The 72,089-nt window shown below is 39.2% G+C and overlaps 1 protein-coding gene across 1 annotated transcript; it reads left to right on the forward strand.

The window, feature by feature from the left end:
• The first annotated feature begins 16,736 nt into the window (after window positions 1-16,736).
• Window positions 16,737-53,487, forward strand: Txlnb (taxilin beta). The gene is made up of 9 exons (XM_090337634.1): window positions 16,737-17,181; window positions 25,038-25,129; window positions 29,535-29,705; window positions 36,053-36,247; window positions 38,459-38,578; window positions 40,999-41,073; window positions 48,187-48,279; window positions 50,715-50,810; window positions 52,434-53,487. Exons 1-9 carry the CDS (start codon window positions 16,737-16,739, stop codon window positions 53,244-53,246), a joined length of 2,100 nt encoding a protein of 699 aa, XP_090193760.1. The 3' UTR covers window positions 53,247-53,487.
• Window positions 53,488-72,089: the final 18,602 nt, after the last annotated feature.

Below are 72,089 nucleotides of genomic sequence, written 5' to 3' on the forward strand. Positions count from 1 at the left end.
TAGAAAGTATGCTGAGTGAGTGACAAGACTCAACTCTGGTCAACTGTTTTTAGTGTCACCTTCAGATGGGACACAGTACGATGTTAATACTCTATGTAAGAGAAAAACTGGTTGTCACTCCAGTCTGTTTTTCTTTGATAGTGTAGGACAATTTCAGTTCCGACCTGGGTTTTTCCAATCTTTCACAAGGGGAAATACCCAAACAGAACCATCTGACCACTGAACTGCTGTATTTTCTTTCCAGTCACTTCAAGGAGCCAGATGAATGTCAGATAATGGTAGTGTCTATTAAACACATTTGCTAGCTTCCCTTTCATGGGCGTGATTCTGATCCAGACAATATCTTAGCACTCTGGCAAATTTCGAGCGAATGAGCCTGACATTCCGATGGTAGCTTTAACTTTAATGTTTTGGAATTGAAGCATGCATATGTACCTGTTAAGGTATTGCAGCCTCAATCTTCCCTTACTTACAGTAGCTATATTTCAAGACACCCAGAGGATGCCAGAATTGGCCAGTACTGTATATGTACTATCTTTTTCTTATCTGTATCTATTTGTGAGTTTATAATTAAAACAGTAAGAGATGGACAATAACTAAGAAGAAAGTAGAATAACCATAGCAATGCAATATAATAAAAGTTATGTAAATGTCTCTTTCAAATGATTCAGGAAATTGTTTTCAAAGTACAGTTGATTGTGGCTAAGTAAAACCATAGAATGTAAGGTTACAAGGAAAGGTCATTTCTGTATTCACAGCTCACAGCTTTGAAACAGGACAGATTTCAGGCCTAGGTTTCTCAGTCTTAAGCCTGTTAGCAGGCTGAAGATGATTTTTTTAAGGTAGATGTTCTCTGCTGCATGCAACAGTAAAAATGAACCCAAACTGACATATTAACAAGAATATTTCTTCAGGCATGTCTGACTCAAGACTCAAAAGCTGTTGTCAAGTCATCTCTCTATTCAGCTTTATCCTCTATAGCCTATCATTTGGTTCTCCTTGGCAGTAAGATAAGGCTTAACTCCAAGCCTTCTAATTGGGACAACAACCCTCTCTCTCAGAGATCAGAAAATGTCAATACTTCTCCCTGACTCAGATTACCTGTCAGGACAATCTTTAAAGCAATCAAGGAATGCAGTATGTAACATATTTCTGTTGCCAAAAAACCAAAATGATGATAGGAAATCAAAGAATAACTTGTCTTCTGGGAAAACTGTATTATAGGTGACAAGAATTAATGTGTGTGTATGTGAGTGTGTGTGTGTGTGTGTGTGTGTGTGTGTGTGTACGCGCGCGCGCGCACGCGCATGCGCGCGCATTTGTGTGTACTAGGGCTTGAATTTAGGACTTGGATACTGTCACTTAATATTTTACTCAAGGGTAGTCCTCTACTACTTGAATCGCAGCCCTACTTCTGGCTTTTTGGTGGTTGTCAATATAGTTTCACTGATTTTCCTGCTCAGGCTGCTTTAAACCACAATCCTTAGATCTCAGCCTCCTGAGTAGTGAGGATTAGAGGCATGAACCACATGTACCCTGAGTATAATGATATGTATTTGTAATCCCAGCTACTGGGTAGTTCCGGCAAAAGCACAAGACCCTGTCTGAAAATCAAATGATAAACAAAGGCCTGGGGGAAGGTAGAGTTCTTGCCTACCAAGTACAAGGACTGGAGTTGAATCCTAGAATCACAAAAAGACATTAAAAAAAAAAACCCAAAAAACAAAAGCAGAAGTATGTGTCCACTTACTGCTAATTCCTGCTGAGTTTTGCTCAACAATACTTCTCACTTGCAAAGCTGTATAAATGAAGGTGTCATAAGCTAGTCACCTCGCCTTCTCCCACTCAACTAGCATGTCCAAGGAAGATAAAGACAGGGACAAGCCAATTCCTGGGACTCAGAGATCAGAAAGGAAGATGCTCCACAGAGGAAGAAGGGAAGAAAACAATGGTGAACAGTTGTCACCAGGTTTGGAGAAAGCACCATAAGGGTAGGAGCCTAACATTCTAGTAGAAGAGGACACACTCCAGGCAAATGATACAGACAGAAGCTGACCTTGTCTACTCTAGCCCAGAACAATTCTGTCCTAGTTTCTGATTAACCAAGAGATCTTAATTTTATTCCCCTCCAAAAAAAAAAATAGAAGTGCTACTTATTCAGAAATTTTGCAACTTGTGTATCTTGACCTGTTTTGCTTTGTGTCAAGAAAATAATGTATGTTTTATAATTACATGGGAAAATAGTTAACAATTGTCCACTTATTTGGCTCTGTGTACATGCATTTAAGAGAAACTGTGGTAGTTATAAGCAAGCATAAAATAAGCACCCCTTGAAGAATGAGGAAGTAACTATTGCAGCTGGTTAAGTTGTTTCGATCTCTAACCACAGAAGTAGCAGCCAGCAACAAATGGAATTTACAAAGTAAATATAATTTCTTCTGTTGGGCAGAGTCTGTTGTTTTCTTAAAGTAAATATACTTTAGTTTTGCACTGTAAAAAAAACCTCAGATTAGCATTTTTCAGAACATTAGGTATCAAATGCACTGTCATAAAAAGCCTAGAAAAAAGGGAAGTAATTTTATCTTCTAGTTACAGATGATGCTCAGAATCAAAATGGTGTGTGACTAATAAGAGTCCAAATTTGTGTGGCTCTTCTCTTTTCCATGTAGTGTTCCATGAGTGCTTCTTCTAGAAGAAAGCAGAAGACAGGGCCATGATAGGAGACCTACAGCCAATACCCCACAACAAAAGACAGAGTAACAAAGAAATACACAACAGATTTATTGAATCAAAGTTTTATGTGACATAGAATTGAAATATTCAGATGGAAGATTCAAAAAAAACCTAGAAAAAGCCATTCTTTTTTACCCTCTGATTTGATAAAGAATAGACAGCCTAGAAGAAATGAGATTGGACAAAAAGTTATGGACTAAAAGAAGTGGGAAAGCCCAGCAAGGCTTGTCTGTCCACTTCATCCTGGCCGTTCTGGGCGCCAGGCCTTCCTCTGAGTGTGGGACAGGACTCTTTGAAAGAGGGTCTTAGGATCTGTGATCAGTTTGGTCAGAGAACTTCTGGCCAACCCTTATTCAGAAAGGCAAGGGAAGACTAAAGAAAGATTTATGACTTGCATGGTGGAAAAGAGGTTCTAGTTTCCATGGTCTGTCTCAGGAAAGAATCCTGGTTTCTTCTATTTGTTTCTGGGTAGAATGAGAGGTGAGACACAGGAGGCAAAAGGAAGTCAAAGAGACCTTGGTGTTGATGTTTCTGAGAGCCTCTGAGTTGAGAATACTCAGAGGGCCAAAGTTCTGGGCCCCGGTATCACCAGGACTCAGTGACAAACATTCCAAGTTCTGTCTATGCCAAACTTGTTAATATTACCTGACTCTGCAACACAGTACCATGCATTTGAACTAAATTTAAGATTCCTTTTTCAAAGTAAATCCTAATCTTAAAAAAATCATATTCATATTAGATAATTTTAACAGAACTTTCCAGAAATAATGCACAAAGCAAGATATTTTATAAAACATCTTTCTAAATTGGAAAATAAATAATATGGGTGCAATTAACTCCTGAAGACATCGGCTATTGTTGGTGCTTTGGGCTCAAACAGAAGCTGAAGGAACCTGCTAGAAGGTTTGGACAAGGTTTTCAAAAAAAATGAGTTAAGCTTACATATTAAGGCTGTGTGTGTGCCATTTGGCAATAGCATAAGGCCATGTGAATATCCCACAGTGCTTTTCAGAGTCAAAAGAGGAGTTCTAAGAGCTAAATAAGCAGTAATATGAATGAAGCAAGACTCATTTATATGAAGATGAATCTCTATCTTGCTGAAAGCTTCTGGGGGATGGGCATGTTTCGGGCTTGCCAGACCCTTCACAAACTGGTCATGTCTGATGGACATAGGGTAGGTACTAGCTAGACCAGTATGTGGACTGGACCGGAAACCAAAGTTGGCCCGATTTTGAGAGAGGCTGAAAGAGGCAGAAGTGGGGGAAGGGAGCTGGCTCAAAAGGAAGCTCTGAGGTACACTATGGCCCTTACAGACTGAAGAGGAAATAGAAATTATGAACAAGCAACGGAAGTTGGTAAGAAGGCTTTGGAGGAAAATGGAGCAGATGTACAGAGATGCCGAGACAACATCTGTGCCTCGTGGGTAGCTCGCCTCCCCGCCTCAGCTCGTGTCCCCACTGCCAGTGTTCCAGACAGGAATAAAGTGGTCAACCAGTGTTCTCTTGGATGACAGCAAGAAATCTGTAGAGTCCTGGCGAACAAACTAGCCCTAGCTACACTTGATCACAAGCTGACCCAAGCACGGGCAATGAGGAAAATGACCTCCTGTGTCTTCAAGGAAGGGAAACACAAAATGGCCCAAAATGTAGCTTCAAACTAAAAGACAACTGGAGTTTTTCCAGATCTCTCACAGAAATCCTCACTTAGCAATTTAAAATAATGAAAAGTGCAGAAGAGTTAAAGACAGATAACCAGATGAAGAGGATTAAGAAAGTCATTCCAGAACTTGGTGCCTCATATCTGTAACCCTGGCTACTTAGGAGGCTCAGATCTGAAGATCTAGGTTCAAAGCTAGCCCGGGCAGAAAAGTCTGTGAGATTCTTATCTCCAATTAACCACCACAGAGGCTTGAAGTGAAGCTGTGGCTGAAGTGGTACAGTGCCAGAAGGGAACAAAAGAAGCTCAGGACACGGCCCATACCCCAGATTCAAGCCCCCAGGACAGGCACACACACACATGCATGCACACATACATATACATGCACACATACATGAGACAAGTTGATGCTGGGTAAATTCTCTCCCTTTGCTTCTTTCATTTCAAGTAATGTCTGTTTCACTTTTTTTTTTTTTTTTTTTTTTTTGCCAGTCTTAGGCCTGGGCACTGTCCCTGAACCTCTTTGTGTTCAAGGCTAGTCCTCAACCATTTGAGCCACAGCGCCACTTCTGGCTTTTTCTGAGTAGCTTATGAACTTGGGCCTGGAGCCTGGCCCACTGGTAGAGTGCTTGCCTAGCATGCACAAAACCCTAGGTTCAATTCCTGAGTACCACATACACAAAAAAAAGCTGGATGTGGTGCTGTGGCTTAAGTGATAGAGCACTAGTCTTGAGAAAGCCCAAGGACAGTACTCAGGCCCTGAGTTTAAGCCCCCGGATTGTCAAAAAGAAAAAAAAAAGTTTCATGAACTTTCCTGCCTGGGCTGGCAATTCTTAGATCTCAGTTTCCTGTGTAATCCTAGGATTACAGATGTGAGCCACTGGCACCCTACCTACGTTACATTTTAACTTTAAAATTTTCCCCCAGTGATTAAAAAAGATGTAATGTATCTTACTCTTTCCTGGGCCATAAATATTTCCTTGTACACACCATGAAACATTTCCTCATTCACTTAGCAGTCTAACAGATTACACATTTTTTTATTTGCTTATTATAAACGTAAAGGATTCTATTCAATGCCAGGTTCAAAGTGTCTAACTTTTTGCAGAAAAATCAAAGAGACTTTGTATGCAGGAAATGTGAAAATACAAGCTCTTGAGGCTTAGACTAAATATCTTTCCTTTGACCTATAATCTAAAATTTGCATAATTTGAAATAATCATCTGATGAATTTTCTCTTATCTAAAATAGATATGTTGTTAACTCAATTTCTCATGATAGGTTTTGGATAAAGAAAAATGTCTCTTCTTTAATTTATGAATCCAAATACCAGCTTCAAATATCTGACAATAAGCAGAGAACTGTCAAAATAAGACAGTTCAATAGAAATATCATGTACATTTGCATAAAGTAATTACATATTTCCATGTCACTTTTCACACAGACATTTAAATCTATGTCACTATCCTTTCTGGAAAAATGGAAAAATCACATTAAATCTCACAGTTTTATTATATAATATAGATCTGGTTACCTTTCAACATTTAATAGCATTTTAATACAAAATGCATATTGTGATATGCCTTACAGAAACCCCACTAGATTGATATTTCTTACAATTCTTTGGCCCGTGTCTTTCTAGAATTGAAAGTTATGTTTCTAGAAAAAATTGGAAGCAGCACTGTTTCCTCTCAGACTTTTCAGTGGGCCTAAGCTACTTTATGGGTTTATTTTGTTCTTGTCAGCAAAAAGATAAACTTCTTTTTAGCTTTAATCTCTGATATAAGAAGCACTCGTTTAAATTAATAATGTACATTAATATTCATATAATTTTAAGCTTGTACACCTATATGCATATTATCATGATGGTTGGGCTGTGGTTTGTCTTTCACCAGGCTCCTATGCTAGAAGCTTCATCTCTGCACCTGTAGCCTAGTACAAGAGAGGCCTAGTATAAGTTGCTGAGATCAACAGGGAAAATTACACTTTGAGATCACATTATAGTAAGAGAACCTGGCACTCCCTCAGAATCTTCATTTTCTTTCTCCTTAGATGATATCTTCTGCACACACAGGCAGGCACACACACACACACACACACACACACACACACACACATGCATACACCACCTATGGTAAAGCACTCAATGCATGTGGCTCTCACCAAAGCCAAGTAGATGTCAGACCCATGCTCTTGAGCCTCCAGCATTATAAGTTAAATGAACATCTTTTCTTTATAAAGTATCCTGCTTTGCATGTCTTATTACAGCTACACAAAACATAAACTACAACTGCATCTTATTTTCAAGCTAAATACACAAGTTCATTGAAGCAAAAAATTCAAAAGCAAATTCTTTGCATCATGTATTTTTACCAAAGTTTGTGGTTTCAATTGTGTGTTTGTGTGTATGTGTGTATCTTTGATTTTTTTTTAATTTTCCATTTGTTTGACCCCTTGCTTCCTCCCTTAAAATGATACTCATTCTTTAGCTCTCAAGCTTGCTAGCTCTTTGCCACATGAGCCACAGCACACTTTCAGCTTTTTGGTGGTTAATTGGAGACTTTCTGACCTGGCTGGCTTCAAACCTCCATGGTCAGGTCTCAGCCTCCTGAGCAGTTGGTATGAGCCACTGGTGCCTGGCTTCCAGTGTTTTCTTGTAGTTGTTGCTTTTGGTTTTTGTTATTTTTTGTGTGTGTGTTTTACTTTTTAAATATTTTTAAATGTTCTTCAACCTCTGGGGTATCTAAGAGGTAAGCAATTAGGAATTTGTCATTCCCACAGACATGATTCTATCTGGCTACCATACTTATTATCCAGGTCCCATGATGAGTCTAGGAATACTGTGTTACACAAATCCACAGGGCCTACATCTGTTTTATTTAGACAGTAACCCATAGAAATAATAAGACAGTCCAGCAGAGATCCAACTACCATTTTAAGTCATAACTTGTACAATTGCTAATTCATACAAAGTAGGGAGCATGAAAGTGTTTAAAGATAATAACTAGGGTATCACCCTAAACCCTTACCTCGAAATAAGGAGCTTCATGGTAAATTAATCTAATGTAGGGATGAGACAGTTAAGAAAGAGATATTAGAAAGCTTTCCAAGGTCAGACGGGAAGACAGATAGACTCAACAATGTCTGTTTCCAAGACAAATAAGCCTAAGAAAAGATATGAGGAGCACAACGAGATAAGGAATCAGAGTATGAACATTTGCTTCCCCGCTCCCCCATCCTGCCAGCCATCAGGCCAGTGAACTTATTATAGAATAATAACTACACACTTAGAGTTTTAAATTAAACACATGCTCTGCTGTAGCACTTGAACACCATAAGAGAGAAGAGCAGAAGAGCATTCATTCATCATTTATTACCTAGGTGAACACCATGTCACACCATTGTTTCTTCATCACATCGAAATAACAGACTTTTCCATTTTGAAGTTCAACCTTAGACTCCTGAGAAATGCTTCATGACATGACCAGCTCAGGAAGACAGCCTTTGTGACATTCAGGTAGGATCTTTGGGAAATAAACAGAAAAGCAGTAAGCAGTAAAGAGAAGGTAAAGCCTGTAGCCTTTAGAGGTCCTCAAAAATGCATTTGAAAGGAATCTGAAATCCTCAGAAGTGCCTTTGAAAAGAGTCAACATGCTATGAAGTAAAACGCCATGGATCTTCACTTTGGGAGACTTATTTCTTTATTATGAGTAGGGCTCTCTTATTAGGGAAGGATGGATTCTTTTTCATCAGTTGTCATCAAATGCCAAAAGATGGATCAGGGCGACTCTAGACAGGACTTCAGAGTCATGTTAAGTTTCAATGCCAGTTTCAAATGAACAGAGTCCAGCCCCAAAGAGAGCCCCAGAACTCTTGTAGACAAGGCATCGAGCTTTGTGCATACATGTAGACAAGCCATAAGTCGGCACGTGTCTTATGAAGAGGACTAAGAGGAGAAATATGCATGCTTCAATCGTGAGTTCCAGGAGTTGGAATGTGGAGGCTGTTTCAGAGAATGTCACCGCTGCACTGCACAGTTGCTTTCACACTCCAGCTTTGTTCAATGCTGGGGGAGTTGACACATGGTCCTATGCTCCTGAAACTACCACCTCCAGAGGAAGGATTCTTCAAAGAAAGAAGGTCCAGTAGGACCAAACTATGACAGATTTTTATTCTGATCTTCTTGGGAGAAAATTTGACACTAGTCAACTCTCCCCTGTAGAATGCACACAGCAAGACCTTCTTAGTTCAGATTAAACCAAGAATCAATATAAAGAAGCTTAGCCTAAAACCTACCTGCATTAGTTCTAAGATGTGTATGATTAAATTGTTACTGTGAAAAAAATCTGTATGATTTAATAAGCTACTGAAGAAGTGGAGCTCTTTACAAGTGCATATAAGTGTAATACCCAATATTTATCCAAATTTCCAACTGTTGATTTTATTCATGAAAGCCAGTCCACTCTTTCCTTTATTGGAAATAAGCTTTGTTTGCTTAATTCTAGCTTAACAGAAATAAAATCCTTTTTACAGACTGTGAATCATATTTTCCACATGTTGAGATCAACTATATACAACTAGTTCAAATTAGAATTGTCACTATAAGAAATAACTATTATAAATTTCATGCATGGCACAAGACTAATAAAAAAATATCTGGTTGGTCACAGCCCACATTCTTCACAATTTTGTGATAACAGCAATAATACCTACTGAGTAAGAATATAATGTTCTAACCTTTGTACCCTTATCCCAACCCAAATTAAACCCAGGCAAAATACATATCTATATTATCATGATATGGCAAAATGGATTCTCCCATTTTGACTTATTTCTAGACAACAATGAAAATGACATTAGTATTGGAAATATTAATTCCCATTTACACGCTTAATTTCATTTTTTTTTGCCAGTCCTGGGCCTTGAGCTCAGGGTCTGAGCACTATCCTTGGGCTTTCTCAGGACTAGAGCTCTACCACTTGAGCCACAGAACCATTTCTGGCTTTTTTGCTATGTATGTGGTACCAAGGAATGGAACCCGGGTCTTCGTGCATACAAGGCAAGTACTCCACCACTAGGCAAAACTCCCGGGCCTAATTTCATTTTTTATTCATAATATTTGCACGACTTTATGGAAAAACATTATGGTAATTCAGCACATGTATATAATGTGTAATAATCAAGTGAAGTAACAAGTATTTTTCACTCCTCAAATATGAATCATTTTACTGTATCAGGAATTGTGCACTCTAGCTGTATTGACAAATGAGAATTTTTTCATTTTAACTTGCTTTGTTTGCTGCTGCTTTCTTTGTTTTCTTTTCTTTTACTTGTTTGGTTGATAAGTTGGGTTTTAACATGGGGTATCATAGTTTATCTGATCTAGAACTTGTTATGTATCTCAGCCTGGCTTTGTGCTTGTGATTCTCTTGTCTTTACTTCCAAGTGCCAGGGTTACATCACGTTTTCTGTGTTTTGATATCCCTTATTGAATTTTTTATCTTGTTTTTCTCAGTCTTTAGTAACTACTGTCTCATTCGATTCTTTGACAAAACTGTCTTTAACTAGTTTCCGCAAATGAATGGCACTTGTGTTTCTGTGACAGGCTCATTTCACTTACCCTCATAATAATACTTACTTCCATCCATGGAGCTGCAAAAGATTTCATTTTTTTCCTGTGACTAATTAATATTCCACTGAGTATATAGACCACATTTTCTTCATCCATTCATCCATTGAAGAGCATCTGAGTTAACTATTTTAGTGGTTATGAATACTGTTGCATCAAACACGAGAGTTCAAGTATCTTTTGGGGCATAATGATTTCATATACTACTAGTGGAATTCCTGTATTATGTAGTAGTTCTACTTTTAGTTCTACTTTTAGGTATTTTGAAAGAAATTTCCATAATGACTATAGTCATTTATAGTTCTAACAGCAATGTATAAGGGTTCCATCTTCACCCCGCCCTGGGTAGCATTTGTTATTTTATGCCTTTTTTTGAGGATAGATAGTCTAACTGGGATAAGATGATGCTTAACTGAATTTTTTTGCCAGTCTTGGGGCTTGAACTCAAGGACTGAGCACTGTCCTTGGGCTTTCTCAAGTCTAGAGCTCTACCACTTGAGCCATAACACCACTTCTGGCTTTTTCTATGTATATGCTATCAATATCTTTGTGCAAGCTTAGGCAAGCACTCTACCATTAGGCCAAACTCCCAGCCCTAAGTTTACATAAGGACCAAAACCAAACTCCATTATGGATCATTCTCAGGCGTTTGCTGTGAGTCACAGGGGAGGGAGTTTCCCTCCTGTTCTGAGTAAGAATAACTACCCGGTAGACAGGGGTCATGTAGAGTTTACCAAGACTTCTCTTGCCCAGAGTATAGACTTGTAAAGCTAACCCAAGTCATGGCCAGAGCAAGGCCTCTGAAGCAGAATTGATGGCTTCTGTGGTATCTAAATCGCCATGGTCCTTGTGGCTGGAGTGGCATTGCCTCAGTGTGACTGTGTAAGGCCTCTGGGGCCAAAGAAGGGGCTGCTTCAAGGGCAGCTCCCCACTCAGACAGCTAGACAAAAGGGAAGGGCCTGTCAGCTGTCACTAGAGCAGCAACTGGCTCACACTCAACAACTTACGCCCATTTAAAACAGCAAAAGATGCTTACAATAAAGTCCTTGGAAAGTAGCATTATTAACAGTATTTTATAGGCCTTAAATCCCAGTGAAAGTTGGGTCCTTCAGTCTGTTTTTCTAGGGTCTTAAAATAATGCCTACTTTAATGTTATTATGTGAAAACTGTGAGTCTAAAGATGTATAGCTAGCCCCCCTCTTTGGAGAGGGGGCAGTAGCAGAGTTTGAACTCAGGGCCTCATACTTGCAAAGCAGTTGCTCTACCACAAGAGCCATTTCACCTGTCCCTTTTGCCATTGGTTATTTTCAATGAGGATTTTCATTTTATGCCAAGGCTGGCCTGATTTATAATTATGATTTATACTGTTTATGTAATTTACAATTGTGTCATAAACTGTAAATTCCCTTTGTTTTGTGTAAAATGTTCTGTTTGTGCTTCCTTTTGTTTCTAGGATAACAGGCTTGTGTCACCAGACCCAGCTATTGGCTGAGATGGAGTCTCATGGACTTCTATGCTAATACTGATCTCAAACCACAATCCCACAGTATCTCTCAAGTCTCTAGGACTTGTAATAACTCATGTGAAGGCAGATTTTCATGAGTCCATGTGGGTATAGATAATTATTTAGATCAATCAGATATTCTTTAAATTAATTTCTCCATTAGTTAAGTTTTGTTATAAAATAAAAAAGCTGTACAAGCTGAGCACCAGTGGCTCATGCCTAGCTACTCAGGAGGCTGGGATCTGAGGATTGCAGTTCAAAGCCATCCCAGGCACTGAAATCCATAAGACTCATATTTCCAAGTAACCACCAGAAAACCAGAAGTGGCACTGTGGCTCAAGTGGTAAAGCACTAGCCTTCAGCTGAAGAGCTCAGGGACAGCACTAGGCCCAGGCCCAGGCCCAAAGTTCAAGCCCCATGACAGAGAAAGTTGGGGGGGGACATTACATTATGTCATTAGGGTTTACTTAGAACTCTGAGTCAGTTGCTTCCATCCACAATGTGATGCTACCCAACCTGAGTGTTTACAAAATATTGGTAACTTCACACAATTTTGATTTATACATTTTACTAGCAAAAAAATGCAGTAACAATCTTTTATGTCTTCATTACTGAAAAATGTTTATTTTGACCTCTATTGGTTGGGTTCACTTATCTATATATATGTCTTTTATGAATGCAGACAAAACAGTAGAAAAACATTTGAGAATGAGAATCTTTTATTTACTTTTGCTAATATAAAACTGACCACAAATTTAGCAGTTTTAAAATAATATTACTGTACTATTTCATGGTACTGGTTGTCAAATGTCTAAAATGAATTTTATTAGTTAATTATTAACAGGACTGCATTCTCTGGAGGCTCTACAGAAGAATTCATTTCCTTGTCTTTCCTGGCTTCTAGAAGCTTCTTTGTATTTCTTGGCTGATAAGCCTATACCACTCTGGCCTATGCTTAGAGTACCAGATCTTTTTATTTTTTTTTTTCTGATTCTAACCTCCCATCTCTCAATTATAAGGACCCTAGGATTACAGTGGACCTCCTCAGAAACTTCTAGAAAATGCCCCCACATCAAGATTTCTACCTTAATCACATATGTCAAGTCCCTTTTTGTCTTAAAGTAATATATCACTGAATCAAAGATTAGGACATGGATATTTTGGGAGGTAGCATTATTTTGCCTGCTATTATTGTGCCAGATTGGCCACATATCAAAAACTGGTGGAAGAAACCTGTCCCTGCTGGGGAGATGTGTGAGTCTACATTCTCCACAATAAGAAAAGATGAGTTAATCTAAGTTAGGAGAAAGGTATCTTGTGTTAAGTGGAGAAGAGACTTGCCAAAAGTGGAAGAGCTGCTGCGCAGGGTGGCAGAGCTCAAACTAAAGAACAGTGCTCCCTCAGGGACGTCTTCCTTCAGGGCTCAACCAAGGTGACATCACGTAGCACCAATCATGTGTGCAAGAAGACGACGTAAAACCCAACTCCAAATGGCAATCTCCATTTAAGCAGTGCCATGGTCCCGTGTTTCTGCCATCTCCTCAATGCCATGCCACTGCCTTTCTTCTTCCATGAAACTTGACACTAATCAGCCTAGTCCAAGAATAGGGCGAGGAGGAGTGATGACTCATGAACCACGCTGGAGACGAGCCAAGAAATAAGCGAAAGGGATGTCTGCTCTCCCCTCCCCTCCAAGAAAAATGACAATGGTGAAAAGTGGCACTTGCCAAGGAGTTATTGGAGTTTAAGTCTCCAAAAGGACAAAATAAAGAGCAGAGAATAAAATCTACCACCTGCTTTTATTCTCTTAAGACATTCCCTTGGCGACAGCTACTGAAGCTTGGGAGATTTCTCTCTTGCTGTGTCATCCCAAGTTCCCTTCCCCACCCCCTCCTGCTGCCTGTTGCCTGTTGCCTGTTGCCTGCTCTGTGTGTGTGTGTGTGTGTGTGTGTGTGTGTGTATTTGGTTTCTCTCTCCCCAGTGGTAAGAGCAAAGAACTCCTCCTGTTCCTGCTATTGCTGCTGCTCTGCCTGGCTTTCAGCTGCCTCTTTCCTCTCCTTTCTCTTCCTGCTTAGCTCCTGTCCCTCTGGTAAGTGTGACAAACACTCCCTCAAGCCTAGGAGAAGGTGCAGTTGGTACAGCTGAAAAGGTGCAACTTTGAGATGGCCAGGGGACTGCTGAAGAACTTGACATTGTTAGATTAAAATTCCAGTGTGTTCCTCAGGAAGGGAAGAGGTGTGTGTGTGTGTGTGTGTGTGTGTGTGTGTGTGTGTGTGTAGGCAAGGGAGACAGGGAGAGAGGGAGAAGGAGAGAGAGACAGAGATAGAGAGAGACAGAGAGAGACTCCACGGAGGCTACCAGTACAGGGGAAAACTCAGAGGAGGGAGGAGGGGTCAATAAAGTTTATAAAGATAAACTTCAGAAATCATTTCTTGTCTATAAAATACATTGCTATAAAGGGATAACTGAAAAAGTAACAAAGTTCTTTGTTCTTTCCCCCACCCTTACTAATTTGTCTACATCCTTCTTTTAGGAATTGAGTTGTACTGTTATGCTGTTTTAAAATAAATGTGAAGGTCCTTTCTCCCTTGTTTGGAGTTTGGGGAAATAAAAACTGGACTAGCTAGTATCATGAATGGGACAAGTATATAATAAGTATTCTCAATAAATTTAATTTTGTAGATAAATAGGCAGAAAGACAAACAGACAGGTGTCGGGGACAAGGATAAAGGTCTTATCTAGGAAACATGAGGCCCTGTGTTCCCAGCACAGCACCAAAAAATACAGAAACACTAAAATGTGATACAAAAGTTCAAGGAATATCCATGGAACTACGTGTGAAGACGTAAACAATTGCGACATCTGACAAATGAGTAAGTCAAGGCTAGAAAAAGAAAAAAAATTGCATGTAGTCTAACTATAGCAAAACTATGGACAGACACATTTTAATTACTTACTCGGACGTTTGGTTTACTTTAGATTTTTTTTCCATCCTAAAATACGTTAAAACCCACATAGGGATTTAAACCAGCAAGTGCCTACTATTTTTAATTTGATTTTAAAATTAAATTCTCTTTACTTCCAAGGATAAAGTGCTGCACACCATGACTCGTTTTAGAAGAGTTTAAAATAGCTCCTGGCTGGACAGCGGGTGGCACGTGCCATCTCTGAGCTTAGGGGAGGCAGAAGTTATATATAGATGCATGTGTCTAATAAGGAGAGAGCAGGAGAAAGAAGTCATAGTGCTAGAGACTGTCAGCTTTATAGGTAAGACCATTTTCCTTGATAAAAGTTGGTGAATGAAAAGCAAGGTGTTTACTTCATTGGAAGTCAAAGAATACTGAGTGTGAGCACTGGATGGGGAGTCATGTTTATTGGCTTCTCCTCCTCTGCTACATTCCAACATTTGACTTCAGTCCTGAGAATGGAAGAAGGAAGCCATGCAGTTGGGAGAAACCATTTTTTATTTTCATCTTGATAGCAACACAACAGCAAAAATCCATGAACTAGAGGATCTTGCCACCTTTTCGATGCTGCTAATTCATTAGGAACTACTAAATACTATTTATAAATAATGTCTAAGCCAAATCTATTTACTCTAGAAAGGGTAATAACAAGAAGTCTTGGAATCTCTCTCTCTGTCTCCCTGTCTCTGTCTCTGTCTCTCTGTCTCTCTCTCTGTCTCTCTCTGTCTCTCTCTCTCTCTCTGTCTCTCTCTCTCTCTCTCTCTCTCTCTGTCTCTGTCTCTCTCTCTCTCTCTCTCTCTCTCTCTCTCTCTCTCTCTCTCTCTCTCTCTCTCTCTCTCTCTCTCTCTCTCTCTCTCTCTCTCTCTCTCTCTCTCTCTCTCTCTCTCTCTCTTTTTCTTTTTTTGCCAGTGCTGGGACTTGGATTCAGGGCCTATGTGCTGACCCTGAGCTCCCTTTACTCAAGACTGGTGCTCTACCACTTGATCCACAGGGCCACTTCCAGCCTTTTCTGAGTATTTTATTGGAGATAAAAGTCTCACAGACTTTTCTACCTCTGCTGGTTTTGAACCATGATCTTCAGATCTCAGCCTCCTGAGTAGCTAGGATTACAGGTGTGAGGCACCAGTGCCTGGCTTAAGTTTTAGAATCTTTAACTCAATTTGTTTCCTCAATGCATATTTCCCCAAAAATTATGGGTATATCTGAATTATTTTCCTCATTGATTTACTCCCTATTTATTATACATAGGAATTTCTTTGCTGATGGATTTGTTTACTTAGAAGAGAAAGTTGTCATCTGTTTCTTCTAAAAGGGAATCATGTTAGCATAGAACTAAGAATAGTATACAATTTAAAGAATTAATATAAGCATCATCATGTTTCCAAATTAGTTGACTTATCTAAGCCTCATTCCCTGTTTTACTTTTTAAATAATGATAGTCTAAGCCTCAGAATAACTTTAAGTGATAATTGCATGCTGTCCTCTAGGAAAAATAAAGTATTTCCTAATAGTAACATAATAATATGTTTATATCAAAGTATCCTAACCAAATATTGACTTATGGGACAAAATAAAACTTACAGATGCATTTGTTTATTTAGCCAGTCTTTGGGCTTGAACTCAGGGCCTGGGTGCTATCCTTGTGCTTTTTTTCCCTCAAGACTAGTAGTATTCTACCACTTGAGCCACAGCTCCACTTCTGGGTTTTTTGGTGATTAATTGGAGAGTCTCAAGGATTTTCTTGTCTGGGCTGGCTTTGAGCTGCCATCCTCAGATCTCAGCCTCCTTAGTAGCTGGGATTACAGATATAAGCCACAGGCACCCAGCTAGGGAACATAACTATGATCAATGGTTTTAATAATTACAATATTTTTTATATTAAATACTTGACCTTTGGGGAAAAAAGTATATATCCATGTATCTCCAGTGATTGTGAACTACATAAGGAAAATCATAATTCAAAATAAAATGTCAAATATGGTCACAAAAATAATAGCACATATTACTGGAAATTTGCAGCAATACTGGATACTACTGAAATCTGAAGATCAAACAAAAAATATGCCAGTAATTGGAATTGATTTGAAAAATGTTTCTTGTTATTTCTACCTATGAATTGTAGTATCAATGGTTTATGAAGGCACATCCTACATTGAGATCTTTTTAAAGATATCCTTACCATTAATATATCATTGGGTTAACTGGGTTAAAACTTAACTGTGTTTATCAGTAGATACCTCTGCCCTTTATGGAGGCCAATCACTCTGAACAGCTCTCAGCCAAACCAGCACAACAATTAACACCCCCAAAGGATACCCAGTCATCACCGAATCAAAATGTCATGGAAAAGCAAGATGGTCAGGACCCTTCAACTTCATTCGAAGCACCAGAGCAAGTGGCAAGTATACACTCTGAGAAAGGAGCTCACGATATCTCTGACGAATTAAATAGACAACTGGAAGACATCATAAGCATGTATGGTTCTGCTGTTGGTACAACAGGCAGAGATGGCTCTGCCAAGACCATGGAGCAGTCTGAAAATGCACAAGTACCTGACAAAGAGGATGGGGAATGTGAAGAAACCACTGAAGAGGCTGAAAGAGGAGCCACTGCTCCTGGAGAGCTATCCACAGGCAAGGACCCAGCCAGCAATAAAGAGCAAAAATTTGAAAAGAAGATCCTAAAGGGATTAGGCAAGTAGTTATATTCTATTTTGCATTTTTTTTGGGGGGTAGGGGTAGGGGTTGGTACTAGGTACTAGGACTAGAACTCAGGACCTGGTTGTTGTCCCTGAGCTTTTTTGCTCAAGACTGGAGCTCTACCACTCATAGCTCCACTTCTGTTTGTTTGTTTTTTTTTAATGGTTAATTGGAGATAAGAGTCATTTGAACTTAATTGCCTATGTTGGCTTCAAACTGTGATCATCAGATCTCAGCCTTCAGAGTAGCCAGCATTATAAGCATAAACTACCAGCACCCAGCCAATTATATTACTTAAAAAAAAACACAAAAACAGTGGAGTTCTTGAGCCTTTACTAAAAATCTACATCTAATATTTGGACTACAATAACCCCCTTAGGATTTTCCTAAATTTCTTCTTGTTTTGTTTGTCCCTGGCTTCTTCCTCTTCATAGAGATCACATGAAATTTACAACATGTTTTTCATCTACTCATTATTGCAGTGGTAATTCCCATTGCTTTTAGAGAGAAGATGAAATTTTTTTTACCATTTTCTAAGGCCTTGAACGAATTCCAACCAGTCCCAATTTTACTTCATTCTAGGGTACCCCCAAAATTTCCTTTTTTGAACATCCTGTCCCGTTCCAAGAACATTGCAGCCATTCTATCTTCTTCAATTATTCAAACTTCCCATATTCCTCCCCGTAACCATTTCCTACTGACACCAGCTCATCCCTTTAGACACTTCATTCTTCCACTGATCATTTGGCTTATAACTAAAATGGAATTTTCTTAGATCAACTCTAGAAAAAAGTTTTCACTGTTTGAGATCTTTACTGTATCTTGTACTTTTTTCTTTGTTTAATTAACCAGAATTTGAAATTATACATTTGAGGATTTTTTTCTGACAAGTAGGGCACACATGTATTTAGACACCACTGTATACTTATTGCATAGGTCAAGAAATGACATATTCTAGGTTCAATAGGTATTTATGAATATCTATTGGAAAAATTTGGAACCATCAATTGGGAAAATTGTTTATGCCTCAGCTAGTACAGTCTACATATACGCAAAATATTTTTAAAAGTTAAGTTTTTTCCATACAATAATTACCAATAAGATCACTTAGTAAATATCTTCCATGACTACATAAAATATTTTAACACAAGTAATCAGAAATGTATCAATCAATTATATTTGTCATTAATTGCAGAAAATATATACTTCATTGGTTTAATAAGTATGTGTTAATATCTACTTACCATGGAGCACTGTGCTAAGTATACAAAAATAAAGAAGCCATGGTCCTTTGGTAGGAAAGTGATAGATAGATAGATAGATAGATAGATAGATAGATAGATAGATAGATGCAGATATATAAACTACTTTGTATCTAAATAAGTGCCAAACTGGTGCAGTGGCTCACATCTGTAATCCTAGATACAGGAGGCTGAGATCTGAGGATCATGGTTCAAAGGCAGCCCGGGTACTAAAGACTGTGAGACTCATCTCCAGTTAATCACTAGAAAAGGAGAAGCAGGGCTGTGGCTCAAGTTGTAGAGCAGTAGCCTTGAGCTGAAGAGCTCAAAGACAACACCCAGGTCCAGAGCTCAAGCCCCATGACCTACAACAAACAAACAAACAAACAGGAAGAGGATTTTCTTTTTAAGTATGAGGGACTAGTAAAACCAACATAGTTTCAAAAGAAGATTGAGAATGTTAATTTTATAGAAATAATTGAAAATACATTACTGTACATAGAAAAGTCCCACTAGGGATCTGTCTTCCCTGGTGAATTTCACTGACAATACCACTGATACTTTTCTCATCATGCCAGGCTAAACTGAGCCCCACCTATTCTCCATTACATTTTTTGCAGCAATCATATGACTGTCTTCTAAGCGGGACAGATAACTTATCACGAGCAGTAATTACATCTCACTTGTTTCTGAAAGAGAGGTTGGAAAAATGAATGGGCATTGAGGTTCAAACTAGATTTTAGCCGCAATAAAAGATTAGTACCTATAAAACCCAAAGTATGTCTACATTTGAGTAAGATAGCACTATGATGAACAGAAGTTATTCTTTAACGATTGCAAGAATAGCTAAATAATATTTCCCTACTAACCTACTAAACCCACTTAATACAAAGATTAATCTTTAAAAATCTCTTTGATTTTCAAAGTACAAAGTTTGAATCAATCTCTTTTTTTTTTTTGCCAGCCCTGGGCCTTGAACATACACACACACCTTGTACAATTCCTAAATAATTACATTTACACAATTACCGAATAATAATGGATATTAATTCTGTCATTTCCTAAACTTACTAGACCGAGGTGACCTGTTCTGATTTTTCACAGCTAAATCTGCAACCCAAGCATTCAGGAGCTATTTTTCCCATAGAGGATGTGTAATCTCCCTATATCCTGCAGCAGCTGAGAACAGTTTTAAGTCTCTTTAGCTGATAAGAGTCTCTCTCACCTTGATGTCTGAATTGAAAGAAAGAAAAGAGACTTGCCAGTATGTAGCTCCCTGCCATGCCCCATTAGTAACCCTATTAACGTGTCCCCTTGTCTTCCTCATGCCCACTGCCCAAGCTCAGAACTGGCTTACCAGAGACTCCTTTCACAATGTTATGTTGCCTGCATAACAAGCACAACACAATGATATCATATAACATACCTTCTGCTATTTCACTTGTAACAGATGAAACAGAAAATCATAGGTTTGAAGCACGAACCTAGGGGTTGAGGAAACAAAGCTAAAGCCCACGTCCATTCTGAGCTCAGAATCTATTCAACCTGCTAATTTTATGGACAGGGAAATTAAAGCCCAGGGACTTTAAGAGTTTGCAAGAAGAGAAAAAAAAAAAAGAGTACTGGATGACTTGATGTGATTAGTCACAAAGAAAGCAAGGTATGTAAAAACAACTGGCATGTTGGTTGAAGAATACTGATTGTAGCTTAGTTAATGGATCTTGTCCTCCTGATGTTGAGAAGTTTCACAATTATTATTTTCTCTCTGAACTGCCAATAATTTTTATCTATGATATAAACAGATAATGGAGGAAAGAGGAAAGAGAACTAATGAATTTTAGTACATGCAAGGCATGGGGATATGAGATTTAAAGAAAGGCAAGATGGAAGCCAGGTGCTGGTGACTCATGTCTGTGGTCCTAGCCACTCAGGAGGCTGAGATCTGAAGATGGCAGTTCAAAGCCAGCCTGGACACAAAAGTCCATTAAAACTGTTATCTCCAGTTAACCACCAGAAAACCAGAAATGGTGCTGTGGCGCAAAGTAGTAGAACACTAGCCTTGAGCTGAAGAGCTCAGGGACAACATCCAGGCCAAGAGTTTGAGCCCCACAATTGACAAAAAGAAAATAAGAAAAAGAAAAGAAAAAAGCAAGATGGATAATCCTTATAAAGAGCTTCTGAGAGGAAGAACATAGCACAGATTATGGAAAGTTGAGGAGATGTATCCTAAGTAAAGGTCATTTTGTGCTCCATAAGCGTTGAGGTGATAGTAACACTTGGTGATCCATTTGCTCTAGGGACAGATCCCAATCTTGTTAGATCCCTCCTGGACAGTTTGACTTCCATACCTGCTATTTATATTACTAAAAGAAAGCTTTGCAGAGCCATTTCCATGACTGCAAAGGCGTGGAGTTTCTGAGTAACCAGTGCCAAAGAAATATATCTGGAGTGGGATATTTTACTCACCTAAACTAGATATGTCTTTCAGAACTACCTTTCAAGAGATCTTTAGGAAGTTGGTATTTCCATAGTGTTTACAATACCATTTACTTGGTATTTCCTAGACTGGCTGCTTTCCAAGATGGTCTGATTCATCCATTTTGATTGTTATCTTTATAATCGGAGAGGATACTTATCCTGTGGCTTAGATGCAGGTGCTAAATGTTCTAGAAGGAGAACTAGAACATCAGAGGACTTTAAGGAAAAGAGAAGTTAGCAAAGTCTCATGAGACATAGGAAAGCTAGAACTTCGGGCAGAATCTGAGTGGAGAAGCAGATTAGAGAGACAGATGTAAGGGGAGAGAAAGCCTGTCTCCAATAATTATTAGTGATCTCCTGAACATGACAGGAAATGAATGTGCCAGTATCTTACTACTCTTTCTGGAGTTAAAAAGTGTTTTACTTTGTGACTGTTAATACTTTAAATACATCATGAGCTGAACTAGTAAGTCAAGGTCCACTTCCCAATTGCACAATACATGGTCCCTAAAATACCAGAGACACAAAATTCCAGCCAAGTGGGACACATTGTGGCTAGAAAATACAGGCAGGGTAGGACTTTCCAAATTGATAGTAGCAAAAAAAAAAATCTAAGTGAAATAAACAAAACTTCTGACTATGAGAAGGACAGTACTAGGTAGAAGAACTTTGATAAATTTCAAAGGTGGATAACAAACATACCATCCAAACAGCACTGCTTTGGTTTTGGTTTTGGTTGTTTAAATGAAGTCACAAATGGTTACAATTTCAAGTTACAATTTCAGTTTCAGAGTCATCTAACTTTAAAAGCTGAACTCGGGATCCATTTAATCAGTTGATTAAGTGTGTGTTTTTGTGTGTGCACACACGCACACACACATGCTAATTCTGGAGCTTGGAATCAGGGTCTAGGCTAGCTACTGTCCTTGATATTTTTTTTCCCCTGGTATTCTTTTGCTCAAGGTTAGCACTCTATCACGTAAGTCACAGCTCCACTACAGGCATGAGCTACTGCCCCCTGCCACAACCCACTAATTACATACAATAAAGTTGAGGCCACAGAATATGTGTCTACTAAACAAGTTTGCACAAATAATTGAGGACAGACAGAGTCAATTCTAAAACTTAGTCCAATATGAATTTAACTACCCTAACTTCTTATTGTCTATATATATGAAATTTTTCCATGAAAAGATATCCACAAGCCATGTCTGGTGGCTCACACCTATAGTCCTAGCTACTCAGGACGCTGAGATCCAAGGATCAAGGTTCAAAGCCAGCCTGGGCACAAAAGGACTTGAGATTCTTATCTTCAATTAACCTCTAGAAAACAGGAAGTGGGGCTTGGCTCAAGGTTAGGGCCGCAGCCTTGAGCTGAAGAGCTCAGGGATAAGGGCCTAGGCTCAGAGTTCAAACCCCATGACCCACCAAAAAAAATGTAATTTTGGAAGAGAAAAAAATATATAATTCTGAGCACATCAAATCTGTATGTTATCAACTTTAGTATAAACAATCATTGCCATGTTATAAGTTTGAGAAAAATCCTCATCCACATTTCTGACCCATTTGTTTGAATTTATGATTTTTAATTTTCTTCTTGAATGATAAAGAGGTTCTTGGGTTTTTTTAACTTCTTTGATGTCAAAATAATTCCATTATATTCCAATGTAACTGTACTGTGACCATCCAGGACACTGTGGTTTTTGCAGCCCAGGTGGTTGCCTTTCCTGTAGGCTCCCTACTAAACTGACCACTTCCCACCACTGGCTTTTTCCATCTGTAGTAGGGAAGAAATGACCCTTACTGTGCAATGACACATTAGGGAGACAGCTGGCAGGTCATTGCCTCCTGATAGAATGCCCCCTACAAAAAGTCACTTTTCTTCTGGTGTCAGTAAATGATCCTACTTTTGTGGGAATATAATGGTAGCTTTTCTTAGAAGATAATCCTCTCCACCTTGACCAACCCCCAATAAAACAAACAAATGTTCACAACCTAAGGTCTCTGAGTTCATAAATGTAGGAATTTTGCACATTCTCCAAGTATTTAGATTTTTTTTGCTGCTAATGCTGTTAACAAGAGAAATAATACTTGAAGCTATATGGACCCATCTGAATAGGAACCTTCCACCTTCTATCCAAAATAACAGATTCTCAGAGCACTAAGAGACCTCAAGCAATATGAAGGTTAAACATTAGAAACAAAAGCTTCTCCTCACCACTACAGAAGAAAAAGAAAAAAAAAAAAACCCTAAACACATTTAGCTCAGGAAGAAAGATCCATTGGATTCATTCACTGGTTTTTATCTTTCCAAGAAAGCCATGTAATGGCTTTACTTGTCCATCCTCACCAAGAGAGGTGTTCCAGAATTCATTTGAATGTCACAGAAAGACCTGTTTTACTTCTAGTCAATCAGGACAGTATTCATCTGATGAACATGATTACAGTTTGTGTTACTTGGCTTTATTACCAAGCATTTACTGTGAACAATAAAGTGTTTAGCAGTAGGCTAAACACTGTGCTTGGCCCTGGCCCCGAAATGACCAACAATAACCTCTCTCTTGACTTTCATAAGGAACTGTGGTTCAGGATCTTAGTCTTCCCATGGCCACCATCCACTTGCTGAATGCAAGGTCAAGTTGAGAGTGAAGGAATGGCCTGACCAAATCATGTGGGCTTCTAGAGACATAACTGGAAGCACTTACTTGGCAGGAGTGAGGCAGCAATTATCTTTAGGTATGAGAGACAGGGCCTTTTGCCACAGGCTATAATTAGCCAGAACACCTCATCTCCCACTCAACCCACTTTCTCACTTGTGTTAGGCCATATTTCCTTAATGGGCAAAGATAAACTAACTGTTGGGAACATGGCCCTTTGTTTTTGTTTGCTTTCTTGCTTGAATTTCAAAAGTTTCCATTACTTCTCTAAGCATCCCTCCACACCCCTCCCCACAAAAACATGTAGTGATTTAAAGCAAGAAAAGGCACCCTGGATTCAATCCGCTCCACTTTGGTCTTTTCTGGACCTTTGCTATGACTTCACTGTCTGGGTGGCCTGTAAAGTGCCTTCTCGACCTAACTTTCTTTGATTCAATGTAGTATTGCTAAATTTAGTATGTAAAAATACAAGATGCCAGGCCAGAAGTTTGCCCTAGTGATAGTGCTTGCCTCACATGCACGAAGACCCGGGTTGATTCCTTGGTACCACATACATAGAAAAAGCTGGAAGTGGTGCTGTAGCTCAAGTGGTAGAGCTCTAGCCCTGAGAAAGCCAAGGACAGTGCTCAGACCCTAAGATCAAAACCCAGGACTGGCAAAAAAAAAAATACAAGGTGCCCAATAAAGTTTGAATTTCAGGCAAACAATGACTAAGTTTTACACTTATGTATGTCCCATCCATCTGGCATCTGACTCTTAGTTCTGTATTCTCTGCCTCATAAAAATAAAAGCATAAATTCTAGCCAAGGGGAAAATATCTATTCTTGGGGAGAAGGTGGTAAAGTTGTGAGCATTCTTCAGGAGATTAATATCAGGAAACACGGGCTCTGTTAGGAGGCATGACTCCCTGCTCTTACTAGACAGAGAAGGATCAGACAGTTGAGGACAGGAGAGATCCTCCATCTTGAGTGAATAACTTGAAAAGACATCATTAGCCGTACATGTGGGAGTTACTGCCCCACTTCTTCCTCTCAATTTGGAATAATTGCTTGAAATCCTGAAGACAAAATGTCTAGACAGGGACTGGAGATGTGCTTGCCTAATGTGTTTGAAGCCCTGTGTTCGATTCCACAGTACCACATAAATAGGAAAAGCACCAAGTGGTGCTGTGGCTCAAGTGGTAGACTGCTAGTCTTGAGCAAAAGAAGCTCAGAGACAATGCCCTGAGCAGACATTTATCCAAACTTTCCTGTGAATCTGACTTTGGACTACATAGAATATCACAAACTTCTCAGCTAATCTCCACACTAAGGCAGGTAGCATTCTTTATAGGAGAAGAAAATTCTATCTGAGATTCAGAGAGGCTAAATGATTTGTCCGGGATTGACTAACCTAGCAGTCAATCTGAGATACCAACTCATGTTAACTGACTACCATTTCAACACTCATGTCTTAAAATATCTTTTTTTTAAAGGCAAAGAAGCCAACCTGCTAATGCAGAATCTGAACAAGCTGCAAACACCTGAAGAAAAGCTTGAGTTTTTATTCAAGAAGTACGCTGAATTGGTAAGAGCTTTGATCAGCTCTTTGGGGAAGAAATACCTAGTCTCTTCTTAGAGCTGAGAAGACTATTAGATTTTCATGTACTTCATTATAGACTAGAGCTGGTTACCTCACTCACACAAGCCAAAGCTAAAATTTATAATGAAGAATCTATTTTAAGAAAAAGAAAACCTGAGAAATCACAGCAAAAGGAAGAATGTTCTTAATGGTGCTTAAAACAATTGAAATTTGGGGAATGAGAGAGAAAAGTACAGATAACTGAAAAAATATGAATATTTAAAGTTCTTTTTTATTTCACAACAAAATATACCCAAAATAATAATAAGCAAAGCTTTAAGTTTTCATTCAGTTGTCATATTTAGAGTCTCCAAGGGTTAAAAAGAGAGGAAAGCAGAGAGTGAAGCAATTGCTACCCTCTTACAATATTCTTGTTTGGTCTGGCCCATTTTTGTACTTCCCCATACATTCAAATTTTTTAAAGAAAGCTTTACTTCAGGAAGTTTGTTGAAATGCTTCCCATCTCCAGGCAGATTTACTTTACAGATAAAGAAGCTCCAATTTGGGGTATCTCAGTTTTTAGGGCCTCTAGAAGATCTTAGACATAATTCTTCCTTCTTAATTATTTTTTTTTCTTAAGAAAACCGCCAAGGGGCTGGGAGTGTGGCCTAGAGGTAGAGTACTCGCCTAGCATGCATGTTCGATTCCTTGGTACCACATACACAGAAAAGGCCAGAAGTGGTGCTGTGGCTCAAGTGGTAGAGCTCTCTCCTTGAGCAAAAAGTGCCCAGGCCCTAAGTTCAAGGCCCAGGACTGGCAAAAAAAAAAAAAAAAAACTATCAAAAAGCACTCAGCTTCAGACCCACCAATTCTCTAAGCCTGTGAATGAAGTGGGTGAGTGACTTGCATCCTTTGCTTTACAGTCTAAATCCTCTATTATCAGCCATTGAAATCATTAGCAAACATAGATAAGTTCATTCATGAAAGAGAAAAACTCATTTCCAAATTAAGAATAGCCTAAGAGAATGTATTTTAATCATCTTAAATTGAAATTATCTAGTACTTCCTTTTAAGTACACTAAAGTTTTTAAAGCTTCAATGTACATAAAACAATGACACCAGTACAATTCTAATTTAGTATTTGCTACTTACTTTGGCAACTTGGTAAAAGAGAAAGAAAACATAAAAGACTGCAGAGAAAGTCCTATATGCCTGTTACAGTTCTGCAGTCAGCCACAGCCAAGGCCCGCGCCATTTGGCTGAGGTTAACTCAGTCACAATACGTTCACTTTCATTCATTAAGAAATGAATGCACGGGCCGGGAGTTTGGCCTAGTGGTAAAGTGCTTGCCAAGCATGCATGAAGACCCGGGTTCGATTCCTCGGTACCACATACATAGAAAAAAGCCAGAAGTGGTGCTGAGGCTCAAGTGGTAGAGCTCTAGCCTTGAGAAAGTCCAAAGTCCAAGGACAATGCTCAGGCCCTGAGCTTAAGCCCAGGATTGGCAAAAAAAAAAAAAAAAAAAAAAAAAAAGAAATCCCATGCACTCATAGGCATTCACATAAACATGAAGTCTTGGTGGTGGTGGTCATGGGGCTTAAACTCCGGGCCTGGGCATTGTCCCTCAGCTCTTCAGCTCAAGGCTACAGCCCTACCCCGTGAGCCACTTCCGGTTTTCTGGTGGTTAATTGGAGGTAAGAGTCTCATGGTCTTTAGTTCCCCAGGCTGGCTTTGAACCAAGATGCTCAGATCTCAGCCTCCTGAGTAGCTAGGATTACAGGTGTGAGTCACGGCAACCAGCAACATGAATTCGTTGAGTGTAATTAGCTACAAAAAAAATAAAAAACAACCAAAGGTTAAGGGGTTTTATTTTAGAGCCACCCAAAATAGAGCCAGTAAATTTTACAACCGTATGATCCTTTAGTATAACTGAAATATTAACTGGTCAAGCACAAATCATCTGTCTTCCAACTTATAAAGCACTTTTCTTCCTCCTGACAGGAGGCAATATTGCTCATTTCCTGGGGACAAAGGTGTCTGTCTGGAGATGGTTTTAAGTGTCAAAGCTGACAGTGTTATTAGCATAGATGGGTAGGTGGTACTGATGTTCAGCAGCCTACAATGAACATTGTTTTGCACAATCCAAAATATGTAATCCCCACGTCAGTGGTGTTGACACGCATTTTCATCTTTAAGAGGTCAAGTCTAAGTCATAATGAGAGTCACAATACGTAAATTTCAACAAGGACTGTCATTCACCATCCCAAAATAATCCCGGCAATCAATTACAGTACAAAGCCAAAGAACATATCCAACATAAACAGAAAGTTTAACATAAGAAACGCAATTTTAAAAAACTCATTGACTTCCTAGAAAAATATAAATTTCAATCAATATTTTTAGTTTTGGTTTATTTTAATATTTGGTTTCCCACACACACACAAGTTAATTTCCCTAGCAAGTAAAAATTTTATATGTGTACAGAGATAGAATATCAAATGTGCATCCCTTTGGCTTAATCTGGCAAGCATTTTATAATGGTTATTTCATTGTGGCAGAAGGAAATGAATAAAGCAAAATGTCGACGTTCCTATAGCTCACAAAGAAAGAATTCCTAAACATTTTAAAACTAACACATACGTCCTGGCCCATGTGGTATGTGTATCCATTTACATGAGGTTCTTTGAGGTCCCAGGAGCATCTGTGGTTGAGAGGGACCTGAGGGCTCTCCAGGGCTTTTCTTTTCATCATTTGCACTGCTACCTTCCTGGCTTAGGCACCATTCAGGCACTAAGGGAACACAGAGCTACATCCAAAAGGCTGCTGCATGAATATGGCCTGGAAGTAACATTCCAACCATCCACTAGTTTCTTTCTGGAGGCTTCTGATGGTTGATCCTGAATTAATATTCCATGATGATATTATCCAATTTAGAAAATAAAAGAGTCAGAAAGAACGCCATCGACCCATTTGTAAGGAAATGGAAAGACTTAGAAAAAAATCATATTAAGTGAAGCCAGACTCAAAGGAACATAGGCTTAATGGTTTCCCTCATTTGTCATAGTCAGTAGAAAACTTGGGCTCTCCTAGCAGAGATTTACAATAGAACAAAATCTAGATACATAAGGCCATATAGTATGATGCTAAATGTAAGGACCTCCAGGATATAGAAACAAAAGCCATATAATGAGTGATTGTTGTCCTTAATGTACTATGTTATCTCTCATCTCTTTTGCTGTCCCTTGGTTATCTTATATTGTTACAATATTTCACCTTGTTATCTGATATATTTTATATATGCTTAATTGGTTATTTGAAATTGGATAGGGAAGGGGGAAAACAAGATGAGTGGGTGGGGGGAGGGAAATGGGGACCAAGACATGAGAAAGGGTATCACTGTCTGTGAAGTAATGCATCTTCTATCTGGTGAATATAATGTAACCCTTCTAGTAATTGCAATAAAAATATATGGAAAAAAGAAAACAAAACACAACAAAACAACCGCATCAAGTTACATTTACATTTCTGATAAATAATAATAAATATTTTTAGGGTAAAAAGTGTAGCCCATCTCATAACTGGAATGTTGCCCTCAGCAACATTTCCTTATTTATCTGAAATTTAAATTTAACTAGGTGTCCTGTGTTTTATCTGGCAACCCTACCCTAGAATTTTAGCATCCCAGGATGGAAAGTACAGGGGTAAATTGGTTTCATTTCACATGCCATCTGTGATTGCCAGAAACAAGTGCTTATGGTGTCTTGGCTGTAGGCACAGAGAGCGGGTGGGGGCTGGTTAAGCAGGAAACAGGGTATGTTACAGATATTTGTGTTTCGTGCTGTTGAGTTATGCAGTGGTTATTTCTGACTCTGGTGACAATTCATCTCTTCTGTGCCTTTCCCACACCCAAAATATCCATACCCAAAGCCTAAAATTATAAAGAAGATTCATCTTTTGTTCACCAGTAGGCCATTTTTCGCTTTTCTTTTTACAAAAACAAATAGCACTAGAAGTTTGTTTTGAGAAAGACTTAGAAGAAGGGAATCATAACCCAAGCAAATTGTTGATCATTGTCTGAATGAAAGGCTTTGTCATAAATTCTGACACTTCTCAGATTCTGAGATACATCCTGTTCATACTGTTGGACTGAAGAACAACAGCTCTAGGCACCAACAAAAAACAAAAAGCCCCCAAAAAATCAAAGAAGAGACTACTAATTCCAGTAGTAAATAGAAAATCTCTCGATTCTATGCTGTTAACACTATCACAAGTACCACAAAGGTGATGTTTGTGGAGGAATAGGTAATAGCAAAACAAACAAACCCTACTCCCTAACAGAGTTTGCTTCTTTTCTATCAACCCCAAAGAGGCTCCAGTCAATTTTGTTCCCATTTGCACTCCCCAACTTTAGCTGGATGTACATCGCACTGAGCAAAAGAAGTTAAGACTCCTGCAGAAGAAACAGGTACAAATCCAGAAAGAAAAGGACCAGTTACAAAGCGAGCACAGCAAAGCAATCCTTGCCAGAAGCAAACTGGAGAGTCTGTGCCGGGAGCTACAGAGACACAATAAGACTCTGAAGGTACGTGTCACCTCTGATGGATTAATGGCATGCTTGCTTGCAGACTACATGGACATAGGCCTCTCCTACCTGTGGACAGAGCATGAATCTAGCCATCAGAAAGCGCTGAGTTTCAACATTTGCTTGCTCATGATCTTCAACCTATCATTTTTCATCTATCACTTTTCTTACCCATAAAATGAGGATTTCTATAAAGTTGGGGAGAAACTAGGTAAATTTCCATATTTAAGAAACCCACAAATACAAAGTAGGTATTTTATAAAGTAGTCCTTAGTTTACTATTTAAGACATTTGTAAAAAAAAAAAAAAAACTTCAACATTTGTATTACATTAAATTCTGTACAACATGAGACAGATCCGAAACTAATTGATACAAGAAAGTGAGATTGAAAGTCAACATGTCAATAGTTATCTGCGATTAAAAAAAAATAAAGAGCTACTTGAAAAGCAATCACTGGGACTCCTCCGACTTAATTATTCAATCTAAAAATAATAGACTGATCACTTTGGTTGGTCTGCATAGGGTTTATTAATTATAACCCTAAGCTCCTAATAGTGTGGTTAATTTGATTACATGCAGACACTAGCTCCATTCAATAAAACAAGACTCTGGGCTTTCAGAATAATGCCGTCTTTGTCCATAGTTTCCTTTCAGAGGATGATCTCAAAGCCCTGGACAAACAACAATTAACCAGACACTAATGTTTCTGTGAGGTACTAATTACTACATATGGTTAAAGGAGATGCTTTAAGAAATGATGGCACTAAGGACTATGAAAAATCCAGACTAGCCTGGGCCTAGAAATGGATGTGTCATCCCCAACTCAAGATAGGTAAGCAAAGAAACCACACATGGATGCCTAAGTCTCCAAACTCTTGAGAATGTCATACAATATGGAGATGCAGATTAAATCAAGCAGGGGAGTTCTTCTAGCAATCAATTCTCTTGATTGTCTGTCCTTTTTATATTGTAGTTTTTATTGTTCTTATCAAAAAGCTATACAAAAGGGTGTTATAATTCCATAAGTCAGGTGATAAGTATAGTGCTTCTTAGACAATGTCACCTCTTCCTCCACTTTCCCCCTTTTCCCCCTTCCTATCCCTGCCCAAAAGTTGCTTCGTTCATCTTTCACATAGTGCATTAGTTCACCCTCCCACCTCCATTCTTGTGCCCCCACCTTTGTCTTTTATCTATATCTTCTTTAAAAAAGTTTACTACTAGCTGGGTGGCTCACATCTGTAATCCTAGCTACTCATGAGGCTGAGATCTGAGGATTCTAGTTCAAAGCCAGCCCGGGCACAAAAGGACCTGAGACTCTTATCTCCAATTAACCTCCAGAAAATGAGAAGTGGGGCTTGGCTAAAGGGTAGGGTGGTAGCCTTGAGCTGAAGAGCTCAGGGACAGGGCCCAGGCCAAGTTCAAGCCCTATGACCCACAAAAAAAAAAGAAAAAAGAAAAGAAAAACAAAGTTTACTACTGAAGACTATATTTATTGGCTATAAAATTCAACATTGACAGGATTTGTTTCTAGTTTTTCTTTAAGCTTTATATAAATTGTACACTAACTATATTCTAGCCTCCATAGTTTCTGATGAAAATCAAAACTCAGTGGATTGGCTATTCCTTTATATATGATATCACATTCTCTGGCTACTGTCAATTGATTTTTTCCCCTATAGTTTCTACTGATTTTTGGCTTTCAGAACCTTAACTACTTTATGATCAATAACAGTTTTTTTCAGATATATCATACCTGGTATTTGTTGAGTATTTTGTATCTGGTTGTTTTTTTCCATCAAATTTGGAGATTTTTTTTTTTGCCAGTCCTGGGCTTGAGCTCAGGGCCTGAGCCATATCCTTGGACTTTCTCAAGGCTAGAGCTCTACCACTTGAGCCTCAGCACCACTTCTGGCTTTTTTTCTATATATGTGGTACCAAGAAATCAAACCCGGGTGCATGTTAGGCAAGCACTCTACCACTAGGCCAAACTCCCGGCCCAAATTTGGAGATTTTTCAGCCATTATTTCTTCAAGTATTATTTTTCCTCCTTCCCTACCTCTCTTCTCTGTCTCCTAAGATTCTAAATTCATGTGTGTCTTTTGATCCTTTCTATAGCTCCCAGAGTCTCTCACTGTGTTGGTCATCTGTCCCTCTTGCTCTTATATCTTCATGTCTATTAGTCTATCTTCATTCACCTTCATTGTTTCTTTCTTTGTCATCTCTATTATATTTTAAATCCATCCAGTGGTCTTAAATTTCTGATTCCATAATATTTAATTGATCATCAGTTGAGACTATCTTTTTTCCATTACATCACTGAGCAGAGTTATAATACCTACATAAGAGTTCTTTTCTTCTATTTCTACATGGAGACTATTGCAGAATAAGCCTACTCTGTCCTTTCTTTTGATAAGTGGTCACTTTTTCTATTTTTCATGTGTCAAACCATTGCCAATTGTATCTTGGCTATTGTAACTGACGTACTTGAAAACAGATTCCACCATTGCATTGACCTTTCTTGGCTGTGATGAAATACCTTAGAGAAATCAACTTAAAGGAGGGCCAGTTGTTTGGGGATCATGGTTTCATCCAGACTATGGTGACTGGCTTCCTTGTTTCTGGATTGTGGTGAGGCCGAATCTCACCATGTGAAGGAGGTGGCAGAGCAGGTAACTCTACCTGCGTTGGGAGGCATGCCCAGTGACCTACTTTCTCCAAGCAGGCTTCACCTCCTAACAGGCCATTCAGCATCAACGGATGAGACCACTTGACCCCCTCATGATAGAAATAACTTCCCCAAAGCCCATCAGTTGGGAATCATCCTTTAAAACATGAATCTTTAGGGTATAAACTTGTTATGGGAACCACAATAACTAAAGCCTTTGAATGATGTCTTCTTTTGTTTTATTTTTTTTTCCAGTTTAGCTAAAGCTGCAATTCTTTGTTCCTTGGATAGTAGCTTAGCTCTTCGTTCAGTTGTTGTTGTTGTTATTGTTGTTGTTTCTAAACTGGGTTGCTTTATGTCTACTCTATACAGGTAATGGCTCAGAATCAAAGTTCAAGGCAAGCTTATTCATGGCATTCAGAGTTCTCCCTCTCTCAGTCTCCTCTTCCTGGAAATCTCTTCTCCATTTCAGGGGCTGTAATTGCTTAGAATTCTGCACTCTTGTTCTGCAAATCAGAAGGAGGGTAGATTTCCTAGGAAAGTTTTACTGGCAAGTGTCAACTTGCCTCTGATCTGCCTAATTTTCTTGCTTTGCCAATGTGTTTACATGGCTGTTTCTTGCATTATTTGGTCCAGCAATTATAGATATTATCGTCAGAAAGTTCAGCGTGGTATGACCTTTTTGGCTATACTAGTAAGACAGTGTCAGCACCTGAATTTAACACCCATGAAATAGAATCCTGGGAAGACAGAGAGACAATGCATATCCAGGTCTTTCTACCACCATTTGCTTTAACCTTCACTGTGTCTTATTAAAACTGTTCTCCATTAAGATAAAAGCCCACACAAAACCCACACAAGTCAGAATAGTTTAGTGAAAGTATAGTGTGCTAATTTTAACAAAAAACTACATATCTTTGAAGTAACACATTTGAGTCTAAAACAATATTGGAAAGACTTGTCTAGTGAGAGATGTATCTCGGGGAAAAGGTTTTGCTAAGGAAATTAATAACACAAAATTTTTAGTGTGCAAAGGCCAACAGCCATCAGTTCTTCCAAGCTACTCATGTGTCTGTATCTAAATTGACAATGTGTCATTTAATTAAATAAATATTAACTGAATACCTATGGATGTGCTAGGCATAGCACCAGATCTAAGATCTGCTATGGCAGTCATAAAAACTGTGTCCTTCATCCTTATTTGCATTACTGACTTTTGTTTCATGTTGAATGATGTACTTGACTTTTTTTTTTTTTTTGGTCAGTCATGGGACTTGAACTCTGGGCCTGGGTGCTGTCCCTGAGCACTTCACCTCAAGGCTAGCAGTCTACCACTTGAGCACCACTTCTAGTTTTCTGGTGGTTAATTGGAAATAAGTCTCATAGGGACTTTTCTACCCAGACTGTCTTCAAACAGTGATCCTCTGATCTCAGCATTCTGAGTAGCTAGGATTACAGGTATGAGCCAGCAGTACCCAGCTAGATTTTTTTCTATCTCATTAAGAAACAGTATAGGCAGGTGGGGTGGTATAATCTATAATATGAGCACTCAGGAGGTGGAAATATGAGATCAAAAGTCTGAAACAGGCTGGCCTCCACAGTAAAACCCTTTCTCAAAAAAGAGAGAGGAAGAAAAGATGAGAAGGGAAGGGAATGGGAGGAAGAAGCAAGAGAGAGAAGAAAAAACAGAGAAGAGAGGAAGAGGAGAGAGGACAAAGAAGGAATGGAAGATGTCCCTTTTGTGGCCAGGATTGAGTGTGGTACAGTAGTTGACCACGAGTGTAGTGGCATCCTAACATCTGCTCCTTCTTTAGGCAGCCAGCTTCCCTGTGGATGGGATCTTTATCAGTTCACCTACAGTTCACATCATGGTCTGTAGTCGTGTAATTCAGAACTTCTTGACCTCTAAGCTTATCAGAAACAATGAGATGAAAGTCACTCTTGCATGCCTATTTTATTGCTCTTAACGAATAGCAATAGTAATCTTTAGTAACACATATATAGTAGACATTAGTTCAGGGAATGCCATATCATTTCATTTCTTCATATTTGGAAGTATAACTACCTTTCACAATATCCCTGAGGAGTTATTGCTAGACTAAAGTTTATAACAAAACTGAATTACAAGACTCATGGCCATGTCAGGGATAGGAAATGGTTTAAAATTGTATAGAAAAGATGAAAGCCCAGTGATAAAATGTTTTCAGAGCACGTATTTTCAGGATCAGTTTTTATTTTGATCACATTGTTCTATTGTAATAAAGATTTGTGCAATTACTCCTGCTAAAGTAATTATTTCTTTTTTAAAATCCTATTGTATAATTTGAACTTGGTAGGCAACCAAATGCAGTATATTTTTACTTGCCAACAATGAAGCAAGCTTTCATATTAACAATCAATCAGAGCTGAAAAGAATTCTAAAATGCCTGTGTCATTTGTCGTCAGTATGTCTATCTTTGGTATGATGTACCAAGATCAACTCCTTTTATTCTAAAAGAATGAGAGGAATAATCACAAAGCAAATAATTCTCAATGTAGATGTAGAAGGAAATTGGGCATATTGTTAATGTCAAGCAATGAATGTAGAGTTTTGATTTCAGGGGGAAAAGAGAACAAAAATAATATAAAAACTAATTTACAAGTCTCTGTTAACAAAGGATTGGGGAGAGATCAGCTATTTTATTTTAGAGATAAAGAAACTTAGAACAATATTACTTTTAGATTCAAATGCTATATTGACTATTTAAATTACTCAATGTAACACATAGAATTTGTCTTCCAGAAATAAAATACCCAGCTTACTTAGAAAATTTCCTTTTATATTTTAATATCTTTTTTTGTTGTACTTTTTGGTCAGTATTGGGGCTTAACTCTAGGCCTAGGCACTGTCCCAGAGTTCTTCAGCTTAAGGCTAGTGCTCTACCACTTGAGCCACAGCACCACTTGTGGTTTTCTGGTGATTAATTGGAGATAAGAGACTCATGGACTTTAGTGCCCAGACTGGCTTTGAACCATGATCCTCAGATCTCAGCCTCTTGAGTAGCTAGGATTACAGGCGTGAGCCACCAGTGCCCAGACTATTTTAATAGCTTTATTCACACACACACACACACACACACACACACTCACACTTTTCCCTTTTTAAGCTTTCTGATACCAAGAACAAGTTTACATTACTATAACACCTTTATAAAACCTGGATATGACAACCCTGTGGTTAATACGACATGGTTTTTATAGAAGAATTTTAGCCCTATCACTCCTCTTCCTGTGCCTTTCTAAAGGAACAAAAGGAACATGATTTATCCCATCATTCAAGTTAAGGGGCCTTTTTTCCAGGCCATAGTGGAACTATCAGAACTGTGTGACTATTTGTCAGAATCACTACAGTCCATTTATCTGGCAGGGGACCCATCATCTTTAAAACAAGCCTGCTCATCACCAGGATCAAATTCAGGGTCCCCCTAGCATCTGCTCTGAGTGACTTGCGCATAACTGCTACAACCTCTGCTCATCTATTTACTTGGGGATAGGATAGCTTCAGCTCAAAAGAACTGGGGTCGAGGGCGGGGGGGGGGGTATTCCATTTACTCTATACACCGGGTCCTCTGGGTGATGGTACACAGAGTTCTCTAAGCCTGTGCGCCAGCATAACAAAAATATTTGGCTTTTTATTCACAGGAGGAAACCCTCCAACGAGCACGTGAAGAAGAAGAGAAAAGGAAAGAGATCACAAGTCATTTCCAGACTACACTGACAGATATCCAGGCTCAGATAGAGCAACAGAGTGAACGGAATATGAAGCTTTGTCAAGAGAACACAGAGCTTGCAGAAAAACTGAAAAGCGTCATTGATCAGTATGAGCTCAGAGAGGAGGTGAGAACCACATGGAGCCCTTTGAAGAACTGCACGTAGGTCAGGATCTGGGTTGTGAAGGTGTGGAACTTGCTTAGTAACCACAGTCACCACCGGCCTTGACTGATGAATGGTTAGGATTGGATTTCCTTTACGTCTAGACAGATGGCACTTACAAAATGCCTGGCAGAAATTCAAACTGGATTTCTTCAAAACTGAAATCACTGTAAAGGCAGTAAGTAGAAAGTGGGTGGCTATCCTTGGAAACAATCTTTCTCAGCCCTTTTAGAATGCGCTCTGTGTAGACAAAAACAGCTCTCATTTTCTTAATAAAATCATTACATCATCTAAATCAAGAGGCAGTGGTCTGCACAGCATACAAACCAATATTAGTGTTAATACTATAACAATTAGAATAATGATTTAGTTATATGGCACTCAGTTTTGTCAGGCAATATGCTAACTGCTGTACTTTGTATATAATCTGTCATTTAATTGTCTCAGTCTTCAGTCTTAAATCAACCAGAAAAGATTGTATTTTCCACATTTTGTATATATTAAGCAAAGGCTCAGAGGCAAAATCACTAATAGTCACAAAAACTGAGATTATTTTTTTAATACTTTCAAGGTCCTTAAGACCCCAGATGGCCCCTTGGGGGATTTGTTAAGATTATATTCCTTTCCTCTCCTAGCCAAATTTTACATTTTAAAATATAACATAACATAGTCAAAGTGACTCTTTTGGCAATATGCTATGAAAGAAAAAAAGAACCTGAGCCAAGAGCATATGGTCCCAGTGGTTTGGTAAACAGGAAAATCTTCACCGTGTATCAAAATGCCATGCAACCACATCAAACCCAGTTCAGATTAAAAAAAGAAAAGAAAAGAAAAAGAAAAAGAAGGAAGGAAGATGTGAAAGGAAAATAACACACTCTTCAGAGAGCTTCAGATGGGAACCACCTGGTACACTAATTGTATCTTCCCACAATCAGTAAAGCCTAGGTACAGACTTTCATGTGGCCTCTTTTTGATGGGACAGCCTCATGACCAAGAGAGTCTTCTCCACACGGCAGAGTGGGAACTTCACTTTATATAGAAAGCCCAGAGGTCAAAAGGTTCCTCTGCGGCCCCTGACTCACTTGTGTGTCATCCTCACTTGTGTGTCATCCTCACTTGTGTGTCATCCTCACTTGTGTTAGCTGTCACAAATGTGTGTTATAATGCGCTTAGAGATTTGTTTTGCCACAAGAGCTTTGGAAGTCTAATATCCACTGGCCCCACTGATTCTAGGCCTGTGGCAAGGCAGTAAACCATCATTGTGAGAAGTATGGGCCCAAAGCTTTTCATTTCTCAGCAGCCAGGAAGTGGAAGAGGAAGAGGAAGGGGCAGGAGCAGGATCTATAATTCCCCTCAAGGGCACAATCACAAATCAGGCCACACTTCTCCCATTTTTCTACTACACCCCACTAATGGAAAGTCAGACACATAGCCTTTGGGTGTCATTTCAGATCCAAAGGAAAACATCAGTCCACTAGACAGAGTGCAATTTGAGGACCTGGGACTCATTCCTACACACAGGACCATGTGGTGCTAACTCACGGCTTTCTCACAATAGTGCAGATAATACAGATGATGAATTATGTTACTGTCGTGGTTAAGAAAGCCAAAATCCTCTGACATAGTTCTCTATCGCTCACAGTATAGATCTTTGTGATGGTTAGCATAATAGCATCCTATTAATTAGTAGATTTAAAAAATAATGTTAGGATCTTAGCCAGGAACTGGTAGCTCATGCCTGTGATCCTAGCTACTGAAGAAACTGAGATATGAGATTGTGGTTCAAAGCCAGGCCTGGCACCCTTATTCCTGAGACCCTTATTTCAAAGTAATCACCAAAAAAGCTGGAAGTAGAGCTGTGGCTGAAGTGGTAGAATGTTAGCCTTGAATTTATAAAAAAGGATAATGCCCACACATTGAGCTAAAGTCCCAATACTGGCACACATGCATACAGACACACACACACACACACACACACACACACACACACACTAATAACAATGTTCAAATCGTTAGGCATTAACAGGGCTGGCCTCTGGCACCTCCCTCCTTGTGGTTCCCACGGCACATGCAGCAATGCCAGCTCATTTATTCCACACACTTGTTAAATCTCAAAACAGAATTTGTGGTCATGTGAATTATTTTTGTTTCCTTGTGTTCTTTATTTTTCCCTAGCATCTGGACAAAATATTTAAGCACAGAGAACTGCAGCAGAAGCTGGTGGATGCGAAACTTGAGCAGGCCCAAGAGCTGATGAAGGAAGCAGAGGAGAGACACAATCGAGAGAAGGAATATGTACTTATCATTTTAGTTGGTGTGCATACCTGGTCTACCTTGGTGTCACAGACTCTCTGTAACAAAGGTGTTTCCAATCATAGATAAAGAGCCCTAGATGGATAAAGGAAGAACCATCCCCCCCACACACGCACTTCTTCGGAGTACTAGAACTAACTGGTTGTTCAAAGTACCATACACTACTTCTCACATAAAATACTCCAAGGACTATTCAATGAATTGTTTGAAGTACCTGTCATCTCCTGAGCCCATTTTAGGTATGAGAGTATAGCTATGAACAAGACAGAGAAAGCTTATCTCCCTCCAGGCAGATTAGAGTCTGACTTGGAGCAGGCAGCCAATAGTTTCAGAGAGCATTGTTATCTATAAAAATAAAGAAGACCAGAAAAGGAATCAAAGGAGAGGATCTACTTTAAATCGGGTTATCCCAAATGGGTGGAGGACACTGGAACTAAGCCCTACCCAATAGGGGCTGCCAAGTTCCAAAAACAGCAAAAGGTCAGAGGAGCCAGAGCGCGTTGACCAAGTAGGGAAAGGTTTACAATGAACTCACAGAGGTAGGCAATTATTAACACTGCTTTATCTTATATGGTTTGGAAAGCAGTATGGAGCCAGTCATGGTGGCATATGCTTGTAATCCCAGTATTCAGAGGGTTAAGGCATGATCCTCCGCTCTCAGCATCCTCAGTAGCTAGGATTACAGGTGTGAGCCACCGCGCCCGGCATGTGTGGCTATTTCATATTAGAAAGCTAGGCGCTAAGAAATGGATCCCATCTAGCTCTTAAAGAAATACAGCATTCAATTATTTCTCCAAATCCAAGGAAACAGATACCCTCTGAGATAACACACACTTCATACAGGACAGTAGTACTTTCATATGGAATGCATGAGACATGGCGGAGGGGGATTAAGACAAAGATGTGGATGAAGGATCCTGGGGATGAGGGGGACCCGGCCTTAGTGAGGAGCTAGCACACTACCACATTTTCCTACCCTGGCTTAGCAAAATGACAGATCTGAGTCCAAGATAGGAGGCCCCTGAGACCTCAAAGCTGGCCATGTGCATGGCTTCCAACTCAGTGCAACTTCATCAGGAGAGCAGTGAGGTACCATGCCTGAGCTGGGGGTCTTAATAAGCCACCACCTGCTTCCCTCCAAGCCAGGACAACAGTCCCACCTGGCTCAAAAAGACCACTGCAGGTCCCACATGCAGCTGCCCTAAGTCTCGCCTAGAATCAATCAAGTGTACTTCATAATTATCTTTAGGTGATAGCATGTTTAAAAAACAACAACTAGAAGTCTTATATGACATATCATCCATTGTGAATTTTATAGAACAATGCCAAGGCCACAGGTCAACATTAAAACCGACACACATCTTAAACTAAAAGAACATATTTTACATAAGTGCATGTCGATGTGATGCTAATGGCACCTATCACAATTCCACCGATTCAGGGCTTACTTCTGACCAAGCCTGACCAGGGAAGGGATAAAGCCTCTTCCTTTATAAATCTCCAGAGAGTAGCACTTAGAACAATTGGACAAACTTCTGTTTGTTTGTTTTCAAAATACAATCTACAAGACTCCTAGATCCAAAGCATCCTGGGTATCTACTAGAAGCAAAAGGTTCAGCGCCACTCTACACTTCTTAGATCTTAGCCCCAAGAAGGATCTGTCTTTTAACATGCCCTGTACATATTCAGATGCAATTAAGATAAAATGTAAATCACTTACAGTATTGTTCGCACTGTAGTGAAGCTCAAAGTCTCGGAGAACTGCTGTGCTAAGGTAAAGAAGCAACTGCCGCCAGTCATAGCCAAGTGGGGAGAGGCTCAAGAGATGATTAGGAAGGGATTGATATTAGCTGAAGAGGATGCTAGAGAATCCTCCAGAATTTGGTAGAAGGTTGAATTTTATGTGATTCATGCTTGATTGGGAAAGGGTTGTTCAAATTAAAACTACTAGTTTTTAATTAAAAATCTAAATTAAAAAAATCAAAATGTTAAACTATTTTTTAGCTTTCTCAGATTAAAGTTCCAACCAGATGTATGAAAGAAATTAAGCTTTAGCCAATTTGCAGGCAATTAAAATTACCCAATTTGCAGGTAATTAAGAATAATTTGAAAGCTAGGTATTAAATAGCTCATGACTGCAATCCTAGTTACTCAGGAAGCTGAGATGGGGGGATCACGATCCAAAGCCAGTCAGGGTAGAAAGGTTGTGAGAATCTGACCTCCAATGAACAAACAAAAGCCAAAAGTGGAGCTGTGGCTCAAATGGTAGAGTACAAGTTTTGAGTGAAAAGACTAAGAGAGAGTACTCAGGCCCTAAGTTCAAGCCTCAGCGCCAGCACAAAGAAAAATTAATTTAAAAAAATAAATCTGACATTCTTCCCTTGTATTCTGTCTTTTTCCAGTTGCTGAACCAGGCAGCAGAGTGGAAACTTCAGGCCAAAGTGCTGAAGGAGCAAGAGACAGTGCTGCAAGCTCAGGTAAAGTGGGGTCAGCAGGGCATCATGGTTCAGTCTGACCTCGCTCAGCCTCACCATGAGGCTGGGACCAGAGGGGCCTTTGCACACAGCCTCACAAGTAACAGAGCATGTGGGGGGCAAAAGCTAGAAAAGTAAAACAACTCAGGTTTATTATTTTTAAGTAGAAATAAAAATATTATATTACATCTATGAAAAGAACATATTTTACACCAAGAACCTTTGTGGACAAATGATGACATTAAAATGGCCAGTCAGCAGGACACCATGGCTCACTCCTGTAATCCTAGCTACTCAGGAGGCTGAGAGCTGAGGATCACGGTTCAAAGCCAATTGGAGGACGAAAGTCCATGAGACTCTTCTCTCCAGTTAACCATCTATTATATAGTCTGTTCTATGCTAAATATTGATAATGGACTTGAGAAGAGTCTATTAACATGATTATAGTCTGAGCTGAGGAGTGATTTATTCAAGTGACACAAGAATCTAGGGTTGTAATGATCTACAAAAAAATAAATAAATAAAGGTGCAATCCAAAAACACAAAGGTGCAATCCAATCTCCAAATCCTACCATTTGAAGCTGGGGAAAGAACCTATCAAGGGTTCTAGATTTGCCCTTGAACCTCATTCATTGCTCAATCCTGGACAGAATCCAGGAACCAAAATCAGAATCCTATCTCTCTATGTGAGCTTATGCAACTCTCCCCCACCTTCATGAGACTAACTTTCCTTGGCTGTAGTATGAAGTATCAAACTAGAGCCTCTGGGAATGCCTAATGCTTTCTAGTGTTAAAAAAAAAAAAAAAAGATTGGGGCTGGGAGTTTGGCCTAGTGGTAGAATGCTTGCCTAGCATGCATCAAAACCTGGGTTCAATTCCTGGATACCACATACATAGAAAAAAGCTGGAAATGTGCCGGGAGTTTGGCCTAGTGGTTAAAGTGTTTGCCTAGCATGCATGAAGACCCAGGTTCAATTCCTCGGTACCACATACATAGAAAAAAGCTGGAAGTGGTGCTTAGGCCCTGAGCTCAAGCCCAGGACTGGCAAAAAAAAAAAAAAAAAAGGTGGAAATGCTGCTGTGGCTCAAGTGGTAGAGCACTAGCCTTGAAAAAGCCCAGTGACAGTGCTCAGGCCCTGAGTTCAAGGCCAGGACTGGCAAAAAAAAAAAAAGGCATAACACCATACCCCGGTGGCTCATGCCTATAATCCTAGCTAATCAGGAAGCTGAGATCTGAGTATCAAAGTTAAAGCCAGCTCAGGCAGGAAAGTGAGAATTTTATCTCCAATTACCCACCAAAAAAAAAAAAAAAAGCCAGAAGTGGAGCTATAACCTTAAGAGGTAGAGCACTAACCTCGAGAAATAAAAGCCCAGGGACAGTGCCTAGCCTGAGTTCAAGTCCCAGGGCCAACAAACATACAAACTAGTAAATATGTTATATATGCAGTCATTTACTAAATTATTTGTCAAAGTACCCGACCAGTTCCTTGTTCCTAACAAGCACAATTAATTCAACTCATATCTACTGCAGATTTACTCAATGCTGGTCAGGCTTCTAAATGATAGTGTATAGTCAACTATCAATATGAAATTGAAGAATCACTGCCTGAGCTGACTCACCTTCCAGTGATATCTATAATGTTACTGAAATGCTAACTAGTAACCAGTGTGTGAGCTAGTATAGTATTTCATAGGTATGAATCACATAAGAAAATACAAGGCAAAGAGAGTCATAAATTGAAAACCTTTTAAGAAGATCTCAAGACCCCAATCAGCTCTGGGAGATGAATGTGAAGAACTTGACTCCTGACTTCATGAACACTAACTTTTCTTCCTTTGCCCATCATTTTCTACAATGCAGGCTGTCACTCAAGTTGCCAGGACTCTTTTGTTTTTCTCTTTAGAACAAAAGCAGGAATTTCAAAACTCAAAAAATTAATCTTCAAGAAGGAAAAAAAGGCTCTATTCATTATGTATAATATTTATTAAGCAAGTCCCCCCGCCAAAAACATCAGCATTATTATTTGTAAACTTTTGCCGGGTATGGTAGCACACACTCACGGTCTCTGCTGCCCAGGGGGCTGCAGTAGGACGATCTGAGCTGCATGCAGCTAGAGGCTCACTTGAGGCTGAGGCAACATAAACAAGGCTTTGTGTCAAAAAACATAGAACCTTGAAAAACAAAACTTACCACAAATAATCTTGCATAGCGTTCACACATTTCTTTTGGTTTTTCACTCTGTAAAGGGGTGTGAGCCCTCGTCTCCATTTCTAAGACCTGAGCATGAGAAATCTCAAGGACAGCTGACATTGGTTCCTTATACCGAAGTCACATTTTATTCATAAGGTAACAGCTGGCCAGATGGGAACATGTTTCTTACTTAGGAAAGCGATGTCTGGCTTTCGGTTAATAGACTGAGGTGACAGAGTGTCAGAGATGATCAATGGCATACAATTGTCACTACAAAGGATGTGTTCATTGGATCAATAAGGATGCAGACAGCAGCCAATGTGGAAATTCAGCAATATCTGACAGCGCAGGCCGAAACCACCACAGGAAGGGGAAGATAAGTGAGGACATTGGTAAAAATCTGTGATTGTGTTCTCTAAAATCAGGAGACCTCTCCCTTGTCTCTCCAGGATGAGAGGACAGCCCCTGAAACAACTCTACCATACACTTTGCACTGTCTCCTCACCATTTTTCACAGGCTAGTGGAAACAATTCCTGGACATGAGTATAGTTTCCTGTGTTTATAATTAAAATTCAGTGTTCAGTTAAAACGGTGTGTGAGTCCCTTGCCCCACTTAAAAATGAAATGTTGAAGCAATTATGATGACATTGAAAAATAGAGTGGTTTGTTTCTAATTCTGCCTCTGGTAGGAAAACTACTGCCCACAACCTCGGGCTGTCCTCTGCTGACTTCTCTGAAACCCCGGGGTGAGAAGAGAAACATCCCTTGTCAACTCCAGCATACGGTGCCAGCATAATAGCTGGAAGGGAAAGTACAATTGAACAAATATCCACTAAGGAAATGGCAAGCACAATTTTTTTAGAAGATGGTATTGAAGCTGGTTACCTGACAAATATATAACTCACATATGTTTTACCACTTTAGGAAAAATAAGTCAGATAAAAGAAAAACAGAATATTAAATACGGGTTACTAGAAGGAAGAACTGGAGAGTTGACAATAGGTTACAGAGTTTACATTTTTCATTCCTGAAAACTTCTAGAGATTGGCTGTACAGCCATGGGAACATACTTAGGACTGAACTATATACTCAGAAATGCTCAGAATGATATATATTTTTGTCCCAGACTGGAACTCAAACTTAGTACCTGCTGCTTTCACTCACTAGCTAGTGTACTACCAACTGAGCCATGCCTCCAACTCCAGAATAATAAATTGTATAATGTACATTTTATCACAATTAAAATTGTTCAAAATGGACGTGAAAAAAAAGTAGTCACTAGGAAAAAAACAAAAGAGGCAGTAATGGTGCAAGACACACTTCTTGACATTTAATGTCTCTGTCTTCTTCATGCCACAAGCCAGCAACAAGAAAATATGAGAAAGGGACAAAAACACCTGCCCAATTAATTCACAAAAATTCCAATTTAAAATTTCTAATTTTCAGGGCCGTTAGTTTGGCCTAGTGGTAGAGTGCTTGCCTAGCATGCACGAAGACCTGGGTTTGATTCCTCAGCCACATACATAGAGAAAAAAAAGCCAGAAGTGGTGCTGAGGCTCAAGTGGTAGAGCTCTAGCCTTGAGAAAGTCCAAAGACAGTGCTCAGGCCCTGAACTCAAGCCCAGGACTGGCAAAAAAAAAAATATTCTAATTTTCCCCCTTAGAGATTTTACTTGGAGAAATGATAGGGAAAACAACTTTGTAAGTAAATGTAAGAAAGTAGAGGAGTCACTACAGCTGAGTAAAAGCCATTAATTAACAACAACAATGAACAAAGCAAATGCCTGTCAATACTGTTCAAGTTGAAAGTGCAATTGTTTCTGTGTCAATGTTACATCTAGGAGTGGGGGTGACCATACAGGTTGCCTGACTGAAGCCTGAAATTCTAGGGTGCAAGAAAGGATTGGGAAGACCAGTTTGGAGACCATCATTTTTGAGCACCTCTGCATTTGTGAAAATGCTGAAATTAGTAATAAGTTATTAAAAGATTCAAGGGGCAAAGGGGATAAGAAAAAGAAAAGAATATAAATGAGTAAATTTTACTGTAGATGCTTTCAAGATGGTTTGGGGAACAAACAATGAGGTAATGTACAGTATAGATAGCCAGACCCTGAAGAGTTTACACTAGGGTTATTACTTTATATGCTGGGTGGGTATGTGTGAAATCCAAGATCATTTTCTTAGAATAACTTCCTTGATGCCCCTTTACTCAGTCTTCTTTAATCTTTCTGCCAAGGATGAAAAATAAACATATTTTCAGTTCTGATATATGGTAAACGAGAACTTTTAGAATGATGGACAATTGTTTGACTTCTATTTGGAAAAATTTTAGCCTATTGAAAGTATTTATGTTAATATTTTATTGTTGCTTCCTATACTAAAACGTCTATGATTCTGAATTATTTGGAAATAAAAATCTAGGGTGGCGTTGATTCACATAAACTCCTTCACTTACTCCAACACTCATTCCCAACACTGAGTGTTCTAATCTCCTGCTTTTCAGTGTATGTATGTGTTCTTCTCTTAGAAATGAGAGTCCCACAGAAACTATCAGTTTTTTTTCAGACTGCCCAGTCCACAAAGTTTAGCCATAAATACGAGCACTGTAAGTTTGCTTTTTCATGTAAGACATTGTGGGAACAAACTGAGGACCTTATGGACCCTGAAAATGGAGACTATATTAATTCATCTTTGTTAAGTCTCTTCACTCAAAACAAGTGACTTGAATACAGTTTTCAGAACTAAGATTTTGGTATTTTACTAGTGTCATTCACAAGCAGGGATTTAAACACTTTTCTTCCCAGTCCAATGGGCACATTGTCATCTCAAATGCAAAAGTGGAAATTAAAAGATGTGAGGACACAATGTCTCTTCTTAATGCTTCACCTCCATGGTAGGCCACGTACTCAAGAAAGCCAATCCCTAGAATTTGAAAAGTCATCTCTCCTCAACACTCACTGCTCTCGTCTGTGACTTTGTTGGAAGGGATCATTGTAAAGAGCCAGTGGCTAGAATACTGTATTGATAAGCATACTAAAGCGTAATGTCTAAGACAGAAATGGCAATGGCTTAGCGTGACTACAAACTGTACTTTCCACCTTCCTTTCATCATTCACTTTCATTTGCCTACATTCTGCCTGCCTTCAAGACACCTTCCCTACCAACTCACGTCACACACTATCGCCCACTGTACCTACTGATGTGGCACTTTGTACCCATCACCATCGAGTCAAGTTGTCTGAGATTATCTTCCCATTATGAATACAAAATCAAGAGCAAAATCCCCTTATCAAACACCTTTGTGCCTACAGTCCATGCATATGTGTGTTCAATACTTAATGAATGCCAGACGCTGTGGCTCATGCGTGCAATCCTAGCTGCTCAGGAGGCTGAGATCTGAGGATCAAAGTTCAAAGCCATCCCAGATGCAGAAGTCCATGAGACTCTTACCTCCAAGTAACTACTAGGAAACTGGAAGTGGCACTGTGCTTCAAGGAGTAGGGAGGTAGCCTTGAGCAGAAAAGCTCAGGGACAATGATCAGGCCCAGAATTCAAGCCCCACAACTGACAAAAACAGTAACAACAACAACAACAATGACAAAAACCTTAATGTTTTATCTAAAGTATAGCAACAGCTCAAAAAATTGAATCACTCCAAAACTAGTCTCCAAAGAAACAACCATCCCATTAAAAGATGGGCCAAAGACTTAAAGAGAGTCTTCTCTGAAGAAGAAACAAAAATGGCCTATAGACACATGAAGAAATGCTCAACGTCTCTGGTCATAAAAAAAATGCAAATCAAAACAACTCTAAGATTCCACCTCACTCCAGTTAGAATGGCCAGGATCAAGAAAACTAATAACAACAGATGCTGGAGGGGATGTGGCCAGGAGGGATCACTACTACACTATTGGTGAGAGTGCAAACTCGTTCAACCACTATGGAAAGCAGTATGGCAGTGCCTCAAAAGACTAAACATAGAGCTCCCCTATGACCCAACAATTCCACTACTTGGCATTTTCCCAATTGTCCAGAAACAAGGACATACTAAATCCACTAGCACAATGATGTTCATTGCAGCACTATTTACCATAGCAAAGATATGGAACCAACTCAGATGCCCCTCAGTTGATGAATGGATCAATAAGATGTGGTATTTATACACAATGGAATTCTATGCTGCTGTCTGAAAGAATTACATTTGTTAGGAAATGGAAAGACTTAGAAAAAATCATATTAAGTGAAGTAAGCCAGACTCAAAGGAACATAGGCTCAATGGTTTCCCTCATTTGTCATAATCCTTGGGCTCTCCTAGCAGAGATTTACAATAAAACAAAACCTAGATACATAAGGCCATATAGAATGACGCTAAATGAAAGGACCTTCAGGATATAGAAACAAAAGCCATATAATGAGTGACTGTTGTCCTTAATGTACTATGTTATGTCTCATCTCTTTTGCTGTACCTTGGTTATCTCATATTGTTACAGTATTCCACCTTGTTATCTGATATATTGTATCTATGCATATTTAGTTATTTGAAATAGGATAGGGAAGGGAGAAAACAAGAAGAGGGGTAGGGGTGGTGGGAGGGAAATGGGGACCAAGACATGAGAAAGGGTATCAATGTATGTGAAGTAATACACCTTGTGTCCGGTGAATATAACTCTTCTATTAATTTCAATTAAAATATATGAAAAAACAATGTTTGTTGGTAGAAGGCATGATACAATGAAATGTCTTCTTTTATGGAAACCTATCAATCATGTTCACTGACCTGGGTTGATCTTATAGTGAATAATACAACTGAACCTAACACTCTACTGAGAAATTTAAATCATTTTACTTCTCAAATAATGAACATGACATATTGTTTTGTTCTAGATGCAGCCTTAAAATAGTTCTCCTCTTTCCTTTGTTTATAGCTTACTCTCTACTCAGGAAGGTTTGAGGAGTTCCAGAATACGCTGACAAAGAGCAATGAAGTGTTTGCCACTTTCAAGCAGGAAATGGATAAAGTGAGTACTTATTATCTGTGAAGTATTGACATTTTCTATTCTGACAGGCAATTCTCCTTTGGGTTCATTTTCCACATGCTATTTTAGTGTATTTCTTGAAGTAATGAAGTGTTTAAAGGTAGGAATGAGATGTAATATTTTTTGGTGAATTTGTGGTGAATTGATCTTGACAAGAGCCCAAAACTTCTAGGATACATTTCAGACTGTGGAACAACAATATATTTTTCTACTTCATGGCTAACATGTATATAGCAAGGGTCAACATTATGGTGTATATATTAAAGTTTAAAAAGTCTAACCTTCTAAAAGTTAATAAAAGACTTTTTTTTCCTCAGTCATGGGACTTGAACTTGGGACCTGGGTTTTGTCCCTGAGCTCTCCAGCTCAAGGCTACTGCCTTACGCCTTGAGCCAAGCACCACCTCCAGTTTTCTGGTTAACTGGAGATCAGAGTCTCATGGTATTTAGTGCCCCAGCTGGCTTTGAACCACAAACCTCAGATCTCAGCCTCCTAGCTAGGATTATAGGCGTGAGCTACTGTACCCGGCTAAAAGGCCTTTTATATAATTATATAAAAGTATAACATTAGAATAGAAAATACTATTAGATAGGATCCTTCTAGACCCCTGACTAAAGATGTGAAAGCCCAATTTTAAGTTTGGGGTACATTCTTATGCACTCAGAAGTACTGCTGGACAGTACTTGTTGAATAAGAAGTGAATTCACTTACCTCTCCTGAATTTTATTTTTCTTATCTATAAATTAAAATACTACCTCATTCACATGATTGAAAAGTTCTTATAAATTAATGTACTTTAAAAGGGGTTTCAAATTTTTGAGAGTTTTTAACAAATACATACTATGAGTAAGCGTTAATATTATAATGGAACATTTTGCTTTGTTTTGTTTGTTCTGGTCCTGGGGTTTGAACTCAGATCCTGGTTGCTGTCCATGTGTCCATGAACATTTTTGCTCAAGATCTAGCACTTAAGTCACTTGAGCCACAGCTCTACTTCTAGGATGTGTGTGTGTGTGTGTGTGTGTGTGTGTGTGTGTGTGTGTGTGTGTGATTAATTGGAGATCCTAGTCTCATGGACTTTCCTGCAATGGCTTTGAAGCACCATTCTCAGATAGTAGCTTCTTGGAATTACAGGCATGACCCACCAGCACCAGGCTTGGATATGCATGTTTTTGTAAGAATGTCAGCAGCGGGAACTATGTTTTGATGGGTGTGGCAGCTTAACTCTGTAGTCCTAGCTACTTGGAAGGTGGAGTAAAGGAGCCTCACAGTTAGACCCAGCCCAGGCAAAACACTCACAAGACCTCAAATCCAACCAAAAAACATCTGAGCACAGATGGTGTCTACCTGTCATTCCATCTATGCAGTAAGGATAAACAGTGCACGTAGATAATGGCAGAACGGGAATCACTAGCTCAAAATAACCTTAAGCTAGAAGGGATAAGGGTGTAGCTCACATGATAGAACAGCTGTGTAAGAAGGCAAACCTCTGACTTATACCTGAGTCCTGCCTTACCACCCCCTAAGAAAAAGAAGAAAAGAAAAATAATTCTTGAATGAATTGATTTGTGGGTACAACTATCTTGGAAAATAGTTTCATGAAATAATATAATTTCACAATTAAGTGAGCAAACTTAAGCAAGTTAATACTTGGTAAAAAGCTAATTTTCTCCAGTTTGCATGTATAATCCATTTACTCCACAAGTAGAGATGAGGATAGCAGCACTGATGCAAAGTTATTGAGACACACACCCCCGCCCCCAACTATTAGATGCGGGCAGCTCATGCCTATAAGCCTAGCTACTCAGGAGGCGGAGATACAAAATTCACTAACTGAAACAAAATGAATTGTATCCAGCCCACTGTTCTGTTAACTCTCGCAATATTATTCCACTGCTATGAGTCTCATTTCCCTACCAATGAACTAGGGGTGAACACGGAACCTTTTGCATACTACTCTGTTAAAGACAAAATTATGTATAATCACACAGGTAGAAGATATGGAAAGTTGCTTTTCTGTGACCAATGTGCTCAGATATTACCAATATTGCAAGCATTAAAGGCCACACCAGCTTTGTCACTGCGATAGTAAATGGTCCAAATTGCAAGTTATTCGTGGGTCTTGGTTAAAAAAATCTTGACTTTGAATGAAAGGAAGAGCAACAATGAAACAATGGGCTCCTAAGTAGTTCCCTTTCTCTTGAATTGGCTCTGGGACAAATCCATTCATTCACTATTGACCTACAGAACTCAGAAATAAATCATGACTCTTCCACAAACTTCATTCTTGACACTGAACATCTGTTCGCTTTAGCATCTGGTAACAGAAGGACTGTTGTAGCTGTCACACATGGAACTCTAGCTTTCCTGATACAGTCACTCTTCAGAGTTAACACAAAACATTCTGATTTCTTCAGACAACTAAGAAAATGAAGAGGCTAGAAAAGGACACGGCCACATGGAAAGCCCGGTTTGAGAACTGTAACAAAGCCCTGTTGGACATGATTGAAGAGGTGAGGAAATTCTTCTATTAGTTTTTATTCCCTCTGTCCCTCCTCTCTAGTCAAAATATTCACATTTATAATATAAGCTAACAATGTAAATGATTACATGTGGGGGGAAATAGGCTGAATTTTGCATGGGCATGGTCTGTTAAATTGTCATGAAAATAATAAAGCAAGGGTACAATCTAGTTCTGTGTCATAAAAGAGCTCTATGATCCTTGATCACATGCTTGTTAATACAAAAGCTATCCCCTGATGTGCCTTACTTCAAAAGTAAAATGAGGACTTGGTGCTGGTAGCTCAGGCCTGTAATTCTAGCTATTCAGGAAACAGAGATCTGAGGATCATGGTTCAAAGCCAGCTCAGGCAAAACTGTGAGACTCTTATCTCCAAATAACCAACAATAAGCCAAAAGTTGGAGTTGTAGCTCAAGTGGTAGAGTATTAACCTTAAGTAAAAAAGCTCAGGGACAGGGTGAGGGGGGAGGGAAATGGGGATCAAGACATGAGAAAGGGTATCAATGTATGTGAATTAATGCAGCTTCTATCTGGTGAATATAATGTAACCCTTCTATTAATTACAATAAAAAATATATGAAAAAAAAAGCTCAGGGACAGCTCTTGGGCACTGAGTGCAAGCACTGGGATCACACACACACACACACACACACACACGCGCGCGCAAAGTATGATGAGGGTCTTGCTTAATTTTTAATTTCCCCAATGCCTAGCATCTAAGAGGCATAGTCAATAATATGAATACACTAAAATATGAAAACAACCTATTCACCAGGGCATAGTAATTTTATAGACAGATATGGAGAAATATGTTCTTAAACTCCTTAAACTGTCACTTGAATACTGATATTATACCGGGATCGAAACGGTTGTTTTTCAGTTGTTAATGGAAAATATAAATGACACTGACCTTACAGGCAGTGTTTATAGTTTACATGTGACACTCCCCTCTTTCCCAAAAAAAGTCTTAAAGGTACAGAGTAGCTCAAAGGAGAATGAGTATGTGAGAGGTGAGATGATGAAGAACCCATCTCTGCACAGATAGATACACCATTATTTCTAGAGAAAGATAGTTTGGCCACTGCAGTCATGAATTAGTATGTGATGCATTTCTGTGGTTATAATTGCTGTTCTAACAATGCATTCTAAATTGTGAACAATTCTAAAGAAACGGTCTTTAGACATATAAGTGGTCATCGACACAAATCAAAGAGTTTCTTGGATTAACACACACCCATCTGTATCTTCATCAATGAATTGTTTAAAGCATGGCTTACGGGCAAGTTTGAGTCCATCTCATTCATTTCGTAGCTTTTAGTAGTTTTAAAAATCACCTACTGTAAGATTTGAGAGGCTCTGGCTTAATTCACAACAGAAGCCTTAGCATCTTTCTTTCCCAAAGAAAAAATAAAGTTCTACCATGATTAAAAGTTCTACCATAGTTCAACATACACACCAAAAAAAATTTGACCCCAACCACAGATCTGTTCAGCCACCACTCTGAGACCTGGCTGTCCAGAGCAGACAAATTCTGGAACAAAGGCTTTTCTTCCAGAAAGTATCCTGGAAATTCTGTTTCTTAATGCATTGTATTTTGTGTGTGTTCAAATCACAGAAAGCACTGCGAGCCAAGGAATACGAGTGCTTCGTGATGAAAATTGGGAGGCTGGAGAAGCTCTGCCGTGCTTTACAAGAAGAGAGAACTGAACTCTACAAAAAAATCAGAGAAGCAAAGCTGCCTGAGAAAGATGACCTAAGTCAGCATTCCTCCGACGAGGAGCCAGAGTCAAATGCCTGTGCAGAGAAAGAGAGGAACGCAGAGGAAGCCAGCCGCGTTCAGGACGCCGTCAAGAATCTGGCCGCCTCTTTCATGGTTACCCATCATCCAGAGTCCATGCTGGACCCATCAGAAACACAAGCAGAACTGAGTGGTCCTCGGGAAGGCGCCGAGCTTGCCCTCCAGAAGCCTAAACAAGCCCCTCAGATCCCTCCTGGAGAGTTACAGAGCCTTCTGCCTCTCCCAGTTCCTCAGACAGAGCCTGGAAGAGGCCAGGCTGAAATACCCTCCACTATGGCCATTAACGCCCCCAAAGGGTCAAGAGGAGAGCCCCAGGGTCTCTCCACTGAGGCACAGGCTTCAAGTCCATTACCACAACCCCCAGCCAAGGCCTCCCTAGCCCAGCTGGAGGCAAGTGGAGAAACTTCTCATGAGGCCCCGCAGTCTCCAGCTCAGGTCTCCCTACTGCAGATAGAGACAAATGATCCTGATCCCCCCTCCGCAGCCAGTAATCAAGTTCCAGCCAAGGTACCTGCATGTGAGCCCCAGGGGCAGCCCACACAAGCAGCCTCCAGGGAACTGCCCCTGGAGTCTTCTGCCCAGCCCCCTCTGCCCAAAGTAGGTGACAGCAAACTGGAAGGGGTGGACTAAGCACCACTGTGCCTTCAAAGGTTCTCTTCCTAACTTTGAGTCTCATCATGGCAGACCCTCCCTGGAAAAGGCATTAAGCAATGGGTATGTCAAATGAAAGAGAGGATGGAGACCTTTTATTTAAATATTATTCAAGGCACATTCAGCCTCTGCTTTAGGTTCTCAATTCATAACTCAAGTTGAACATTTCTATTTAACATTGAGTGACAGAATAAGTTTGCCAAATGTCAGCAAAGCATACAATAACAGTGTATATTACTTTTCCATTAAGAATATACTTTATCCAGTTTCTAAATTGGCAGTATGATTTGATGTTTCAAGACTCTCAGTGAAAATATATAAATACTGACAATGTGATGTTGCATTTATTTCTATAAAAGTTCAAGAATCCCTATAATAACAGATGTCTACTTTCTATTAAGTAATGTAATGAACCATATATACATGTGGGTATTTGAGTATATTGTATCTATTCACATATGTAAAATGTGATACATACATATTTGCTTACACACATTTTTTATATTCAGGTATATCCATTTATATTACAAATTATTTCTCTCACCCATTATGTATTTTTCTCTACACAAGATCTTTAGAAGCTAATCAAAAAATTATGTCTAAAGCTGGGCATGGTGGCTCACGCCTGTAATCCTAGCTTCTCAGGAGGCTGAGATCTGAGGATCATGGTTCAAAGCCAGCTGGGGCAATACAAAGCCATGAAACTCTTATCTCCAATTAATCATTAGAAAATGGGAAGTGGGGCTATGGCTCAAGGGTAGGGCGATAGCCTTGAGCTGAAGAGCTCAGGGACAGCGCCCAGGCCAGAGTTCAAGCCCCATGACCTGCCCCCCCCCAAAAAAAAAACATGTCTTATTTGTACTTGTACTACAGGAGACTAAAGCTTCATGAATCAGAACTTTATTTATTTAGGCGATCACTATATGGAGCAGAAATAAATAAGCCAATGTGAGATCAGTAAATTCACCAAGTGGTGAAACTCCAAAATAGCAACATGCTAGACTGCAAGTCCATGAACGACATGGACACAGAGGTGACCCCAGGGAAAGAAGTACGGTGGCCTCTTCACTCACCTCCCAACCACCCCACCCACAATGTAAGAAGACAGCTGCCCTTGGCTGCCCCCTCCCATGCCAAAACAAGGGGGGGTAGGAAATAGGCGAGGGAGCTAGCTAGTGATTGAGGACTGAGTCTGTGCCTATGTCCCTTCCTCTTATGCTACTTAGGTCTCACGACAGGATATTCACTTCTTGCTATTTTTGACCCAATCTGTATTCTCAGACCATCTGTTCCCTTCCTTCCAATGGCCCTCTTTGGTAGCACAGAATCACACCTGGCTCTCAGCTCAATTAAAGTTAAATAAAGCTGTTATTTTTGTACAACAGAAATCCACCCAGGATTTCGATGAGTGAAGAGACTTCCAAACACATTTTCTGCTTTGAGGGATTTCTAAAGGCCAGAAATAAAAAAGTAAAAAACAAATAGACCCACTACCTGATGAATGTAACTGTAACTCCTCTATACATCACCCCAACAATAAAATAAAATTTAAAAAAGAAAAATCTAATAAAATGTACAAATTGTTATAATAAAAAAGGAGTTCCCTAATAAAAATAGTGAGAAACAGATGAAACCTCAAAAAAAAAAAAAGGCAAAAGCTAAACACATCTAGGGCTGTCTGTATAACGATTATATTATCTTTGCTTGACAAGGGATCTAATAATACCAGCCACATAATTATTTTACCTGGTTAAATGAGGCCCTGGCACAATGAGGCTCAAAGGAAAATAGGGAGAGGAAAAAACAGAGGATTGAAGAGATGGAAGGAAAGAATGAAAAATATCTACTTCACCTTTGTATTAAAAAGTGCTCCCTACTCAGGAGGCTGAGCTCTGAGGATCACAGTTCAAAGCCAGCTGAGGCAGGAAATTCCATGAGACTCTTATCTTCAGTTAACCACCAGGAAATCAGAAGTGGCACTGTGGCTCAAAGGCACTGGCTTTGAGCAAAAGAGTTCAGGGACAGCACCCAGGCCTCAAGTTCAAGTTGCACAACTGACAACCAAAAGAAGTTGAAGTTAGAATCTTTAACTCCCCTTTTCTAGCCTAGGGATCAGGAGAGATTTCTCTCTCTTCTCTGTTTCTCCCTACATGGACCCTGAGGAATAACAGAAATCCTTGCTGAAAATAATAATGATAAAAACAAAATTGAACCCAAATTTGGCACTAGCCTGCAGAACCAACTACTAATTTCCCATGTATTCTGATTGTCAAAAATAGCCATTATTTAATACTAAATTAGATGACCCTGTAGTAGAAAACAAGTAGTTGCCTCTGTACCTCACCTGGAAAATAAAATTAAACTTAAGAAAAAAGAAATTAAACTCCACACATAAAGTTCTGTGCAACTAAACTTAAAAGAAAAGAAAAGAAAAAGCCATGTGCTGTAATCCTAGCCTGTAATTCTAGCTACTCAGAAGGCTGAGATTTGAGGATCACAGTTCAAAGCCAGCATGGGCACGAAAGTCTGTGAGAGTCTTATTGCCAATTAACCACCAGAACACTGGAAGCGACACTGTGGCTCCAAGTGGTAGAGCACTAGCCTTGAGCTGAAGAGATCAGATGCAGTGCCCAGGCCCAGAGTTCAAGCCTCATGACTGACAAAAAAGAGAAAGGAAGGAAGGAAAGAAGAAATGAAGGAAGGAAGGAAGGAAAGAAAGAAAGAGGAAGGAAGGAAGGAAGGAAGGAAGGAAGGAAGGAAGGAAGGAAGGAAGGAAGGAAGGAAGAAAGAGGAGGTGGGAGGGAGGGAGGGAGGGAAAAAAGAAAGAAAGAGAGAGAGAGAGAAAAAAAAAGTTCACATTGGGACATGGTTCAAGTGAGAGAATGCTTGCAATTGTTCCACCATTAGTTCAATCCCTAGTACAAAGAAAATTGAGCCCATGGAGACAAAAAATGGATAAAAGCTAGATTGTTGATTATGTAGCCAAGAAATCATTCTTCAGTGCTGGGTATGGCTGATTTCCAGGGCACTGGAAGAGCTTGTAAGCAGTAGCCTTATGTTATAAGAATTGTAAACCACTTTAAAAGTACAATGAGAGTGATTAACAAAAATCTACTCAGTGGAGAAACAAAACAGGAAACAACCATGACATTACTTGTTTTGAAAGGCTTAAAATACTACATCCACAGGGATATACAGTCAAATTCAATGTTATTGGAAATTGAAACACTCAGACCCAAATATTCACAATCCAGAATAATCTAAGAGGGTTTCCTTTCCCTCTGTTTACAGAAGTTGAACTTCCAAGGATGCAGAAAGATTAGATAATCACAGTAAAGTCTCAGTCTAAATATTTAACAAGAGAGACAGCTGTGCCAAAAACTACTAAATGAAATATTCTCATATCCAAAGATTATTATTTTCATAAGACAACACAATACTTACTGCTTGTATATCTTCAACAGATTTTCTGACACAGTGTCTTGTTTGAAATTTGTAGAACTTTAATATCTTTGGGAGAATTATTTTAATATTCAAAAATGTTTTATTGTACTCCTTTGTATTAGAATTTGACCTTAGTAATTATAACAATATCTTATGAGGTCAAAAAGCAGAAGGTTCTATTCTTTATTAAGCTCATGTAACTATTTTAAGAGACATCTAAATATACTCTCTAGCTATTGATTTCTAAATTAAACAACGTAATTTATATCTCTATTTTAAAAGTACTTCTCTTCCCAAATTTTACAGAAGCAGTTTTATTTAATTTTTAATTTATGTTTCTGTAATTTCTGTTTCAACAACACCTAGCAAAAATGATGGTTTTATTTTATTGTCAGCTGAGTTGGTAACCAATCTAAAGAATGGATGTGAAGGGACCTGGAGTTTGGCCTAGTGGTAGAGTGCTAGCCTAGCATGCATGAAGATCGGGGTTCAATTCCTCGGTACCACATACATAGAAAAAGGCTGGAAGTGGTGCTGTGGCTCAAGTGGTAGAGCAGTAGACTTGAGAAAAGTCCAAGGTCAGTGCTCAGGCCCTGAGTTCAAGCCCCATGACTGGCGAAAAAAAAAAAAGAATGGATGTGAAGGTAACACATTGAAAACATAGTGTATGTGTGTGGGTATGCACATATGGGTACATGTTCAAAGAACAGAGGAACAACACAGTGACGAAGAGGTCTTTAACAGTAACACTGCAGCCAAAAGCTACTGGAGCTTACAAGATAAAAAGGGTAGGAACAGAATTCCAAGGTGCTATGGATTGAATGCCTTTTCTCAAATTCAAGTGTCAGAACCTTCATCTCCAGATTTGAGTTAGCAGTGTTTGGAGCTCAGGCCTTTGGGAAGTAATTATATTGTGTATGGAGTGAATACACATGTGTGAAGTTAAATTTGACCTCTGCTTACTTCTGTTATTGTAGATGAGACTTGACACTAGTATTTGCAAAACAATGGTTAATATTATCTTCCCTGACAAGGAAAAACTATAAAAATCAATTATGCTGGAGACGGGAGTTTAGCCTAGTGGCAGAGTGCAGGTTTGATTCCTCGGTACTACATACATAGGGAAAAAAAAGGCAGAAATGGTGCTGTGACTCAAGTAGTAGAGTTCTAGCCTTGAGAAAGCCCAAGGACAGTGCCCAGGCCCTGAGTTCAAGGCTCAGGACTGGCAAAAAATAAAAATAAAAATCAATTATGCCAGTGTGGTGGCTCAAGCCTGTAATCTTATCTACTCAGGAGGCTGAGATCTGAGGATCATGGTTCAAAGCCAGTCCATGCACTAAAGACCATGAGACTCTCATCTCCAATTAATCATTAGAAAATGGGAAGTGGGGTTGTGGCTCTAGAGTGGCTCAAGGGCAGTAGCCTCGAGTGGAAGAGTTCAGGAACAGCACCCAGGCCCAAGTGTAGGGTGGTAGCCTTGAGCTGAGGAGGTCAGGGATAGTGCCCAGGCCCAGAGTTCAAGTCCCATGACACACACACACACACACACACACACACACACACACACACACATCAATTATTTCCAATGTGACTAAAGATATTTGCTGGAAACACTTAACTAGCAATGTAAGACCAGAAATCCATTGATCTGTGGCACATAATTACCCACAGGAGCCGTTTCATTTACCAGGGTAGAAAATGAATAAATCACTACAATAGCACACGCAAGCTCAGCTAAGTCCAAATGCATGTCTTCCTTTGTGTTAAATTTAAGAACCCAAGATATCTGTCATTACCAATGACTATTCTACTTCCAATGATATATTGTGATGACCAGTTGCTTCATATCTAAGTAAAACATGTCTATATAGAAAAGGTATTTCAAATCGTCAGTTGATGACATTTTCTGTTGCCACAGAAGACTAGCAGAGACATTATGTTAAGAGAAGGTAAAGAAGAAAGAGAAAAAAGATCTTCAATCAGGTAGCTATTATACAAAAGAAAAAGTTAAAAATCCAAAGACAATTGGAAACAAGCATATAATTGGAAGAGGTATGTAAACTGTATAAACTGATAAGCCCTTTCAAGGAAGCAGACTCGCTATGAAGGGCAAGAGTTATAACAATGTCAACACATTTCAACACTATATCTACCAAGCTGAGAAATTTTTACCAACATGGTTTTTAGTGTTGCTGCATCATTATCTTCCTTGTTTGTATTCCTTTTAAAGTGATAAATACATTCTTTCCTGTGTCAAAATAAAGTTATATTATAAAACTCATAGAAAAATAGATCACTAAGAACTGTCAGTGAAACAGCCAGGTATGGTGACTCACGCCTGTAATCCTAGCTACTCAGGAGGCTGAGATCTGGGGCTCATGGTTCAAACCCAGCCCAGGCACTAAGGACTGTGAGATTCTTATCTCCAATTAACAACTAGAAAACCAGAAGTGGGGCTGTAACTCAAGGGGTAGTGTGGTAGCCTTGAGCTGAAGAGCTCAGGGACAATACCCAGAGCCCAGAGTTCAAGTCCCATGATCCTGGGTGCGAGAGGAGAAAAAAATGTCAGTGAAAGCTATTGACCAGTAGCTGGGACGAAGGGAGGCAAAATAAGAGAAAATACAGAAAGATACTCAGCGAAACACACACCTGAAATTCCATGGTGGGACGCAACTAAAACACATTCAAAATAAAAAGAATAGAGAGTTTTAAGAGGTAATAACAAACTACAATCAACCTTCTTGGCATGTGTACATTCAGTTGAGAAATATTCAGATGAAAAATATTCAAGAAACAAGTTCCAGAAAGTTTTAGAGAATACTGATGTGATGTGTACGTACACCCTGCTACAGCCTCCAGCCAGCTCACACATCTTGTTTCTCTCCAGCATGTGTTTGAAGAACTTCTCTCATGTCTCCTTTGATGGTGTTCTGTGGACTTAGGCCAACAATGTGTGCATTCTTACTTGTCATTGTTCCACAATGTGGTACCAAATGACTGTTTACATAGCAATTACTCTATATTGGGTACAGGTCATCTAAAAATGATTCAAGTTCTATGGGAGATACTCATAGGCAATCTATGAATACGGCCATTTTATGGAAGGGTCTTGAGCATCTTCAGAATTTGGTATCTGAAGGTTTCTTCCAAAAAACAATTAAAAACAAAGCATTACCAACCCAGAATTCTATGCCTAATGGAAAAAATTTGTAAAATTAGACTTCATATTTTGGAGCAGTTTTAGATCATGGCAAACCTAAATAGAAAATACAGCTTCCTCTGACCCAGGCCAATGCCAGCCACCTTACCATAAAATTCCCACCATTCAGTGCTGCATGTGTTCATGGACTGGCAATGACACATAACTAGCATATAAACTCCATAGCTTATGATTGGTGTGGACACCCGACCGAAATACACAGGGGCATGTAGCCCATGGAGAACCGTACAGAATACTATCCCTTCCCTAAGTGTTCCCTAGAAATCAGGTCCCACTCCTCCATATTTCCTTCTCTACTTTCCTTCTCTGACAATCAGTCCTCATCTATTCTCTGTCTCTGGTTTTGCTTTCAGACCACCTTTGTAAAAATAAACATGCACTTAGGGCTCCTATTTTTTGTGGCTTCGTAGCTCATTTCTTTTTATTCCTCAATAGCATTTCATTGTATAAATGTACTGTGGTTTGTTTTTCTATTTACCTATTGGAGAATATCTTAGTTAAAAGCAGGCTTAGAAATTATAAACCAGGGGCCAGGAGTTTGGCCTAGTGATACAGTGCTTGCCTAGCATGCACAAAGACCAGGGTTCGATTCCTCAGTACCACATACATAGAAAAAGGCCACAAGCGGTGCTGTGGTTCAAGTGGGAGAAGTCTAGTCTGGAGAAAACCCAAGGACAGGGCTCAGATCCTGAGTTCAAGCCCCAGGATTGACAAAAAAATGATAAATCAGAGAATATTCTTAGGAGAAGCTCACAAAGGCTCAATAGCTATGTGCATATGATCATATAAGATGATGTTTATCAAAATGAACTCCAAGAAATGGAAGCAGAGGGCTTGTTCTTGTTGTTGTTGTTGTTATTCGGGGGGGAGGGGGTTCCTTTGTCACTGTTTTTGTTTTCTGTGTCTTTTGTCTTGTATGTAAGTTTATATTTGGGGGAGGGTAAGAAGGAATAATACAGAAATGGTGGGGCAAGGGGTAAACGAATGCAGCTGTGATACTCAACAGACACTAGGTTGAAAATGAACTATACAGCTTTTGAGGGGAGTAGAGTCAGGAATGAAAACCTGTGAGAAAGCAAGGGAAGAGGTGACACTATCCAAAAAGAAATGTACTCACTGCCTGACTTAGGCAACTGCCATCCCTCTGTATATCACCTTTACAATAGCAATACAATTTTTTAAAAGAAATTATAAATAAAGCTGCTATAAACAGAAAATAAATCACCTTATTTTACTTTAGCCATAGCTACTTTAGCTATAGCTAGTATTCACTAAAGATAGTATATTCTAAATTATCTATATGTCTTTAAGTTTAATATGTTAGTTTCTCTTTTAGGTATTACCTGGTATTTCAAATGAGAATATAAGCTATTAATAGCTACCAGATTTGAGTATTTGAGCTGACTGTTTAAATTTTTTTATTTTACACCTTTTGCTTAGACAAACTCCTATTATATAATCTACATGACTATGAAAATACAAATACATAACATACATATACATTGTTTGAAAAAAGAATACTATGCATTGCAATTAAACATTCCACCACACATATACAAGTTCCCATTTCACACATGCAAGTCTGTACTAGACACAGAACAGAATAAGATGCTTAATGCAACATAGCTCAGAAAAATCAAAATCCAATTCTAGACAGACACAAATAAAGTGCAAAGAAACAACCAAACCAAAGAAAAGGTCCAACTCCTGCTTATGATGCGACAAGAAAGCTAATACTATAAATTATAGCGTTGGCTAAACAGAGGTCAAAGTTCTAAGACAAGTAAATCTAAACTCTTCAAAAGTGATGATTCTCTCTTGTGAAGTGATTGTCTCAATGTCATCCATATCATGTGTTAGATAGAAGTGCTATCAGTATAATACCACAGATCAGATTTATTGTGTTATAATAAATGCTTTATGCAAACTAGCATAATCCAACAATTAAGACTACTATAATACTCTGAATAATACCAAATCATATTCAATTCACTTCTTTCATAGCATTGTTATCAAAGAGTTATTTCTGGAATAAAACTACCCAAGTCTAACCTAGGCCAGCGCTAATCCAAGAAGTTTGGATGTTATCCGTTAAGTGACTTTGAAGAAATCACTAACCATTTGGACTGCAATTCACATATCCATACAAAGAGAACCTTGGCCTAGAAGATATATGAAGATTTGGGTGTCTTGGGTTAAATCCTCAACTTCCTAAAATTGAGGGAGAATTTTCCACTCTACAAGGAAACTTCTATTCCAGACCTTTGAACTGCCTTGGGTACTTGTATTACAAGTCAGACAAAGGAAAAGAGACACTCAACTAAAACGTTTTAATTTGAAAAAAAAATCAGACAAAGGGAAAGTTAAGAATGTATCCAACTAAATTGAGTTGATTAAGCCTGTATGAGTTTCTGGGCCAGACTGTGGAATAAATGACAACAACCATCTCTACTCACACTGTAACTGTATCTATCATCTGACTCAAGCCTGAAGATTCCCACTGGCAGTGAGAGCTGCAAACCAAGCAAAGGCCTACTCCCTTACTCTATAGGGCACAGAAACTACAAAATAGGAGTATTACCTCTAAGGAACATTTTTATTATAACTGACAGCAATATCTGAAAGTGGAAAATGTAGTTCCATGGGTTCAGAATGAGATTTTTATGAAGCATTTGTATTGTCACTATATGTATGGATGTATGTGTATATGCATACATATATATGTGTGTGTGGTGGAATATTTAAGTGCAATGCATATATGTGTGTGTATGTATATATATATTGCATATATATATAGTGAGTATAAGGGTATGTGTATGGGTATAATGTATACCAGTATATGTGTGTATACATGCAGTTCTGTGACTCCATATATTCTGTCTATACACACACATACACACACACATGTGACTATATATATTTCTGTGTGTATGAAGCGGGAGTTCTAAGATTGAACCAGGGCCTAGGCACTGTTCTCAAGTTTTGGTTTTCTTTACTTAGGCTAGTTCTCCACCGCTTGAGCTGCACCTCTACTTCCTGCTTTTTGGTAATTCATTGGAGCTGAGAGTCTAATGGAGTTTCTGGTTTTGAGCCTTGATATCCAATATCAGTCTCCTGAGTAGCTAGGATGAGTGCCTGTTTTAAATGTGCTTTAATTTGCATGAGCTGATATAGGCTTGTGTAAGTGTAGTTGGGTAGATGAGTTTGGGGTCTGGGAAAGGAAGTCACATTGTAAATGTGACATCATTCATGAGGCTAACTGGTTTTCTTAAGATCCCATTATGCTAAAGACTTCTGTTTGTTCAGATAATCCTCTTTAGTTTACAGTGTCACGGAGCCTACTTTTTTTGGCTGACAATCTGCCTTCTGAACAAACAGGCAGGTGAGTGAGGCTGCATGCGCAGTGGCAGCTGTTCATGAAATCATTGCACACACCTCTAGCCGAAGATGACAGCCATCACGAATTCACAGCTTCCATCTCCAGGAAGGGAGGTGGATGCCTTCAGAAATTCTTCATGCTATTTCTCACACAGACCCATAGCTGGAGAGGCTATGTTGACTCTGATTTTCCTAAGGGAGAAAGGAGCTCTTCACATGGTCTCTGTCTTGTTGAAGGGTAACATTCCTGAAGGGAGAATTAATCTCCTTATCTTTGCTACACTGTCATCTGATTAAAACCAAACCTTAGAATATTAAGAATGGTTTCCTGAACTAAAACCCAAGGAGTATTGGTATTTAATCCATTTCTGCTTTCATCAGCGGGTTCGGAGGTAGTAAGCCAGCATTGATTGCAATCACTCATACCATGACTCATTCTTTTTTGCAGAGAGATTTTTTTTTGCTGTGATACAATTCATCTCCTAAAATATCTACTATTGACTAGCTCAGCTGCCTGAGCCAGGCCATCTGGCTGCTCCTTGCCTGTTATTAAGAAACTCATCCAGAAACCTTCTAATTCTGTCCGGGAGTAATTTAAAGCAATGTTCAAAGGAAGGAGAGTGACAGTTTTTCATAACAAATTAATCAGCAGCCACACAAGCTAGCTGATGGTCTTCAAAAATTAAAAAGAGCAGAATAAGTACATATAAAATAAAAGATAAGAACATTAAATACAATAAAACAGTGGTGTCCAGAATACAAACTGAGACAGCACAAAACACTGAGAAATGGCAAGTAATTCAGATGTTATCAGAGACAGCTGGCCCACATACCTGTGATGGGTTCATTGTCTACTGAGAATTCAAATAGTCATAGAGCTGACCACCAGAAGCCAGTCTGCTTTTAATTCATCATGCACTGTGATTCTCAATAGTAACAATGAGAGCCGGGCACTGGTGGCTCACATCTGTAATCCTAGCTACTCAGGAGGCTGAGATCTGAGGATCAAAGCCAGCCCAAGCAAGAAAGTCTGAGCAAGAAAGTCTGTGTGTGTCTTTATCTCCAATAAATCAAAGTGCTCAAAGTAGTAGAGCACTAGTCTTGAGCTCAGGGACAGTGCCCAGGCCCCAAGTTCAAGCCCCACAACTGACAAAATAATAATAATAGCAATGAGAAGTGTCCCCCTTACCTCCTTGTGAGACCATTAGTGATGGGGAGACTCTGGTACACCATGCCCGGATTGTATACCTCTGCCATGAGATGCCAATGGAAAGTCCCTAAAGAATATACTAATAACCAATATGCATCAGACAGATAAATGAAACAATGAAAAGTGATGGGATACCATCAATTTTATTCATGAGACCGATAAAAGTTTAAATATTGTAACATCTAGTATTGACAGGAAGTTTGAGGGCCCATGGGTACGTTCATAAACTGATGGGACATATGAAACTATCTGTCCATTTATAGGAATTCTTTTTCCCCCCATATATTTTTAGTTTAATTAATAGAAGGGTTACATTATATTCACCAGATAGAAGGTACATTACTTCACAAACATTGATACTCTTTTTCATGTTTTGGTCCCCATTTCCCTCCCCCTCCATCTTGTTTTCCCTCCTTCTCTATCCGATTTCAAATAACCAAATACACATATACACAGTATATCAGATAACGTGAAATACTGTAACAATATGAGATAACCAAGGGACAGCAAAAGAGATGAGAGATAACATAGTACATTAAGGACAACAATCACTCATTACATGGCTTTTGTTTCCATATCCTGGAGGTCCTTCATTTATAGGAATTCTTCCAAAGAGAAATTTGGCAGCATTTTTTCAATTTTTCTCATGAAAAATACCAAAATCTATTTAGCAAAGAATACACCGTGTGCATGTGTGTTTATACCAGTCCTGCGGCTTGAACTTAGGGGCTTATGCAGGGAACCTAAGCTTTTTTCTCTTCTCTTTCCTTCTCTTTTCTTTGTTTGACTCAATACTAGCTCCCTACCACTGGAGCCACAGCACTACTTATACTTCATGAATTATTGCTCAAATATTAAATATATAAATTATATAATATGCATATGTATTATCCATACCTTATGTATATTCTATATATACTATATATAGTATATGTGTATATAACTGTTTATATATTACATGTATATTATATATATTATGCTTTGACTCATTCATTTTCATCACCATATACTATAATTTATTCATTCCAGTGCAGATATTTAAATTGGTTGAATTATTGGCTAGTACAAGTAATGTTTCTTGAATAATAACAGATGCTGGAGGGGATGTGGCCAGGAGGGATCACTACTACACTGTTGGTGGGAGTGCAAACTTGTTCAACCACTATAGAAAGCAGTGTGGCAGTGCCTCAAAAGGCTAAACATAGAACTCCCCTATGACCCAACAATTCCACTACTTGGCATTTACCCAACCATCCAGAAACAAGGGCATACTAAATCCACTAGCACAACAATGTTCATTGCAGCACTATTCACCATAGCAAAGATATGGAACCAACCTAGATGTCCCTCAGTTAATGAGTGGATCAACAAGTTGTGGTATTTGTACACAATGGAATTCTATGCTGCTGTCAGAAAGAATGACATCGCCCCATTTGATAGGAAATGGAAAGACTTAGAAAAAATCATATTAAGTGAAGTAAGCCAGACTCAAAGGAACTTAGGCTCAATGGCTTCCCTCATTTGTCATAATCAGTAGAAACCTTGGGCTCTACTAGCAGAGATCTGCAATAGAGCAAAATCTTGATACATAAGGCCATATAATGTGAAGCTAATTGAAAGGACCTCCAGGATAGTGAAACAAAAGCCATATAACGAATGATTGTTGTCCTTAATGTACTATGTTATCTCTCATCTCCTTTGCTGTCCCTTGGGTATCTCATATTGTTACAGTATCTCATTTTGTTATCTGATATATTGAATTTATTTGTATTTGGTTATTTGAAATTTGATAGGGAAGGGGGGAAAACCAAGACGGGTGGGGGGGTGGAGGGAGGGTAATGGGTACCAAGACATGTGAAAGGATATCAATGTATGTAAATTAATGCACCTTCTATCTGGCAAATATCATGTAACCCTTTTATTAATCACAATAAAAAATTTAAAAAAAAACAAGTAATGTTTCTGTGGTATTTCCTAAGCTCATCCTGAAGGGAAGGATTAAAGGGGCATGTGGAAGGTGTCTGCTCAGTTACAGAAGATACCACCCAACAGTTCCCTAGAGCGATCGTACCCATCATTTCACTACCAGTGTACAAGAGTTCTAGGTGCTCCCTGACCTCCCCAACAGATGATGCTATCAGTTGTCTTAATGTTAGCCATTGGAGTTGTACCCTATCATTTGCTCTGGTTTTATAGTTTTGCCTTTCCCTGGTGATTAATGATTTTGAATACTTTTCTGTGTAATCATTGGCCAAATGGATATCCTCTTTTGAAACATGCATACCTGAATTGTGATTCTAGTCTCTCATATTATCTTCTGGAAAATCTAGCGTTCTACCTTTTACATTTAGATCTGCCTAGAATTTTTTGGAGATTAGAGAAACTTAGGGATTCCCCCTTAACATGATGACTTCTAGCTCCATCCATTTTCCAACAAAGTGATTTCAATCCCCTTTATTGTATGTATGTTCCACATCTTTATCCAATCATCAGCTGACAGGACCCTAGGTTCATTTCCTATATTGTCTATTATAAATACTGAACATGGGTGTGTAGGAATCTCAACTATATGTTGAGTCACATTCCCTTGGATGTGTGCCCAGAAGTGGTATAGCAAGATCATGTGGAAGTTCTATTTTTAGTTCCTTGAGGGTTCTCCATACTGATTTCCATAGTGTCTGGACTAATTTACATTCCTACCAACAGTGCATGATAGTTCCTTACCTTCTCCCCTGTTCCTCCCCCATACCTCCACATCCTCAACAGCATTTGCTGTTGTTCATTTTTTCTGATAGGCCTTCTGACTGGGTTGGCATAGTATGTCAGTGTCATCTTGATAATTATTTCCTTTGTGGTTAAAGATATTAAACTACTTTTTTATACATTTAACCATTTGTATTTCCTCTTTTGAGACTCTGTTCAATTTATGATCCATTTATTAATCAGATTAATGGTTCTTCGAGTGTCTTATTTTTAATTTATTAACTGTATAGTATATTCTAGATATTAATCCTTTGATTAATAACTTGAAAAGATTTTCTCCCTTGTTCTTAATATTCTATGTTATCTCTCATCTCTTTTGCTGTCTCTTGGTTATCTCATATTCTTACAGCATTTTACCTTGTTATCTGATATTATATATATATATATATATGTTTATCTGGTTATTTGAAATAGGATAGGGAAGGGGGAAAACAAGATGAGGGGGAGGGGGAGGGGGAGGGAAATGGGGACCAAGACATGAGAAAGGGTAAATGTTTGTAAAGTAATGCACCTTCTATCTGGTGAATATAATGTAACCCTTCTATTAATTACAATAAAATTATTTGAAAAAAAATATTTTCTTCCATTCTGTGGGTTATGTCAATTCTGAAAACTGTTCCTTTTGCTGTACAGGATCTTTTAAATTTGATGCACTCTGTCAATTCTTGCTCTTATTGATAAGTTATTGATGTGCTATGTTGTCTGTGCTTAACTTTTCCTGTATTTTCTCCAGGGCTTCATGTAGTAGTCAGTGTTTCAGATATTAGACTAAGGTATTTGAATTGATTTTTGTATAGAGCCAGAGACAGAGATCTAACTTTAGTTTTCTACATGTTAGTATCCAGTTTTCCAGCACCATTTGCTGAAGAGGCTAGGCTGTCTTTTGTCCAACACATGTTTTCAGCTCCTTTGTCAAAAATCAGTTGGCTGTTGGTATGGGGGTTTATTTCTGGATCCCATTATATTCTATTTTCTTGATTTACCTCTCTATTTTTGTGCCAGTGCCATGCTGTTTTTGTAGTGTAATTTAAAGTCAGGTATTATGATACTTCTGGTATGGGATCTTTCAGGATTGCTTTGGCTATTCTGAGTCTTTTATGCTTTTGTATGCATTTGGGGATTGATTTTTCTATCTTGATAAATGAAAAGTGACATTGGGATTTGACTGTGACTTCATTTTTCTTTGTCCTTAACTCTTCAAACATGAGACTCTTATCTCTAATTAATCTCTAGAAAATGGAAAGTGGGACTGTGTCTCAGGGGTAGGAGAGTAGCCTTGAGTTGAAGAGCTCAGGGACAGCACCCAAGCCCAGAATTCAAGCCCCATGACCCACAAAAAAAAAAGTCCTATGAAATTGCCTTCTTTGGCTTTTTGATTTTTTTAGGAACAGCTCTGAAGGTTCTGTTTCATTACTACAGCTAAAATGTTAGCCTTTCTCATACAACAGAAACATTAAAGATCAAACATGGTTGAAACTTAAGAAGTGGGTTTTATTTCATATTCCAAAGATTCTGAAGCCACAACTGGCTCAGTAGGAAAGTATGTCATGCTATGCAAAAACTACCAATCCTATAAAGATATTGGTAGACATATGTATGGCAGACATCTGCAAATCTGATATCCACAAGCAGATCCATTGTTCTGCAAGCATGTTTTATATCCATTCCAACTTTAAATGCACACAGCTACTTCTCTCCTGAAAGCAAGCAAGGATTTGCTAACATGTCAGACATTCAACCTGTGAATTAAAGTATTAGCAAACAAACAAAATTACATTGGCTCATCATTTCCCATCATTCTGTATAAAAGTGTGGTAAGTTTGGGTTAGATAGGGGGAGGGGAAGACACATTGCTTGTTGTCTTAATCCATCAATGTTGCTGTAACAAATAAATAAATAAATAAATAAATAAATAAATAAATAAATAAATAAATTTATTGCTCACAGTTGTAGAGGCTGGACAGTCCAAGACCAGGGTGTCAGCAGATCTGGTGTCTGGTAAGGATCCCTTCCTTGTGGATAGTTGTCTTCTTACTGTAATTGAACTCTTACTGTCTCTTTAAATAAGCGCAGTAAGGTAAACTATGGGTCTAACCTCAGGACCTAATCACCTCCATCTGAAAGGTCCACCTCCTAGAACCATAATCTTGGATATAAGGATTAAAACGTAGAATTTAATAGATAATGTCAGTGGAGACTCAACTACCAAGAAATGAAGGGGAAATGCCAAGGAGAATCTCTACCAAGGCCTAATGTTCTTCTATCATTAAGAAAACAGAACATAGCCAGGTGCTGGCGGCTCTTCACCTCTAATCCCAGCTACTCAGGAGTCTGATTGAGATTTGATACCAGCTCAGACTTTAAAGTCCGTGAGATTCTTATCTCCAATAAACTACTCAGAAAAGACTAGAAATGGAGCTGCCTGTGACTCTGGTGGTAGAGCACTAGCCATCAGCAAGAACAGGCCCAGGGACAGCACTCGGGCCCTGAGTTCAAGCCCTAGGACCAAGGTAGGGAATAAAGGACATGAGAAATCAAGAGAATTCTGCACCTAGGTATCGTAGGTGTCACCAATTCAAGACAGTACAAATTTTGGCTACCTTGGTTCCAACATTTGCTTTAGAACTCTGGCCATTTTGATTAAGACCTTTGAGACCAGAGGTATGTCAGGCACCAGTAGCTCATGCTTATATAATCTGAGAATTATGGTTTAATGTCAGCCCAGGAAAGAAAAATCCAAAAGACTCCATCTACTATTTAGCCAGAAAAATACTTGCGGAGAGCCATGGTTCAAGTGGTAGAGCGAAAAAAGGTAAGAGAAAGCACAAGGCCCTGAGTCTAAGCCCAGTATTGACATAAAAATAAATAATTTAATTAGAACTTTAAAAAGTTCTAATTAGAGGGAAGGGCCCACCTCTGTCTCAGTGTCTCTGCTGCTCTGAGACATGCCTGGAAGGAATGATTCCTAACTGATGCCTAACCCAGTTCTTGTAGATTCTGGCCTAACAGCCTGACTTCTCCATTCTCACAGACAGATTCTGGGGCCCTTCCTCTAAAACATCCTGCAAGCAGAGACAGACAACAGCAGCTGTCACCACAGATAGAATAGGTTTGTGCTGCTACTTGCCCAAAAAAGGCTACTTACTGGCTACTCTGGTATTGCTGATTTACATTCCTGCTTGCCCAAACGCAGAGCCTCTAAGCTGCCACCTTCAACACAGAGAGAACAGCAGTGCCACCTACTGAACCACTGGCGATGTAGCCAGTGTGCAGCCAGCCCAGACCCACTTGCCACTTCATCTGTCAGGACTGCCACACTCAGCAGAGGGACTGAAAACTACCTTTGCACAGTGATTAAGTAGGCTTTCCTTTCTGCCAACTTCAGTAATTGTTTGCCACCACCAAGCTGAAAAAGATCTCAGGAAATGTATTCTACTCTGGCTAAATGAAACCCAACTGGAGATAGATCCAGAACTGTACAGGCAGGCAAAGGAAGGGGGCAGCCATTACCAACACCTTACCCTACAATGGGCATTTAGTGATGCATGAAGGTAGAAGAGGGGAATCCTCTACACCAGAGAGCAACAGAAAGGGAGCAAACAGACAGCTGGTCCCCCAGTGGGAAAACACATGGAGCACAACTCAAAGAATAGAATTGGGGAGATCTGAGTATTTTTTTTCTTTTCTCTTTTCCTTCTTCCTTTCTCTCTCCCTCCCTCTCCATCTTCCTTCCTTCCTTCCTTCCTTCCTTCCTTCTTCAAACCATGATCCTCAGATCTCTGCCTCCCGAGTAGCTAGGATTTCCGGTGTGAGTCACCAGAGCCTGGCTTTAGTTTTTTATCCCTCCCACCCCACCCTTGGGTTTTATCATTCCTGTGACCAATTTTAGATTAAGCAGCTTTGGTGAGTTCAATAGTTCATTTTGGTTTCTGAATCACCCATCATCAAATAATATAGTTAGAATTTTGTCCTAGAAATTGTTATTTTGAAGATGCCCTCAACATCTGCTTGACCTGCCTCTTGGAAAATCTTCCCAGAAAATTCTCAAAGCACTCTCTCTCTCTTTCACAGAGATACTATACTGTTCACATGTTGAATTGTCAATGACATACACACTTCTTTTTTCTTCAGTCAGTTGTGGGGCTTGAACTCTGGACCTGCCTGAGCATTGTCCCTGAGCTCTTCAGATCAAGGCTGCTACCCTAACCCTTGAGCCACAGCGCCACTTCTGCCACTTCTGGTTTTCTGGTGATTAACTGGAAATAAGAGTCTCACAGACTTTTTAGTGCCAGGCTGGCTTTGAACTGAGCTCCTCAGATCTCAGACTCCTGAGTAGAATTACAGGCATGGGCCAACCTTGCTTGGCGCACGCACACGCACACACACACACACACACACACACACACACACACACACACACTTCTATGCATAAAAGACCACCCTATTAAGTCAAGAACCTACCAGAGCCAGGTTCCAGTAGCTCATGCCTATAATCAGGAACTTGAGATCTGAGGATTGTGGTTCAAAGCCAGCCTGGACACAAAGTCTATAAGACTCTTATCTCCAATAGAAAATGAGAAGTGGTACTGTGGCTCAAAGTGGTAGAGCTCTATTCTTGAGCACAAAAAGACTCAGGGAGTGTTCAAGCCCCATAACCAGAAAAAAAAAAAAAAGAGTGACCCCCAACTCTATTTCACCAGAAAAATGACAGACTGAAGACATGTCTCAAATAATAAAGCACCATCCATGAACATGAACAAGAAAGCTGAGTGAGGACCTAAGTAAAGCATTGTCAGATTCACAGTTA

This window comes from Megascapheus bottae, chromosome 8 (assembly GCF_031878675.1).
Source record: "Megascapheus bottae isolate mThoBot1 chromosome 8, mThoBot2.hap1, whole genome shotgun sequence".
NCBI lineage: Eukaryota > Metazoa > Chordata > Mammalia > Rodentia > Geomyidae > Megascapheus > Megascapheus bottae.

Coding starts and splice junctions, on each gene's coding strand:
- Txlnb (XM_090337634.1), top strand. CDS start 16,737: ATGGAGGCCAATCACTCTGAACAGCTCTCAGCCAAACCAGCACAACAA. Junction 17,182..25,037: donor GAAGATCCTAAAGGGATTAG/GCAAGTAGTTAT, acceptor TTTTTTTTAAAG/GCAAAGAAGCCAACCTGCTA. Junction 25,130..29,534: donor TCAAGAAGTACGCTGAATTG/GTAAGAGCTTTG, acceptor CCCCAACTTTAG/CTGGATGTACATCGCACTGA.